The following is a 72,089-nucleotide window of genomic DNA, read 5'->3' on the forward strand; positions in this document are numbered from 1 at the left end:
AACTCTGTTTCTCTCTCCCCAGTGTTACTGGAGCTGTTGAATTTTGACGGGATTTTCAGTTTTTATTTCGCATTCCCAACATCTGCCGTATTTTGATTTTATTTGATAGCATTTTGAATTGGGTTATGCTGTTGTGTGCAGCATTTTCGCCACACACGCGACAGGCAATCACCAACCAAAGCAAAACTGGATCTAAACATTTTCCCTTGTCACTTAATGGAATTGCCATTGCTGAATACCTTATAATCAACTTGGTGAAGGTTACTGTGTACGAATATATTCAATTGTAAGTCAAGAGCTGGGAATTATGCAGACAGTATTTCATTTCCTGATTTCCCATTGTATTCCACCATTTAAAAGCAACCTCAGAAGTGAGGAGGAATACCAAATACTTACCTGGTTCAGTGCAACTCAAGAAGCTTAAATTTTCAGGACAAGATTGCTCACTTGATTGGAAGCCTATCCAAAACTGACACATAGTGGCAGCAGTCAACACTATTAAGAATGAACTCTGCACTAATTAGACAAGTTCCTTCCATAGTAACTTCTAAACCATTAACCTTAACACTTAGAAGGGTAGGGCAGAAGACTTATCAGAACACGAATGCATATAAGTTCGCTTCCAAGACATGCGCTATCCTTAAATCTAACTATAGCAGCATTCTGTTTCAGTAGCTGCATCAAAATCTTGATACCACCTTCCTTTCGCCCTGTGAATGTACCTTGACACCAGAACCATAGATCTTGAAATAACAGCTGATTGCCACCTTCTCAATGAACAATTGGGACGGACCCATCTCAGCGAACTAAGACAATATCCCATGAATTAATTGAGTAGGGAATTATCGGTGATGGGAAGAAGGCAGGAGAATGGATTCAAAAGCATAATATCATAATCTAATGGTGGACAAACTGAATGCGCCGAACTGGCTAATTCTGCTCCTATATCTTGTGATCTCATGGCTAAGAATTATTGAAAACCCATTCAGAGCCCGGCACTGGTGTAAGGAGTTGAAATGTTTCCTTCGATACTACAGGATTGTTTGATTCTCCCTGACTCAGCAAAAATAGCTCTGTACAAATGAATTGAAATGAGGCTTCCTCATATTCAACACTTAGGTCACATTGTAACATCCTTTTTGCAACAAAAAGAAAATTACATGGCAATGAACTGAGGAATTTCCAGGAAATTTTTGATGTAGATATTATCATAAAATGAAACGTTTACAGTTGAACGCAATAAGTTGGTACCACACTATATCACATCAAGTCTTTCACAGGAATGCAGTTTGATGCGATTTGTCGTCCACATTCCATTCATTCTCATCACTGCAAAGCATTCTAGTTTATCATTGACTGAGAAATTCTGAAAGATTGCATCCGATAACACTTCCATAAAGTTATGTTAATATCATTAAGAGAAACTGTTTTGTCCTCCACATGAACAGTCGAAATATAACGAATGTTATCCGATTTAGATAGTCACTGCTTTCTGCACCTTCATTTTCATTTCTTGATGTCAAAATATTCCCAAGAGCAGGTCACGCGTTAAGAATATGCTAACATTGAAAATTCTTAAAAATCATCTATTTTCAATTCATCAAATTGTGAAAAACCTTATCTGCATTTGATTTGTCAACCCTTTTGAAGTAAAACATGGGTTTCTCTTATGACACTACAGGAGAGAACAAATGCTCGGGTTGACCAATACCAATTCATAGAACTATCTGACATCATGGAAACAAGTGGAGAATCTTTATTTTGCTCTTTCTTTGGGTGTAATCTCTATTCTGTGCTAAGAAGAGTGATACTGTGCAAAATACTCGAGGTATGTCATGAACAATGTTTTCTTGAGACTAATCCTAGATTAACGAAAACAAGCATGCAACTAAGTGAATGGTTCAACAGCATTTGAGAAGAGAGAATTAAAGTTGACATTTTCCATCGAAAGACTCTTCTTTCTAAACTTCCAAATATAAACTCCCAATTCCACAATTATTTTTGTTTCTTTTCCACAGATGGTGTCATGGCTGCTGCGTTTCTCCAGCAGTTTCTGATTTCAAATTATATTCCATTCATAGGCAGTATTTTGTTATTCCAAAACAACCTAAACCTATGAGTAAAACTCTGTGATAATCCTAAAGATTCTTCATACTCTGCAAGAAATTTCTCTTCATCTGAATCTTAAATAGATAATGTTGGTTTCAAGAGAGCATTTGTCACAGTTCTAGAGTCACTAGGCAGGAGAAACTATCGAACTGTATATCCTCTCAGAACAGAAACATTTTCTTCCATGTTTAAATGAGTTCACCTCTGATGCTTCAAAACTATCAGTAATATGGGTGCAGTTGCCTTGTTCGCTCCTTCAGAGACATCAAGATCGAATAAGAGGCAAATACAAAATTGATGCCTGGTAATAGCTAAGGAATTATAAATGAAACCATTTCCATGTCATTCTGTCACTTCACACAGATCTGGCAGATCAGCAACTGCTCATGGTGAGACCAGTAATGAGTACCCAGGATGTGAATGGCCTAACCGACGGGATAAAGGACATTCTCTGTACATTGGAACATTGTGATCAACGAATTGGACATAATTCGAAAGGATGATAAGCATAAGTACCAACCACATAGTTCTTCAGTATCTTGAATTCATCAACAAAAGCAGACAACTGCTGCGACGGAAGAACACCCATCTTAGTCTGGAGGGGGAGTAGGACATGAAGAAGAAGTTACAAGATTTCACTGTGTCCTACACTCAAGTTTGTACCAGAGGAGCGATAGCAGAGTTAAATATCACCCAGAGCAGCACAGACCAACTTTACAAATTTAACCAGGCAGTGAAAGATATGGCTGCCCACTCAGAAATCAATCAGAATGATGGGTGATGTTCTATAAGAGACTGAAATCCTATGGAGGCATCAACAAGGTGACTCACATAAATTCTGTGCGAAGATAATACCTAAACACCTGTCACAGAGCCAAGAAACCATCCGCAACCATGTACCATGGTAAACCCCATCCAACCCAAACATGAATCCAGAAGTCTATCTTGAGTAGGGAGATAGAAACGCGAACTGACTACTGTCTTTGTCAGTGATTCCAGTGATCACTACTTCCTGACCACACCCATCTCGTGTCCTCCAAGTGGGAAGAAAGATAGTAGTTGCACGTTGATTTGATCCAGGCCACATTCCTCAAAACCTTTCAAGTATGTAGCCCAGACTCTTGTGAAACTTTCTTGAAATCCAGACATTGGTATTAGAGGTTCAGGTTTTGTCACCACCTGTGTTTTTACAATTACCTGACATGCATAGTACGTCTGGCAAAATTCAACTGCATGCGTTTGCAGACCATGCCAGTAAAAATGTTTCTTGTACTTTTGCTTGTGTTTTCCTCACTCCTAGATGGCCCCCAAGTGGTAGATCGTGCGCCACGCGCAACACCTCCTTTCTATAAACTACTGGCAATACGATTTGATGACTTTCTGCACATTTTTCCTCTGTCTGAATACGTGACGGTCTCCATTTCCTCATTGAGACATCATTTTTAAATGTAATGACTTCCATGGATCGATTCTGATTTCTTCTCTGTGTATGACTTTTGATAGAATTTCTTCAAATTTTCATCGTTCTACTGTAACTCAATTAATTTATCTGAGCCAAAGATGTCTGCGTTGTCATCTATTTGCTCTTCCTTTGTCTCTGCTATTTCCACTTCAACTTCCAAATATGTACTCTTTGATGTCTCCTGTTACAACTAGTTGCTTTGTGAACTCATCACCACACAGTCATGGAAAATTTCAGGATGTGTGTCCTGCAATTGTTCAGTTGCCTGAGTTTCCACGGGCCTTTCAAAAGCAGTAGGCAGTACCCTTACTGGTGAAAGAGTTGTATCATTAGCAAGGACGAATTGTATTCCTGAAGCTGAGTATTTGTCCAATGAAGCTACCAAGACTTCTCCACTCCTCTCTGGACATTCTAACTTCACTTTAAATAATTGAGCGCTTTTTGTCTCACCGTGAATTCACGCTACCAGTCCCAATTTCTGAAGTTCAATCTCTCTCTCTCTCTCATTTTCTCTTTCATCTGCTTTTAATCCAGATTTCTTGCCTGTTGCCTCTAACTCAAGCTGCTTCAATTGCAGTTAAATTTTAGCCACCTCTAAAGGTTCCGACGGCGCTTCAAGCAAATTTAAATTCTGAGCTGTTGGTGGGATTATCTTTTCTCTCCTCGCGGAAGGAGGCTGCTCCAAACCCAGTTTGGCTGCTAATTCCTGCAGCTTAACCTTAACCACTTTTCGTAAAACTGCCAATGTCACTTCTTCCACTCTCAGAAAACTCTTGGTGACTGAAAGAGCCATGGCTATGCCAAGCAATCTTTAAACCAACCAAACTATCACCCGGGATAAAAGACATTAACACCTACCACTCGCTGCATCGATTCCAACACCTCCACCCTTAGTTTGGAACATCACATCAAATCCCACAAATATCCTCCCATATGTTATGGGACAGGCCAAACCGCTCAAAGCATTTCAAGCAGCTAGCTCAGACACTAACTTTGCTTTTCGATTATATGCTGATATACAGTGAAACGTACAGGAGAGAATGAGCTGGTCAAACTACTTAGTTTTGAACAAAACAAAATTTATTTGTAAGATTACTGAATGAAATACAAAGAACAGAATACAGTATGCAGAATAATGTATCCATTCCAAAAACCCAGCAGGCGATTCCAATTTACAGTTGCTGGTCCAAAATACTTGCCAGCATCCCCATGAATATCTATTTACACAAAAGGTAAAACCAAAAGAAAGCTTACAGGCTTGAAGTTAGAGAGAGAGAGACTCCAGTCTCCTCCAGCAACCTTTCTTTACTATTAACACGCACACACACACATGGACTTATATATAGAGTAGTCGAACACAACAAAGATTTACTGAAATTGCGCTTGAGAGAACTGGCCAATTCCCTTTCATGACACAAGCGTTTTTTGTCAACTTGAAAGTCTTCTGGCTGAGGCAGTATTTGTTAGTTGTCAACAAATTGGCCCTAAAATCCTTCACCTCAGACATTTCAGAACCTGTGACGTTTACAACCTGTCTGAAACAAAAACCAAGGATAAGCTAACCTTGTGACACGAATAGCTTGGTCACAAAGTAAAATGTGTTCAAAACTAAATGAAAACGATTTCTGATTTGATGCAGATTTCTTTATACATTCTTAAACTTTCGCATAAAGTAGAGTTTTAAACTAGACGGTAGTGTGAAAGTAGTCTGTGTATGCCATGACATGGAAGAGAATGTGCTGCAAGGTACAGTACTTCAACTGTTAAATAAATCGATTTTCACATTTAATTGTTTTAATGGAGGTGCAGTGGATATTCGGTTCCACTCTGGTGCCACATAAATAAAAAGAATAAGCAGGCAATTAATAACTGAATCATAAAGCTGATATCTTCGATGATAAATGTCGAATTGGTGAAATTGGAACTTGCATTACAAGTAACATTTGCCAGTTCGACATATCGGATCTATATAAAACATAACAATTATAACAGGATGATACGACCTGAGGTGGTGAATAGTAAATCGATTGACTTTCTCCACTTCAGCATCTGTAGGACACACTGACCTTTTTTTCCCATTCCTCCGAAACCAGAATCCCCTCTAATATCTCTGTATCACCAGTGCATGCTTGACAGTTAAAACATTGACCAGTGAAATCAGGATAAATAGGCATAGAATTGTTAAAATAAATGTATGCCAGTTATGGCATATGTATGTGATGTAAAAGCAAATGCGCTCATGCTGCGGAATCAGAACTGTTTCTAATTATGTACAGAGCTTCCTAATGAAACTATAATGGGCCATTTTTACACAGGCCAGGGGGAAGATGAGTCCCAGAATTCATGCTCCCATTTTCATATTGCAATGCCTCCTTGGTGTTATTCTCACCTCAATTCTGGAATTATGCTCTTTTCTCCATGATTGCACGAAGACTTTAATGAGATCAGGAGCTGAGTGACGCTGATGGAAACCAAAGTGCGATTCACCGAGCAGGTAAAACCTTAGCAGCAGTTTTCTAGCACTGTTGATTAAACTTTCCATTCGTGTCGATGGAGAGTCGACTGAATGGACGGTAATTGGTCATGGTGGACTTCTCTTGATTTTTGTGCACTGGACATATCTGGGTGATTTCTCAAATTGTCGGGAGATGACAGTATTGTGGCTTAACCAATAGTTTGGCGAAGAGGACAACAAATTCTGGAGCACAGACTTTCATTATAATTATCATAATGCAATCAGAGTCCAAAGGCTTTGCTGTATCCAGTATCTCTAATTGTTTCTTTTGCAAGCATTTTGGACACTCTGGAGCTGAAGAAGAGTTTATATCAAAGTAAAACTTATATAGTTTGCTTACGTAATAGTCTTGAACTGTCACGTGCCAGTGTCTTCTTGAAAATTCGCTTGCATTAATGAAAATTGCTGAGAAACAAATCACACTTATAATCCTGCTGTGAAAACAGGTCATTCGGACAAGCGAGAACAAACAGATCCCACGACAAATATCTCACTAGACACAATCCCAACGTTTCCCAGCATTCCCCATGGCCAGTCCACCTAAACTTCAAATACTTGGAATGTTGGATAAACGCGCAGTACCTGGACCAAACCCCCGAGAAGCAGGGAGAATGTACAAACTGCGCACAGACAGTCGCCCAAGGGAGGAACCATAAGTCCAGAAGCATAAATTAAGCCATTGTGCCTATCGAATGTTATCCACTATTCAATTATGTCTGTTAGGGTTTGCGAACCCATTTCCCACTTTCTTCCCGTTTCATTTGATCCCGTTGGCAATCAAGAATACAACTATGTCTGTTTTAAATATGTTCAATGACCTCGGCTCCACAACTTTCTGAAGTAATGAATTTCATCGATTTACCAATCTAAGGCTGAGGAAGTTTATCCTTAGCTCCGTTCTTAAGTGTCTTCCTTTAACTCTAATGTAATGCCCTCAGGTCCTCCTCTCTCCTACCAAAGGAAACATCTCCCGATGGCCATTCGGTCCAAGCCGTTCAGTATTCTGCAAGTATCAATCAGACACCTTCTCATTTCACTAGACTTCATCGAGTATAGTCTCAGGTTCCTCAAACGTACCTCATATGTTCACCCATACATTGCTGGGATCATTCTCGAAAAGCTCTACTGAGCGCTCAGGGTCAGTGTATCCTTCCTGAGGGATGCAGCCAAAATTTCTCACAATACTTCTAATGCGGTCTGACCAGAATCTAAATAACGTCTGACTTTAATGTAGCCACCGTGTCACAAATCGATTCAGGCTGCCAAGCCTATTTCTGCCGAATGATCAGCTGTTTATACACATTAATGCACTCACGGAGGCGATTGCATAATTCTGCTCTCGCTGCAATATAAGATCCAGGGTAATATCCCATGTTGGAACCTGCCAAGGGACATGGCAGAAATTGAATTAAATAAAAACCCGACATTAAGAGTCTGAAGATGACCGTGAATCAATTGCCGATTGTCGGGGAAAATCCATCTGACTCATGAATGTTCCTTACAGAAGGAAGCTGGCATCCTAACTTAGTTTGAATTCTATGCATTTGCAGCTATCTGGAAATCCGGAGATCTCTAATTCAAACATGCACAACAATAGGGGTAGATAGTATATGCTTTGTCAATGACATGGCATAAGACCTTTGGCGATCTTAAACTGTTGTATCCAAGAACTACACACAAATAATAGAGTCTACTCATGCAATTTTGTGATAATTTTTCGGGAAATAAACAGGAGCAGCAAACTTTATCGAAAATGGCTGATGTTTGAATGTTCAACTGGACTTGGAATATAATGCTTCTGAAATTGGAAACCAAAATTGGCAAGACAACAAAACAAAACTATGATCATAGGAACTTAAACCAAATTTTCTGAGGATCAAACTGCTGAGGAAATTCGATTGTGCTTCTGCATGAATGGCTTCAGATTAAAAGTTGTTTTCATATAATTTGCATTTATCCTTAAAACGGTATTGTTAATGATCGAATAATCGTTGTCTTCTGACTATTTCTAGAAGCCAAAAGACTGAAATTTAGAAATTTGAAAATAATACAGCAGAAAATAATTTCATGAATCTGAAGCAGAAATGAAATGATTATGAAGTCTGTTCCTACTGTGTAATGGTGGTGAAGAATGTACATGGTATCTTGGCGTACATAGTGGATACAATTATGTGGAGATGCCGGTGTTGGACTGAAGGGGACAAAATTTAAAAACTCACAACTGCAGGTTATCATCAAACTGGTGGACTAGAATCTTGTGTTGTGTGATTTTTAACTTTATAATTGAAGGGTGGAATGCAAGACCAGGGATTTCTTTCAGTTTTTGAATAGGGCCTGAGTGAGATCACGGAATATTTTGACTGTGGAGGGAACGCGACGATTATTTGCCAGAATGATTCCTAGGATGGTAGGCCTGTGTAAGAAACGGAGACTGGATCATTGAGAACTGAATAAACTGCAACTGGAATCAATAAGGAGGAATCTCATAGAAAACTATGAAAATCTAGCAGAAGTAGACAGGGTCAAAGAGAAAGGTTGTTCTCGATAACCAGAGAGTCCAGAACCAAGGCTTAGAGAGTCGAATGGAGTATTCCTGCTTAAAATTTGTGTATTTCTATGGAGAGTCAGTAACCGGTTTGGAGCAGAAACACCACCTGAGAAACAGCTGCGCTGATCTGTTTCTAACAAGGACTTTAGCAAAATGTAATGAGCTAAGGAACTCCCCAGAGCCTGGAATGAGCTATAAATATCGCAATTTCACACTGAAGTTCTAAATTAGCACACAACATCTAAGAGAAATGCATGAAGCACCAAAAGGTCTGCTGTTTGCCATTTACTATCCGATCATTGGAGTAATAGGAGTTCCAGGTAAGTTACTGTGCCTTGGTAGTGACTGTATGAACAAGGGTAAGCGGCTGTGAAAGAGATATTTCATTAGAATAGCTTCGCCACTTGTCAGGTACTCTCTCCGGTTTAACGTCTTCTCATTTCCCCGTCACCAGTACACTCAATTTCGTTTATCAGCTGTAATCTTTTTACCTAAAATTCGCATTAGTTCGTTATGTCAACCTCAGGATCTCTCCCACTTCTATCCATATGACAGAAAGTGGTCGGATTAATATGTATCTTCTCCACGTTATCAAGTTTATTTCAAATTCTGAACCATAAAGCTGGTTCGTTTCTCCCGGATGTTCAGTAGCATTCTGTTTCTGGGAACACATGCAATGTAATTATTCTAATAATATGATTCCTCCGTTTAATGCTTACGCCTTATATAGTAAGTGTAATTCTAATACGCAATCGGCCCTCTTCCTGCACTGAATTCAAATAATGTTATCATAGCATCGAGTCAATTCTATTCTGGCATTGACTCTGTTCTTGTGGATGAATTAACGATACCTTATTGCTGTGGAAATCAGTTCTGTCGTCGTACTGAAATTCATATATTATTATCACAGAGCAAATTATGTCCTGTTCTATTATTCACTTCCGATGTGAATAAGTTGTCATTTTATCCATAGTGGAGAATTGTAGATTTCTTGCGATATTGACAACTACAGATAAGAAACATGATGAATTAATAATTAAATTTATTAACAATCGAATAAAGTATGAATAAATGTAGATCAGGAAATAGTTAATGACTCACTGTATAAATCGCAGGGAATGGCTACATCTTATTTAACTGTCTCTCCGGAAATGTTTGAACACGTTTCAGTTGCCACATTATACTGAGACGGAATTTGAATTCATTCGAGGTAACAACATTGTCCTTGCAACAAAAACTGAAATGATTTCTGCATAAACATCGTTATCATTGCATATTTATGGATCACCGATAAGTTTCTTTTTTTCCCCCCCTTCTCAGCCTCATTCAGATTGGCTGTCCTTCACGTCATTCACTGTTGCTGAGAGTTATTTAATGACTGACTTCCTTTCTTGTCCTTTTCTCTTCAACCCATAGAAATGCCCAAACAGCATATTCATCATATTTTCGAGACTCAGTAAAGTCCTATAAATTGAAGTATCTCTCACAACCATGATGCATGGATGCTTAATTTAAGTATCCATTCAGCAAAGAAGTCATTTCTTGAGCCACATAGTGGGCTACATTTTTAATAGGCTTTTGACTGCTTGCACTTCACCATCGGTAGTTTTTGACTGTCCACTCGATACTGACAAATCCCAATTTCTTACTTGGTGTTGGCTAACAAACTTACAACTGAGCGCTACGTAACATGTTCATTTAAAGTCGAAGACAAAATGATTGTCATTTTGCATTCATCTTGATCTGAATATTTTTGAGCATCTTCACTGCTGACGTCAATAACAACGAACCATTTTAGATTAACTTCTTTGGATGTGTAGTGTGAAATATTAAATGTCCTTGATGATTTAACTGCTTAGTCTCAGTTGATCTACCTTTAGTTATTTCAAGATTTTCTACAATTTTCTGTAGTTTTCCTATCAGCATTGTCTTGTTCAATCTTAGAAAACGTTAGGTTAATTTTGCTTTCTGCTGATATTTACTTGGTGAACATTCTCACCTCGAAACCATAATAAGTCGAATAAATACGTTGGCCAGCAATCTTCACAATTCATATTCGAGTTTTCCGTCATGATACTCTCAAATTGACGAAGAGTCCATTAAAGAAGATTGAATTCCTTTGTGATTAAAATCTGCAACATTCATCTCTTTTTCTCTCCCTCTCTCTGTATATTTCAGCTAACTTAGCAGTTATTGTCATCCTCTCTCAAAGAAGGTGCAGTATCTCCGGATGCATCATTTATTACCTGGTGTCAATGGCGGTTTCAGATCTACTGCTAATTGTGACTGCAGCCATATTAAACCGTGTTGCTGGGATTTATTTCCCTTTCAGTTTCCTCTCAATCACGCCAGTGTGCAGTTTGCGTTCTGCAATTAATTATGGATTGATTGATAGCTCTACCTGGTTAACAGCCGCTTTCACCATTGATCGATTTGTAGCCATTTGTTGTCAGACGCTCAAAATAACATATTGCAACAGGAGGATGGCAATGCACGTTGTAGGAATTGTGATCATATTAAGTTGCATAAAAAATACATTTGTGTATTTTATACATGAACCAAGGTACTTTGTGAAAAATGTACCTTGGCTCTGTAACCTAAAAGATATATTTTTTACTTCAATTGCATGGACTGCATATGACTGGATTCGTTCAATTTTAACCACTTGCCTCCCATTCATTCTGATTTTACTGCTCAATGCTCTGACCGTCAGATACATTCTAGTAGCTAATAGAGGCCGCAGGAGACTGCAGAAGCAGAACATTGGAACGAATCAGAGCGACACAGAGCTGGAGAAGCGGAGAAAGTCAATTGTTTTGCTCTTTGCCGTTTCAGGCAGTTTCATTCTGTTCAATGCATTGTATTTCATAACAATCCTGTATGTCCGCATTAGGAATCTTTTTTATGCCTCCGGTTCTGATTTTAATAATCTCCTTTTTGTCCTCAATGAAAGTGCAATTATGCTTCAGTTTTTGAGTTCCTGCATCAACCCATTTATTTATGCTGGAACTCAAAATAAATTCAGAGCTGAGTTAAAGAATATGGTACAATATCCTTGGAATCATTTCCTCAAAAAGTGGAAGATTACAAAATAAGCATAGAACATAGAACATAGAAAAATACAGCGTAGTACAGGCCCTTTGGCCCTCGATGTTGCGCCGATCCAACTCCACCTAACCTACACTAGTCCACTATCCTCCATATGCCTATCCAATGCCCGTTAAATGCCTATAAAGAGGGAGAGTCCAGCACTGCTACTGGCAGGGCATTCCATGAACTCACGACTCGCTGAGTAAAGAATCTCCCCCTAACATCTGTCCTATACCTACCACCCCTTAATTTAAAGCTAACTTAATAGCTGACTCTATACGTTGAAAAGGTTCTCATTGTCAATCCTATCTAAACCTCTAATCATCTTGTACACCTCGATCAAGTCACCCCTAAACCTTCTTTTCTCCAATGAAAACAACCCCAAGCAGCCACAGACCACGAATCGTATTTTTGATACGCTGGCTCTATGAAATGCTAAGCCGTACAACTGCATGATTTGGTATCTCGATGCGCTTTTAGTATTTTTGGTCACTAAATGGAGGCTCAAGATTCTTCAATAAATGTGAATATGAGCTGTTTGAGCATATGAACAAGCATATTCCAATCCACCCCGTGAACCATTTTCGCCATTAATTGAGATCATGCCTCATACATAGCATAACTACATATACCGGCCTCTGGGCCATAATTCTTGCTATCTTTTGCTTAAAATAAATATTATCTCAGATTAAAATAGTGATTGAGCTAACATTAACTACATTTGTGGAAGAGAGTTTTAAACATTGCCAATTGAGCATAAAAGTGCTTCTGAACATCTCTCCTGTTTGACTGGAGCAAATTCTCAGACTATTCCACTAGTTCCTGAATCCCCAAACAATGGAAACAGTTAATCTTTACTTATCCTGTCTTTTTCCTGTTAATATATTGACAACCTCTGTCAGATCACCCCTTGACTTTTCGAAACTCGATAGATTTTATCTGGAAAACCCGTGATGTGTGATCGACGCTTGGAAATGTCATTGGGATCCCTTGTTTACGAATCTAATTTTAACAAATAAGCTAGATGAAATATGGTTTATCTCGCGGATTTACAGTCACCATTTACTTTCAGAATTACATAAAATATTTAACAGTATCTCAATGTTGTTTGTTTCTTTCTTCTTGTCTGTATGTGGATTGATATTTCTTGTTTGTGTCCAGGTTTGTGAGCGCCTCTTGTCAGTTTTGTTACTGTGATTCACATGTTCAAGATGTTTTTCTCATGCAGTCGTCTTTCATTGTCACTTCGGTTTCTCAGTATATTGCTTTGGATCTCCTTTTGATCTGCTTTGACTGTGCACTTTTGGATTTCTTTCAAAATTTGACCATTAAAAGTTGTAATAAGTATCATGAAATTAGCAGTTGTACCTCTTCACTGGCCAAGAAGGATATTGTTGTGCAACATAAGGAACAGGGAAATATTCAGTGTTTTGGTATTTAGAAACTTTTCAACAACTGTGTGTGTAAAAAAAAATCTAAGTGTTCTAACTCTCATTTTCACAAAAATTGAATTCATTTAAAATAACTTTATTGCCGCTGTGAAACTCCAGAAAGTCATCACTGACTCTGCAGAAGATTTAAAGAAGCTTTTTTTAAATACTCTGATTTTAAGCTTATCGTGTACAATGTTTTGTGGGCAAATGAGATATTAACTGTGCAGCAGACCACAGCTCACCACACCTTGATGTTTGCTCGATCTGAAACAAGCTAAGCGATTTGGCTGAACAGGTTACACATCTCTCACTTTTTCAAGATTGCCCATCTCTTGAGAGGTGGTGACCCTCTAGTTAAACCACTACTAGTCGCCTGTCTAATAAGAGGTCATTTTAGGGTGACAGGAGAAAATTGTGAAGGGATCCGAGTGTCAACTTTTCCGGAAGGTAGTTTGTATATGGAATGAACTGTCAAAGGAAGTTGGAAATTCTTGTCCAGTTGTAACATTTGAAAGACATTTGAACAGGTGCATGAATACGAATGTTGAACAGGTTTAGCCTGAAGTGTAGGCTTTATGGGACAGAGACAAAGACAGCCGATAGGTTTTAAGGTTGGCTCGAGGATGTAAAGCAGAGGATGATAGTTGAAGATTGTTTCTCGGGATGGAGGGATGTAACATTAAGTGGTGTGCAAGAGGGGTAAGGTCTGGTACGTTTGTTAATTGTTAATGACATAAATATTCTGGATGTGAATGTACAAGGCATGATTAGTAATTTTTGAGTGATAGAAATTTGGAGGTATCGTTGATACTCTGAAAGATTATCATAAATTACAGAGGAATCTTGATCAGATGAACAAGCGGGCTGAGGATTGGCAATTGCAATTAAATGCAAATAAATGTGAGACGTTGCATTTTGGAAAGTCAAATCAAGGCAGGACGAACACAGAAAGTGGTATTGCCCTGAGGAGTGGTGTGGGGCAGTGTAAGCTTGGTGTTCAAATGCATAGTCCTTTGGAAGTGGCATTATAGGCAGGCAGGGTGGTGAAGAAGGCATTTAACATGTTGTCATTCATCCGTCGACGCATTAAGGAAAACAATTCAAACATTACCTGACAGTTGTCTAAATCGTTGCAAACGTACTTGAAGTATTGTGCTCAGTTTTGCTCTCCCTATTGCAGGAAAGATGTTGATTAACCGGAAAGAGTTCAAAGAACGTTTTCGTGTATGTTGCCAGGACAAGGGAGAGGTTGGCCAAGATGGAACTTTATTTCTTGGAACATAGGAGAATTAAGGTTTTACCTCACTGAATTGTGCAGACTCATGTGGGGCATATATAAGATGAATGTGTTTAGTCTTTTTACCAGGCATGGGGATTTGAAAAGTAAATGTCATATGTTTGAGTCGAGAGGGGAAAGATTCAACATAGATATGTGGGGCAATATCTTCATACAGAAAGTTGTGCGTACATTGATTGAGCTGCCATACAAATCAGCTGGGGCAGGTAACATCGCAAAACATAAAGACAATTTGGATAGATGCATAGATCAGAAGAGTCGAGCATGACATGGAACATCTTCAGGCAATGGGAACTAACCGAGTTGGCACCATAATCAGTATGGACCAGTTTGGGCCAAAGGGTCACCTTTAATGCTATATTACTCTACGACGCTATGATTCGAGAAGGAATGGTATCAAACACAGACAAGTGGAACTGGGTTAGTTCACAAATTTTGTTGGCACGTACAAGTTGGATTAAAGGGTCTGTTTCATTATTGTATGACGCTATGACTCCATGACAGATGGTACACTCGAACTATGGCGACTTAAACTTCGTTCATAATGTATACAACTTCCTCTCTACATTCCCAGAATCTCCATTTTTCTCCAGTTTGATATTCATGTTTCACAGTGACTACACTTCCATGACATTTCTTTACCTTCAAAGCACCTTTCCCAGTCCTGAGGTAGTAAACAAGCTATTTTAAACTTAAGCTGGCCATTCTTTCTCACAGTTACATGAACTTGAAAGGTGATTTAATTATGAAATGCATTCATGTTTTTCAGGCTCTACTTGACTCCATGTGGGGTTCCTCTGTGCCTCCATTTGCTGCTTTATCTGCTTCTGTCTTCCTCTGTAACTTGCCAGCCTGTATCAACTGTATTTTTCTCTGATGCTTATTGTGCTGATTGAAGACACTCCGGGATTGAACAGTCTCTCTCTGGTGACTATATCAATGCCAGGATTGTTTGCAATTTGTTCCTTGCTGCGATATTTCTAATAGGTAATCGGGATGGTGCAAGGGATTGCATGACATTGAAATATTTAAGATCTGATGTCATTACCTTTTCGAACAGGTTCTTATCTCTGATAGACAGTATATGTAGTTTGACCTTCCAATTTGCCATTTCCAGAAATGAACCACTTCACCTACAGGACAGATGAGGTGAGGGACAACTGTACTTCCTTGCAGACTGTGAAGTCATAATTTAACTGGGGTATTCTGAGACATTTGAGGGGAATAGATTGTGAGTAATTTTCTGTCGAAAACTACAGAGCAAAGCTTAAACTTACAAAAGCAACGTCAGATTTTTTTTCATGCAGCTTGTGTTTAGGCTATTGAGTGGAATGTTGTGTGAGTGGTGGAAACGCGTGAATTCGTTTAGCTACATATTAAACAGTTCCAAACAAAACATAATCTTAAGGTAAGCTAGAAGTGAGGACCAATGTATGCATATGAAATGTTCACTATTTCAATTCGATTCAAGTGCTGCTCAATTTTATTTTTATTTAGAATATTAAACGTGATTATTTAACCAAATAGGTTTGCGTCATTGTTTCGTCATCAAACAAGCTTGTTGCTTCATATTTCCAAACTGGATTGAGTATCATTGTGCACATCCTTGGTTCTAAGTTGAAGGACGCCTGCTCAGATTGATATATAGTGATGATCGGAATTTGGTCTCACAGGCGGAACTTCAAAATTTTATTGCAATAAGTAACTTTGAGAGATAACTGAGAGCATAAAATTGGACGTCAAAACGATACGGACCATATGGTTGAAAGGATGTAAAGTGCAAGGAGAAAATTAATTCAAGAGGAACCGTCATTGGCGACTCAGACAGACATGGGAAGAAACTCCCTGCGGACAGTCGCCAAGATTGGAATCAAATTGAAGTCCCAAATGGTGTGAGATAGTAATGCTAACCATTGAGCTGCTTTAACACCAGTTGAAAGCAAATACTGTTCCGAAGCAAAATCTACTTCGGATATTTATGCACTGCTAAACAATGCAAAGGTGCTCAAGTAAAATCATGGCATTCAAAAGTGAATGGGCAACCAGCCTGGTTTGTTCCTTTGAAAATGAAGTTTTGATTTATCAGCATGATGTTTGTTCCTTTTGCACAATAATCACACCAAACTATCCAGGCATCACCCACATTCTGCTGAATGCCACTAATACTTAAATACTTATGCTGTCCTGTGTTGCACACTATAAGTACCGTCATCTTATTCATCGATTCCTTACGTTCGGCCTTGCATGTCCTTTTTGTTGAATTTTTACATGCCAAATTGCACCCAATTCTGAGCTTAAAGCTTACGAGTGAAGTTTTGTTGCAAATCGTCCATTCTCAGGAAAACAGTTATGACCGAGACTTTTTTGTACATAATTTCAATCAGCAAAGAATTCTGGTTAGTTTTGAAAATGAGAATAAAATGCAGTGCAAACATAGAATGAGCTTCCAGAGAAAGTGGTAAAGGCGACTAAAATTACAATAGTTAAACGACATTTGCGCAGGGACATGGATAGGAAAAGCGTAGAGTGTTATGGCTCAATTGCAGGCAAATAGGACTACTTTAGTTTCGGAATCTTGGTTGGCATGGATGACCTGGAGCAAAAATCATTTTTCCATGCTGTATAGCTGTCTGGCCCTTTGATTTTAGTCACTCTTCTGGCGAACGCGAGGCCAAAAGCATCGCTGGTGTTATTCTGTGAGGAAGGGGAAGTGGCGAGACAGTAGTGTGTTAGATGCAACCCTCATGGCTGATGATACCATCAAGCACGGACAGTGAGCGGAGACAGGCAGGGAATCTTTTTATCAAGAAGAATGGAGAACACAAAGTCTGGAAAATGTAACACTGTTTCTCTCTATACAATACTACTGGAGCTGTTGAATTTCGACGCAAGTTTCCTGTTTTTCAACTTCAGGTTTCCAGCATCTGTCGCACTTTGATTTTGTTTGATTGATAGTTTTTTGAATTGGGTTGTGATGTCGTGTGCAGCATTTTCACCACACAAACGACAGGCAATTACCAACTACAACAAAAGTAGATCTAAGCACTTACACTTGTCACTCAATGGAATTGTCATTGCTGAATTCACTTTCATCAAATTCATGGAGGTTACATTGGATGAATGTGTTCAATTATATGTTAGAAGCTGAGAATTCTGCGGATAGTATCTCATCTCCAGCCTTCCAAAAGTCGTTCACTATTTAAGATGCACGACTCCGAACTGAGGTGGAATACCCTCAACTTGCCTGTTTGGTGCAACTCAAGAGGCTTAAATTTTCAGGACAAGATCGCTTACTTGATTCGAAACCCATACAAGACTGACACATCGTGGCAGCAGTCAACACTGTTAATAATGAACTCTGAACGAGCTCAATAAGTTCCTTCCACACTAAATTCTAAACTGTTAACCTCAACATTTAGAGGAAGACGAATAAGTGCTCCTGTGCATGCAGATTCGCCTCCAAGACAAGCAATATCCTTAATTTGAACTATAGCAACATTCCTTTTCAGTAGCTATACCAAAACCACGATACCACCTTCCTTAAGGCCTGTGGATTTACCTCCATACCAGAACCATAGCGCATCAAATAATAGCTGACAGCCACCTTCTCAATGAATAATTAGGATGGATCATAGATATAAGCTCAATGAGCGAAGGCAAATCCCATGAATGAATTCAATAGGGAATTACAGGTGATTGGAACAGTGCAGGAGAATGCACTGAAAAGCATATTAGTCATACTCTAATGGTGGAGCAGACTGAATGCGCCTAACTGTCTAATTTTGCTCCTGTATCTTATAATATTGTAATCGAAGAATTCTTGAAACCCCGTTCATAGTCCATACTGGCGAAATGAATTGAATAACTTCCTTCCAAGAACGTTTGATTCAACTTGATAAAGCTCTGCCCAAATAAAATGAAATTAGGCTTCTTAATATTCAACACTTCGTTCACGTCATAACTTTTTGTGTTTAAAAAAATGACATGGCAATGAACTGGCGAATTTGATGGCAAACGTTGATTTGGATATCAACAGAAATTAAAAGTTCTAACATTCAAAATGTTTCAAAATTGTTTCTTCTCAACTCAACAAAAAGAGAAACATCATATCTGCATCTGTCTTATTAATCCTTTTCAGAAAAAGATGCATGTCTCTTACCACACGTCTCATACTGCAGTACTCGAGAAAACAAAAGCACTGACTGACCAGCATTAATTCATAGAATTTTCCAGTCACCTCGGAAATGTGTCAACAAACTGTATTTCGTTCTCTCTATGGATGCAACGTCCATTCTGTCTTAAGAAGAGCAATACTGTGTAAAGTACAAGAGGTGTATACGAAACTTGAGACTTGAGACTAATCATAATTTAACACTTTGCATCCAAAGTCTCTCCTTTGGAATAAAAGCAATTCTGAACTTCCAATTATGAGCTTGCAATTCCAAAATTATTTTTGATCTTATTTTTACAAATGCTCTCATGGCTGCTGCGTTTCTCCAGCAGTTTGTGATTTCAATTTACTCTAAATCCGTAAGTAGTATTGTGCGAGTGTAAAACTTCCAAAGGTTATCGGTCAATGCCAATGTTCATTCGAAACGTTCTTCATGCTCTAAAAGAAATTCCTCTTCATCCGAGTCTGAAATGGACAAGTTGGTTTCGAGAGAGCTTTTGTCGTACTCCTGGCGTCATCGGGCAGGATAAACATTCGTCCTATACATCCTTTCAGACCACGTCACAGAATTTACTTTTGTCACTTCATAACTGTCAGGAATATGGGTGCAGTTTCCTTGATCTCTCCTTAAGGCATCTAAAGATTGATTAAGAGACCAGTACAAAATTGATGGGTGATAATATATTACGAATTACAAAGAAAACCATTCTCATATCATTCTCTCCCTTGACACAGATCTGACACTGCAGTAACTTTGTCGAATTTTGAAATGCTCCTCAGTTAAAAATTCATTCTTTCGGCTTTAATGAACGACTCACAGAGTTACTTTATCATCTAACGGTCGTCTAGAATCTTATTTTTATTGTGGGGTCGCATGGTGAGCAACCGCTCATGGTGAGACTGGTACGGAGGACACAGAAGAAGAAAAGGCTAAGCGAAGGGATTGAGGATATTCTCTGCAGAATAGAACATTGATTCCAAGATATTGGACGGAACTAGAACGGATAATAATCTTAAGTACCAACCATATTCCTCTTCAGCATCTTGAATTCATGGCAGGGGGTGGCAACCTGAGCTGTATACAGGAGGTGAGAGTTGATGCAAATGTGGGAATAGCAAGAGGTAGACAAGCAAGTGGGGAGGAGTTTCCAGGGAAGGAACCAAAGGATCACTTAAAGAGTGTTTGCTTTAACGCAAGGAGTATCAGGAATAAAAGTGATGAACTTAGTGCATGGATCATTACCTGGTGCTATGATGTTGAGGCCATAACAGAGACATGCGTTTCCCAGGAGCAGGAATTGTTGCTGGATGTTCCAGGGTTTAGAGCATTAAAAAAGAATAGGGAGGGTTGAAAACGAGGAGGGGGTGTAGTATTACTAATCATAGAGAGTATCACAGCTACAGAAGCTTCTATTGTCGAGAAAGATCTGCCTACCGAGTCAGTATGGGTGGAAATTAGAAACAGCAAGGGACCAGTCACCTCGTTAGGGACTTATTACAGGCCCCCCAATAGCAGCAAGGAGCTGGGGGAAAGCATAAGTCGGCAGATCTTGGAAAAGTGTGGACATAGAAGGGTTGTTGTAATGGGTGACTTTAATTTTCCCAATATTGATTGGAACCTCCTTCGAGCAGAAGATTTGAATGGAGCTGTTTCTGTTAGGTGCGTTCAGGAGGGTTTCCTAAATAAGTTCGTTGACAGGCCGACGAGGGGAGAGGCCATTCTAGACTTGGTGCTCGGAAACGAGACGGGGCAGATATCAGATCTTGTGGTTGGAGAGCATTTTGGTGACAGTGACGACAACTGCCTAACATTCTACATTGCTATGGAGAAGGAAAGGATTAGGCAATATGGGAGGATATTTAATTGGGGAAGATGAAACTATGATGCGATTAGACATGAGTCAGGAAGCATGGATTGGGAGCAATTGTTCCATGTTAAATGCACTATAGACATGAGGAGACTGTATCAGGCACAATTGTTGCGAGTGATGAATAAATATGTCCCTCTGAGACAGGCAAGAAACGGTAAGATAAAGGAACCTTGAATGACGAGAGCGGTGGAGCTTCTTGTCAAAAGGAGGAGGATAGTTAAATAAGGTGGAGGATGCTAGGGTCAAGCTCAACTCTAGAGGATTACAGGCAGGCGAGGAAGGAGCTCATAAATGGTCTGAGGAGAGCCAGGAGGTTGCACGAGAAAGGCTTGGCAGAACGGATTAGGAAGAACACAAAGGCATTTTAAACTTACGTGAGGAATAAGACCATGGTCAAAAAGAGTAGGGCAGATTAGGGGTAACATACGGAATTTGAGTGTGGAGTCTGAGGAGGTGGGGGAGCCCTAAATGAGTTGTTTGCTTCTGTCTTTACGAACGAAACGAACTTTGTAGTCATTGAAACCTTTGGAAAGCAGATGTGCATGCTGGAATGGATAGAGATAGAGGAAGCTGATGTGCTGAAAATTTTGTCAAACATTAAGATTGACAGGTCGCCAGGCCCGACCAGATTTCTCCTCGGCTGCTTTTGGAAACGAGAAATGCCACTGCTTCGCCACTTGCGACTATCTTTGCATCTTCGGTCTCCACTGGAGTCGTACTTGAGGACTGGAGAGAGGCAAATATAATTCCTCTCTTCAAGAAAGAAAATAGAGAAATCCCCAGCAATTACAGACCAGTAAGTCTCACGTCTCTCGTTTGCAACGTGTTGGAAAGGATTCTGAGTGATAGGATTAATGACCATCTGGAAGAGCATGGCTTGATTAAATGCAGTCAACCCGGCTTTGTGAGGGGCAGGTCATGCCTCACACACCTAATCGAGTTCTTTGAAGATGTGACTAGAAACGTTGATGTGGGTCGAGCTGTGAATGTGATTTATAAGGACTTCAACAAAGCATTTGTTGAGGTTCCACATGGTAGACTCATTCAGAAGTTAAAGAGGAATGGGATAGAGGGGAACTTAGCTGTCTGGGTACAGAATTGGCTGGCCAACAGAAGACAGCGAGTGGTAGTAGAAGGAAAATATTCTGCCTGGAAGTGTGTGTTGAGTGTAGTTCCACAGGGCTCTATCCTTGGGCCTCTGCTGTTTGTAATTTATATTAATGACTTGGATGAAGGGATTGAAGGACTGGTCAGCATGTTTGCAGCCTACACAAAGGCTGGAGGTATCTTTGACGGTATAGTGGGCTGTTGTAGGCTGCAGCGGGACATTGACAGGATGCAGAGATGGACTGAGAGGTGGCGGATGGAGTTCAACCTGGATAACTGCGAAGTGATGCATTTTGGAAGGTCGAATTTGAACGTTAAGTATTTGAATATTAAGGATAGGATTCTTTGCAGTGTGGAGACACAGAGGGATCTTGGCATGCAGGTACATAGATCCCTTAAAATGGCCACCCAAGTGGACAGGGTTATTAAGAAAGCATATAGTGTTTTGATTTTCATGAACAGGGGGATTGAGTTTAAGAGTCGTGAAGTCTTGTTGCAGATCTATACAACGTTGGTTAGGCCGCATTTGGAATACTGCGTCCATTTCTGGTCGCCCTATTATTTGAAAGATGTGTATGCTTTGGAGAGGGTTCAGAGGAGGTTTGCCAGGATGCTGCCTGGACTGGAGGGCTTATCTTATGAAGAAAGGTTGACTGAGCTCGGACTTTTTTCCTTGGAGAAAAGGAGGAGGAGTGGGGACGTAATTGAGGTATACAAGGTAATGAGGGGCATACATAGTGTCGACATTTCCCAAGGCAGAAACAGCTAACACGAGGGGTCATAGTTTTAAGCTGGTTGGAGGAATGTATAGAGGGGATGTCAGAGATGGGTTCTTTACACAGAGAGTTGTGAGAGCATGGAATACTTTGCCAGCAGCAGTTGTGGGAGCAAGGTCATTGGGGACATTCAAGAGACTGCTGGACATGCATATGGTCACAAACATTTGACGGTACATACATGAGGATTAATGGTCGGCACAACATCGTGGGCTGAAGGGCCTGTACTGTGCTGTACTGTTCTATGTTCTATGTTCTAAAATCAGACAAGTCTTGAGACGTGGGAACATGCAATCGAATCTGAACAGGGGAAGTGGGACGTGCAAGAGGAGCTATAAAATTTCACTGCATCCTACACTCAAGTTTGTATCAGAGGAGCCATAGCAGAGTTAAATATCAACAAAAACAGCACACACTAACTAAACAAGTTTAATCAGGCATTGAAAGATTTTGCCGCCTACTCAGAAATCTATCAGACTGTTAGGTGACGTTCTGCATGAGACTGAAGAATCTGGAGGTATCAACAAGGTGGCTCATATTAATTCTGTGCTGGGATAATACCTAAGTACCTGCCAAAGCACCAATAAACTAAGCGCAACTATGTGTCAAATTAAACTTGGTCCATAACATATATGAATCCAGGATTAGGGAAATACTAACGTGCACTAACAACTCTCCCTTGTCAATGGATCCAATTATCACTACTTCCTGACTCCACCAATCCCAACTGGGAGGAAAGATTGAAGTTAGAATTTGTTATGATCCAGACTCATCAAAACATTTCAAGAAGGTAGTCCAGGCACTTATGAAAGGTTCCTCAAACACAGAAATATGTATTAAAGATGTAGGATTTGTTACTGTCTGTGGTTTTCCACTTACCTGGCATGAGTGACTCATCTGGAAAAATTCGACTGCATGCTTGTGCAGTCGAGAGAAGCACAAATGTTTCCTTGTATTTTCCTTTGTGCTTTCTTCACTCCCAAGTGGGAACTCGTGCGCCACTCGCAACACCTCCTTTCTATACCCAACTGGCAATACGATCTAATGAGTTTCTGCGCATTGCTCATCTGTCTGGACATGAGATGGGCTCCATTTCCTCATTGCAACATCATTTTTAAAGTAATAACATTCAAGAATACATTCAGCTTCCTACTCTGTGTATGCTTTTTGATACAATTCTTCAAATTTTCATCTTTCTGCTGTAACTCAAGTAATTCGTCTGAGCTAAGGATGTCTGCATTGTCATCTACTTGCTCCCCCTTTGTCTGTGCTAATTACACTTCAACCTCCATATCTGTAACTTTTCGATCTCTCCTATTTCAGTTGGTGGCTTTGTGACCTCATCACCAAACAGTCATAGAAAATTCCAGGAAGTGTGTCCTGCAGTTGCTCAGTTGCTTGGATTTCCTCTAGATTTTCAGCCACAGTAGTCAGCACTTCGAACAGTGAGCCAAGGACAAATTCTATTCCTGGAGATGAGATTTTGCCCAGTACTTCTAGCACGAATTCTCAATTTCTCTCTGGACACTCTGACCTCACTTGACATAATTGTCCCCTTTTTTGTCTCACCATGAATTCGCGTTATCAGGATATCTTCTGGCAATGGTCCTTCAGAAGTGCATACCTCCTCCTCTTATAAAATCACAGACTGAGAGGATCCTGTGTCGCTGAATATTGCAACCACTTTACGTGCTGCTCATCTTCTGTGCAAATAAACATTACCTTTGTGCGTATATTTTTAAGACGTTCTCTAACCTCCTCCTTAACTAGCGTCCGATCATTTGGTACATTCTGGAGCAGCTTTATAGCCTCCACTGTGCTTTCTGTTAGCACTCAAACAAAGTTCATTGGCTTATACTGTTTTCCTACATTCTGGCATTGCAGTGCTACCGCTAACCCATTAACACTGTGATTTCATGTAGCCTAATATATTGCAAGGAAAATGCCAGAGCTTTCTAATTTCTTTGTCCCCTTCAAGGGTTTCCTTTTTATCCGATGGTAAGTCATCCCTATAATTTTCACCGAGATCAAACTTTCCCTTTCCATGTGTGCATTTCTCTTTTCCACAATTTCTATTCCTCATGGAGTGAAGTCGATTGTGGAAGCCAAACTTTGGTTTCTGGACAAACTCATAATCATCAGCCATTTCAGCCGCTAATCTTGCCGTTTTAACTCTCCACACTTCCAATGGGTTCTCCCTACTTCAGAACGCAATTCATTGAACTCCTGCCTAAGTGTCAGTTTCTGAAGTTCAATCTCTCTCTCCTGTTCTCTGTCCTGTGTTTTTAATCGCAAATCATTGTCTTTTCCTTCTAACGCAATCTGCTTCATTTGAAATTGAATTTTATCTATCTGGAAAAGTTCTGATTTTGCTTTCAACAAATTTAAATGCTGAGCTATTGCTGTGATTGCCTCTTCTTTCCACAGGAAAGGAGGCAGTCCCAGATTCAGCTTGTCTGCTCATTCCCGCTGCTTGGCATTAACCCCCTTTCTCAAACACCACAAGATCACTCCTTCTAGCCCAGAAAACTCTTGGTAACTGAAGGATCCATTGCTATCCAAAGCACTCTTGAAAGCAACTAAATAAACATCGAGAATAAAAGACATTAACATCTATCACTCGCTGTTTCGATTCCAAAAACTCCACCCCCAATTTGGACTTGCAATGTAAATCCCGCAAAGCACCTCTAGTCTGTTTTGGGGCAGGCCATACTGCTCACTACATTTCAAGTCAGTAGCCCAGACCCAAACTTTGCTATTCAATTTTAATTCAGTGTACAGTGGATATTCCAAGAGAGAATTAGCTGGACAGACGTTTTCAAATAAAACAGAAGTCATTTACAAGATGCCCAAATGAAACACAAAATAATAGAATAACTTATCCTGTCCGAGCACCCAACAGACTACAGCAAGACTAATTGCAACAATACCCATAGATACCGCTTGACACAAAAGTTAAATTCAAACAAAGGCCTAAAGTTTCTGGTTATAGAGAAAGAGAGTTGGGGGGTTTGAAGGAGAGTGAGATTCCACGCTGGACTTGCTTCAAACAACTCTCCTTTTCACACACAAACACACACACACACACACACACACACACACATTGCATTCGTCTTGAACAAAGAATAGCTGAATTGCGCTGAGAGAAGTGTCCACTCGCCTTTCATGAAAGAAGTGTATGTTTTTCATAACTTGAAATCCCTCTGGCTGAGGCAGTATCTGTCTCATTGTAAGCAAACTGCGTCAATAATCCTTCACCTCAGACGATTCTGAACCTCTGTCATTTACAACCTCTCTGCACACACACACACACACACACACACACACACACACACACACACACACGGACAGCCTAATCTTATTAAATGACCGACTTCGCCAGAAAGTGAACACATTTTGCCAGTCTTCAAAACTAACTGGAAACAATTTTTGATTTGATGCAAAGTTATTTATACATTCTTAAATTGTCACATGAAATGCATTTTTAAAAGCAGACAGTAGTGTGAAATCAGTCTGTGTATAACATGTAATGGAAGAGGATGTGTGCTCCAATGTACAATACTTCCAATGCTAAATAAATCGTTTTTCGCATTTTATCACTTAATGTACGTACAGTGGATATTTCGTTCAACTGCTGTCTCTATGAACGGCACACAAATGTTAAGAGACTACTCATACAGTTGTAAGATACATTTTCGAGCAATAAACAGGAGAACCAACCTTTATGGAAAATAGTTGATGTTAGAATGTGCAACTGGACTTGGAATAAAATGCCTATGAAATTGGAATCCAAAATTGGCAAGACAACAAAAAAAAAGCAAGAATTGAATAAACTTCAACCATTTTCTACTCGGATGAAATAGCAGATTAAATTCGGTTGTGTTTCTTCATAATTGATTTCAGATTAAAAGTTGTTAAAATATATTTGCATTTATCGTAAAAACAGCGTTGTCAATGATTGAAAAATCATTCTCTTCTGACTGGTTCTGGAAGCCTAAAGACTGAAATTTGAAGATTTGTAAACAGTTCTGCAGAAAATAATTTCACGAATTTGAAGCAGAAATTAACTGACTATGATGTTGAATATTAACATATAATGACAGTGAAGAATGCAGATGATATGTTGGCGTTCACAATGGATATAATTATATGGAGTTGCTCGTGTTGGTCTTAGGTGGACAAAATGAAAAAGCACCCGACTCGACTCGTGTTATTGATGTTTAACTTCATAATGGAAGGATAGAGTACAGCAGCAATGATGTATTTTGGCTTTTGAATAGTACTTGAGAGAGAACACACAATATTTTGGTTGCGGAGAGAACGCAACAGGTTTTGCCAGAATCGTTCCTAGGAGAGTAAGCCTGTCACATAAAGAGAGACTGGATCAGTTAGAACTGAAAATGCTGCAGCTAGAATCAATGAAAGGGAATCTCATAGAAAACTATGACAATTTAGTACGAGTAGACAGAATCAAAGAGAAAGGATGTTCTCAATGACCAGACAGTCAAGAACCAAGGCAGTCTCCAAGTGTCGAATGGAATATTCCTGCTTCAAATTTCCATGTTTCTCGACAGACACACAACGGGTTTGGGGCTTTATCGCTCTTCCACTGTGGTCACATGTCCTAAATAATGATCAGAGGTGGAAGTTTGCAGAGATTGCATGGAAGTTTCATTTCTCCTCGCACATAATGATGATAATGAAAGCGTTGACTTTAACTCAATATCCAGGCAGTCACTGTCTCTTTCCAGAAATGTCATTGGTAAGGCTTTGGGTCACAACATACATCATGTTAGAAATATCACGAAGGCAAATAATTCATCCATCAAGGCATAAACGCTACCTGAGCAACAGCTGCGCGGATCTGTTTGCTACAGGGAATTTAATAAAACTTAATGAACTAAAGAACACTCCAGAGGCTGGAATGGGCTATAAATATCACAGTTTTACACTGAAGTTCTGAACGAGCTCACAGCATCTGATAGAAATGCATAAAGCACCAAAAGGTCTGTTCTTTGCCATTTTCTATCCCATTATTGGAGTAATCGGAGTTCCAGGTGAGTTTCTGTGCCTTCGTAGTGACTGCATGAACGATGAAGAAGCGGCAGTGAAAGATACATGCCATTAGAATCGCTTTCCATTTGTCAGGTACTCTCGCTCTTATTTTAATGTCTTCTCATTTCCCTGTCATCAGTACACTAGATTACATCTTACAGCGATAATCATTTTTCACCAACTTCAGATTACTTCATTATTTCAACCTCATGATCTCTCGCACTTCTACTCTTTTGGCGAAATATGGCTGGATTAATCTGCATATTTTCCACGTTATTAAGTTTATTTCAAATTCTAAAGCATAAGGCGTCTTCATTGTGCGTAGATGATTTCATGTTTAGCAGTATTCTGTTTGTGGCAACACATACAGTTTCATTGTTCAAATTACACGATGCCGTGTAATGCTTACATAGTTTGTATGCTTGTATGCTTACATGTTTGTATGGTTTAAAGCTTACACCATACAAGGTAAATGTGGTGCTAATACGCAATCGGCCCTGTTCCTGCAGTGAATTCAAATAATGTTATCATGACGTCAATTCTATACTTTTCTGGTATTGGCCCTGGTCTTATGGATGCATTCGCAAAACATTATTGCTGGGTGAATTAGTTTTGTCGTTGTAACGAAATTCACGTATTATTATCACAGAGCAAATTGCATGCTGTTCTGTTATTCGCTTCATATGTGGATAAGTTGCCACATTGTTCACAGTGTGAAACTGTAGATTTATTGTGGCATTCACAACTGCATATAAGAAAAAGGATGAATTATTAATTGAGAATTATTAAAAATAGAGTAATATATGAATAAATTTAAGTAAGAAAATTGATAATGGAACTACATTTGAAACAGAGTTAATGACCAAATCTTATTTATCAGTCTTTCTGGATATGTTTGATCACACTTCCGTTGCCACGTCATCCTGAAACAGAACCTGAATCCAAATGTTCCCACCCAAGGTAACAACATAATCTATTCCACAAAAAAAAACGAAATGGTATCTGCATAAATTGGTGCATATTTATAGACCACTTATATGTGTCTTTTTCTTTCCGTTGTCTGCTTTTACAAAAAGTCAATCATGCAACATCGTTGTCCATCACAGCATTCGCTGTTGCTGAGGGTTCTTTCATGACGGCCTTCCTTTCTGGTCATTCTATCTACAACACAAAGAGATGTCCATACACCTTCTTCATCATATTCTCCAGTAAATCCTGCAAATGGAAGGAGCTGTCATTGCCATGATTCATGGTTTCTTGCTTTAGTTATCCACTCAGCAATAAAGTCAATTACTGATCCACACAGTGGAGCACGCGCATTGGGCGAGATTTTAAACGGGATTTCCACTGTTTGCATTTCACCGACTGTAGTTATAGTCTGTCCACTCCATATCGACACATCCCTATTTATTAGCGCACAGTACTGCTTCGAAAACTTCCAACTGAGCTCTACCTAACATGTTCTTTACAAATTCGAAGATAAAATTTTCGTCATTTTGCATTCATCTTGATTTGAAATTTTTGAGCATCTTCACTGCTGACGTTAACAACAATGAATCATTTTAGATTAGCTTGGTCAGTGCAATCACCTTAGGTGTGCAGTATGACATTAAAGTGTCCTTCTGGATTTAACTGCTTGTTCTGAGTTACTCTATCTTTATGTCTTTCAAGATTTTCCACAATATTCTGTACAGTTCCTGCCAGCTGTCTTGATTAATCTTAGAAGACGTTAAGTTAATTTTGTTGTCTGCTGACTGCTTGGTGTACGTTCTCATCTGGAATCCATAATAAATAGAATGCATAATTTGGCCAGCATTCTGCACAATTCACATTTAAGTTTTCCATCATGAAACTCTCAGATTGACTAAGAGTAATTTTTTAAATAATGTGTTATTTTGTGAATCTGCGACATTCACCTTCTTTCTCTCTTCGTCTTTGTGTCTATTGCAGCGAATTTAGCCGTGATTGTGATCCTATGTCAAAGAAGGTGTGGTATCTCCAGATGCATCGTTTGTTACCTGGTGTCAATGGCGGTGTCAGATCTGATGCTCATCGTGACAGCTGCCATATTAAACCGTGCTGCTGGGATATATTTCCCATTCAGTTTCCTCTCAATCACGCCAGTGTGCAGTTTGCGTTCTGCATTTAATTATGGATTCAGTGATAGTTCTATTTGGTTAACAACCGCTTTCACCATTGATCGATTTGTAGCCATTTGTTGTCAGACGCTCAAAATAACATATTGCAACAGGAAGATGGCAATGCGTGTTGTAGGAATTGTGATCATATTAAGTTGCATAAAAAATACATTTGTGTATTTTATACATGAACCGAGGTACATTGTAAAAAATATACCCTGGTTCTGTAAGATAAAAGATGCATTTTTTACTTCACTTGCATGGACAGCATACGACTGGATTCGTTCACTTTTAACCACTTGCCTTCCATTCATTCTGATTTTACTGCTCAATGTTCTGACTGTCAGATACATTCTAGTAGCTAATAGAGCCCGCAGGAGACTGCAGAAGCAGAACATTGGAACGAATCAGAGCGATACAGAGCTGGAGAAGCGGAGAAAGTCAATCGTTTTGCTTTTTGCCATTTCAGGCAGTTTCATTCTGTTCAATGCATTGTACTTTATAACAATCCTGTATGTCCGCATCAGAAATCTTACTTATGCCCCAGGTTCCAATCTCAATAATTTCCTTTTTGTCCTCAATGAAAGTGCAATTATGCTTCAGTTTTTGAGTTCCTGCATCAATCCATTCATTTATGCTGGAACCCAAAACAAATTCAGAGCTGAGTTGCAGAATGTGGTACAGTATCCTTGGAGTCATTTCCTCAAAAGGTTGAAGATTAGAAAATAGGCAGTAGTGTGAGACCACAATGGTAGTGGCAGTAATTAGTAGTCTAGAGTTTCAAACTGCTGCTGAGAGCATACGTTGTGAAATATTTCAAGGAAGCAGTCCATTTCTATTAAATTCAAAACCGATAAATCGGCAAAATAATGCTAGACTCAATAACAGTGACTGGTTTAGTGGTGCTGGAAAAGCACAGCAGTTCAGGCAGCATCCGAGGAGCAGTAAAATCGACGTTTCGTGACTTCCAAGTTCTCAGCTAGCATCAAGCTCATTCGCCGAGGGCCTCTACGGATGGAAATCTGCAAAGATCATCTGATTGTGTACACGTCGGACCCCAATTCCTCTGAAGTATATTGGCAACGAACTGTTCACTGAGGTAGTCTGGAAAACAATTGAGTTTAAGGGCCACTGGGGAAAGGCAAAGAACGTGCCCTTCGAGCACTGTGTCCAGATGACCAGTTAACAAGTTGAAGCCTGGCCGGCTGCGAATTGCAATAAATTGATCTTCACAGTCTTCTGAAGATAGCAACTAGTTAATTGTCATTTCTACAATCCCTCATTGCGAGGGAGTTGCAGTCGCCATTTTAACACAGTTAACTTTCAGCATATATCAGGGTTCTTATAGCTTGAATTCAATTTCTGCCTGCTCTCAAGATTTGCAACAACATAACCGTATTGACAGATCTCCACCTCTAAGGGATTGAGTGCCACCTATCCCAGAGTTCCACAGCAAGTTTTCTTAACAGATTGATTGAAAAATGTCATTGACAAAGGCTGCTTGCCTTCAGTAACTAAACTGTAATGCAGCATATTTTGATTAAACTTTCTCATGTTTAGCTGCATTACCATTAAAGCTGCTACTAACGTACCAAAACAAAGTATTCCAGTGGATGAATACAATTTGTCAGTTTAACAGATTTGAAAGAGTAATCATGCAAAATCAAACGGCAGTCGCACATCACGAATCTTATTTATTTTTGTGTTGGCTCTGTAAAATGTGAAGCCATACATCCGAATGATTTGGGATCCTAGGGGGGCTTTTAGTGTTTTTGCTCACTAAATGGAGGCACATGATTGTTCGATAAAAGTCAATGTGCGCTGTCTGAGAAAAGGTCTTCAACACCCATCATTGGACTGGTGGACAGTGCTGAGATAAAAGCATATGAACACGCATAGTCGAATCCACCCCTTGAGTCATTTCCGCCATTTATTGAGATCATGTCTCATATGGGGGCATGGCTGCACATGCGTGCCTCTATGCCATAGTTCTTGTTATCTCTTGCTTAAAACAAAAACTATCTCAGATTTAAAACTAACTATTGATCTATCATTAACTGCCTTTTGTGGAAGAGAGTTCTAAACAAGTATTGCCCTTTGTGCATTGAGGTGCTTCTGAGCATCTCTCCTGACGGACTGGATCAAATTCTCAGACTATTCCCCCAGTTCCTGAATCTCCAAACAATGGAACTTGTTAATCTTTACCTACTTTGTTTTGTTGTTGTTAATATATTGATGACTTCCATCAGATAACCACATGGACTTCTAAACTAGAGAGAATTTATCTGGAGATCCCATGTTGTGTGTTAGACGTTTAGGTCCCTTCTTTATAAATCTACGTTTAACAAATACGCCAAATGAAACATGGTCTCATTCGCAGCTTTGCAGTTATGATTTGGGGTAACATGGTGGCTGCCGCCCGGCGTCTGAATCCGATTCCAGCCTCAGGCAAACGTCTGTGTCGCGTTTGCACATTTTCCCCGTGTCTGCGTGGGTTTTCGCTGGGTGCTCCAGTTTTCTCCCACAGTCCAAGGAAATGAAAACTCGGTGAATTGGCCATGCCAAATTGCCTAGAGTGTTAGGTCCATTAGTTGGGTAAATGTTGGGAAATGAGTCTGGGTGGGTTACTCTTCGGAGGGTCAGTGTAGACTGGTTAGGTCGAAGGGCCTGTTTCCACACTGTAGGGAATCTAACCTTACTCTCAGAATTACATAAAATCTTTACTGGTATCTCATCATTGTTTGTAACTTCCTTGTTGTCTGTCTGTGGAATGTGTTGCTTGATATTTTTAAATTTGTAAGCATTTCTTATTAATTTTGTCACTGTTCTTCACATGCTCAATGTATTTTTCTCATGCAGTCATCTTTCACTCTCTCTCCAATTTCTCAACATATCGCTTTGGATCACCTTTCGATCTGCTTTGCATGCTTGGATTTCGCTCAAAATTCGACCATCAAAAGTTGTGCTAATTATCATTGAATTAGCAGTTGCAAATCTTCGCTGGCCAAGAAAGTAATATTGCCGTGAACTGCAAGGAACGGGGATCTGTTCTGTGCTTTGCGTATTAGAGAGTTGTTAGCAACTGTGTCTATAAAATAAGACCGAAATATTCTCATCCTCATTTTCACTCAAATTGAATTCATTCAGTCATTTCATTGCCACTGAGACCCTTCAGAAAATCATCACCGAATCTACAGAAGATTTAAGGAAGCTTTTTTATTATTATACTCTGACTTTCGGCTTTTTTTTGGCTATGATATTTTTTTGTGGAGAACTAGGCAAGTGAGACCTCAACTGTGCCTCATATCAAAGCCCACCTCACCGCAACAAGCTAAGCGACTTGGCTGCACAGGTTACACAGCTCTCACTTTCTCAAGATCGCCCATCTCTTGAGATATGGTGACTCTCTGTTGAAACCACTACTCAGCGTCTCTCTCAAATAAGAGGTCAGTTGAAGGTGAGAGGAGAAAAATGTAAACGGATCCAAGGGTCAAATTTTCGAGAAGGTGGTTTGTATATGGAACGAATAATCAGAGGAAGTGGCAGATTCTGGTCTAGTTACAACATTTGAAAGACATTTAAAGAGGTGCATGAATAGGAAAGGTTTAGCAGGCTTAGCCAGAAGCGTATGCCATATAGGACACCGAGACATAACCAATTTGATTCAAATTTGGCTCGCGGATGTGAAGCACAGAGTGATGGTTAAAGGTTGTTTGCCAGACTGGAGGCCTGTGACTATGAGTGGTGTGCCAGAGGGGTCAGTACTGGAACGTTTGTTATTTGTTAATTACATAAATGATCTGGATGTGAATGTGCATGGCATGATTAGTAACTTATGGCTAATATAAATTAGGAGGTATCGTTGATAGTCTGAAAAAAATATAAATTGCAGAGCGAACTTTATCAGATTGGTGAGTGGGCTGAGGATTGGCAATTGCAATTCAATGCAGATAAATGTGAAGTGTTGCATGTTGGAAAGTCAAACCAAGGTAGGACTTACACAGTAAATGGTAAAGTCCTGTGGAGTGGTGTGGAACAGAGGGACTTAAGAGATCAAATACTTAGTACTTTTAACGTGGCATCATAGGTAGACAGTGTGGTGAAGAAAACATTTAGCATGCTGGCCTTTATCTGTCAAGGCATTGAGGAAAAGACAGTTTACAAATCATTACTGACGTTGTACTTGAAGTACTGTGTACAGTTTTGGTGTTTCTGTTGTTGGAAACATTATGTTAAATTAGAAAGAGTGCAAAGAGAATTTATTTGCCTGTTGCAGGACGAGTAGTACTGAGTTCCATGGAGAGGTTTGCCAAGATGAGACTTTATTTCTTGGAACATAGAAGAATGAGAGTTTACTTCATTGATGTGTACAGATTCATGAGGGTCATAGATATGATGAATGTGTTTTGTCTTTTTTTTCAAGGAGGAGTATTTGAAAAATAAATGGCATATGTTTACGTTGAGAGGGGAGAGATTTAACATGGACCTGAGTGGAAACTTCTTCAACAGAGAGTGGTGTATATAAGGAATGAGCTGCCAGAGTAAGTGGCCGACGCAGGTAAGGTAGCAAGATATAACAAAAATTTGGATAGGTACATGGATGAGAAGAGTAGAGAGGGACATGGACCATATTCAGGCTATTGATACCATAAAGAGCATGGACCGGTTTGCAACGAACTTTCCCCTTCAATGCTGTATTACTCTATGACTTGAGATGGAAAGGGGCCACACACATAGAACATAGAACATAGAACATAGAAAAATACAGCGCAGTACAGGCCCTTCGGCCCTCAATGTTGCGCCGACCGAATCCTACCTAACCTACACTAGCCCAATAACTTCCAAATGCCTATCCAATGCCCGCTTAAATGACCATAAAGAGGGAGAGTTCACCACTGTTACTGGCAGGGCATTCCATGAACTCACAACCCGCTGTGTAAAGAATCTACCCCTAACATCTGTCCTATACCTTCCACCCCTTAATTTAAAGCTGTGTCCCCTTGTAACAGCTGACTCCATTAGCGGTAAAAGGTTCTCAGTGTCTACCCTATCTAAACCCCTAATCATCTTGTACACCTCTATCAAATCTCCCCTAAACCTTCTTTTCTCCAATGAGAACAGCCCGAAGTGCCTCAGTCTTTCCTCATACGATTTTCCTACCATACCCGGCAACATCCTGGTAAACCACCTCTGCACTCGTTCCAATGCCTCCACATCCTTCCTATAGTATGGTGACCAAAACTGCACACAATACTCCAGATGAGGCCGCACCAGAGTCTTATACAACTGCAAGATGACCTCAGGACTCCGGAACTCAATTCCTCTGCCAATAAAGCCCAGTACACCATATGCCTTCCTCACAGCACTATTTACCTGGGTGGCAACTTTCAGAGATCTGTGTACATGGACACCAAGATCCCTCTGCTCATCCACACTACCAAGTAGCCTACCATTAGCCCAGTAATCCATCTTCTTGTTACTCCTACCAAAGAGAATGACTTCACACTTAGTTACATTGAATTCCATTTGCCACCTTTCTGCCCAGCTTTGCAACTTGTCTATATCCCGCTGTAACCTGCCACATCCTTCCTCACTATCCACAACTCCACCGACTTTTGTGTCATCCGCAAACTTACTCACCCAGCTTTCAAGCCCCTCCTCTAGATCATTTATAAAGATAACAAAAAGCAATGGTCCCAAAACAGATCCTTGAGGTACACCACTAGTAACTGCACTCCAGGATGAACCTATACCATCAACTACTACCCTCTGTCTCCTTCCAGCCAGCCAATTTCTAATCCAAACCTCTAATGCACCCTCAATGCCATACCTCCGTAGTTTTTGCATTAGCCTACCATGGGGTACCTTATCGAACGCCTTACTAAAATCCATATACACAACATCTACTGCTTTACCCTCGTCCACCTCCTTAGTCACCTGCTCAAAGAACTCAATAAGGTTTGTGAGGCACGACCTGCCCTTCACAAAACCATGCTGACTATCCTTGATCACGTTATTCCTATCCAGATGTTCATAAATCTTATCCCTTACAATTCTCTCTAAGACTTTGCCCACCACAGAAGTCAGACTCACTGGCCTATAGTTACTCGGGCTATCCCTACTCCCCTTCTTGAACAAGGGGACCACATTCGCCATCCTCCAGTCTTCTGGTACTATTCCCGTTGACAATGACAACATAAAAATCAAGGCCAATGGCTCTGCTATCTCCTCCCTAGCTTCCCAGAGGATCCTAGGATAAATGCCATCAGGCCCAGGAGACTTATCTATTTTCATCCTTTCCAGTATTCCCAAAACCTCTTCCCTTAATACTTCAATGCCATCCATTCTAATCACTTGTGACTCAATATTCACACCAGCAACAGTGTCCTGTTCCTGAGTGAATACTGACGAAAAGTATTGATTTAGTGTCTCTCCAATCTCACACAGGCAAATGAAACTGATTTAGTTTGACAAACGTTGTCGGTATGTGCAAGTTAGATTAAAAAGTCTGTTTCCGTGGTGTATGACGCTATGACTCCATGACAGATGATCCTCCAGAACTGTGGCGACTATGTCTTCGTTCATAATGTATACGATTTCCAATCCACGTTCCCTGAATCTGCATTTGTCTACAATTTGATATTTATGATTCGCAGTGACTACACTTCCATGGCACTTACTTACATTCGAAACACCTCTACGGGTCCTCAGGTAGTTGACAAGCTATATTCATACATAATCTGGTCATTCTTTCTGTCAGTTACAATAACTTGAAAGGGAGATGTATTTATGAAATGTATTCAATCTTTCAGCCTCTTCCTGTCTCAATATTTTATCTGTATGCTTCTGTTTGTCCCGTTTTTCTGTTTCTGTCTTCCTGTGTAACCTGTAAGCTTGTATACTTCATCAACTTCGCTTTTCTCTGATGCTTATTGTTTCCTTCTGATTGAAGACCCTCCGGAATGGAACGTCTCTCTTCCTGGTGACTATTTTAATATCAGGATTGTTTCCAATTTGTTCCTTGCTGTGATATTTACAACAGTTAATCGTGATGGTGCAAGGGGTTAAAATACATTAAAATAATTTAGACTCAAGTTATTACATATTTGAACAGGTACTTGTCTCTGACAGACAAAGTATGTATAAATGTTCAGATTCAAATTTACCATCTGCAGAGATGAGGTACTTTGCGACGCGTTAGATGGGGGAAGGGAAAATTGTTCTCCCTTGCAGAGTGGGAAGTCATAAGTTAACTGGGATGTTCGAAATTCTGAAATATTTGTAGTGAATATATCATGAGTAATTTTCTGTCTAAAGCTACAGAGCAAATATTAAACTTAAAAAGCCAACGCTAGATGTTTTTTATGCAGCTTGTGTGCAGGCTCTTTAGTGGAATGCTGTGAGTGCAGTAGAGACTGCGTGAAATCATGTATTTGCATATTAACCAGTCCCAAACAAAACAAAATCTGCACATGATGTATACACTGAATTATCTTTCTTCAGGTGATCAGATTTTGTTTATTTAGACTATTAAATGTGATTACATGAAAACAAAACAGGTTTCTGTCATTAGTTTGTTATCAAACAGACTTGTTGTGTTACATTTCCAAACTGAATTATGTATTATTGTGCACACCCTTGGTCTAACTTGAAAGACGCTTGCTCGGATTGATATTTAATGATGATCGGAATTTGATCTCACAGACGGAACTTCGTAATTTGGATACAATAAGTAACTTTGAGAGATTGCTGAGACCATAAAGATGAACGTCAAAATGATAAAGAGAGTATGGTTCAAGTTGTGCAATGTGCAATGTGAAAATTAATTCAAGTGGAACAATCGGTGGCGACTCAGACGGACTTGGGAAGAAACTCCCAGCAGACAGTCACCAAGGTCAGAATTAAATCCAAGTCCCAAATACTGTGCGGCAGTAGCCTGAACCACTGAGCTGCCTTGGCACTGTTTGAAAGCAAATACTATTTTTAAACAAAATCTATTTCGGATTTTGAATTCACTGCTAAAGAATGCAGCGGCTGTCAAGTTAAATCATGGCATTCAAAAGTGAATTGGCAACTAGCCCGGTGTGTTTGTTCCTATTGCACAATAATCAGGCCAAATTGTCCAGGTATCATTCACGTTCCACTGTGTGCCACGAATGCTTTGGACAGTTATTCTGTCATAAGTTGTAACTTCAGGTGAAAATGAACCCAAAATGCGATGCAAAAATGGAACGAGATTCGAGACGAAATGGTAAAGACAACTAAAATTGCAATAGCTAAACGACATTTGAGCAGGTACCGTCATCATCTTATTCATTACGATTCCTTACGTACAGCCTTGCATATGTTTTATACTTTTTGCAAGTCAAATTGTACCTAGTTCTGAGCTTAGTGGTTAAAAGTATGTTTGGTTGAGGACTATCCATTCTCATACCAACGGTTATGAGAGAGACTTAATTTAGTTTGTATAATTTTAATCAGTAATCAATTCTGGGTAGTTGTGAAAATGAACCTAAAATGCGGTGCAAAAATGGAAAGAGCTTCGAGAGAAAATGGTAAAGACGACTAAAATTGCAATAGCTAAAAGACATTTGGTCAAGTACATGGTTAGGAAAGGTGTAGAGGGATATGTGTCAATTGCAGGCAAACGGGACTACTTTAGTTTCAGAAACTTGGTCGGCATAGATGACTTGGAGCAAAAACATGTTTCCATGCTGAATACCTCTCTGACCTTATGATTGTAGACTCTGTTCTGGTGAAAATGAGGGCAAAAACAATAGAATTCTGGCGTTAGTGTATAAGGAAAGGGAAGTGGCGAGGCAGTAATATGTAACATGTATCCCTCATAGTTAATGATAGCGCCAAGGACAGACAGTGAGAGAGGAAAGGCAGGGAATTTTGATCCAGAACAAAGTAGAACACAAAGTCTGGAAGAGTTAACGTTCTTTTTCTCTCCACAGTGTTACTGGAACTGTTGAGTTTCTACGGTAGTTTTCCGTTTCTACTTCAGGTTTCCAGCATCTGACGCATTTTGATTTTATCTGATTGGCTGTGTTTTGAATTATATTGTGCTGTCGTGTGCAGCATTTTCACCACAGGTGACAGGCAATTGCCAACTAACCAAATGTAAATCGAACCATTTCCCCTTGCCACGCAATAAAATTGTCATTGCTGAATACACTATTATCAAAGTCGTGGAGGTTACATTGGACGAATGTGTTCAATTCTAATTCTTAAACTGAGAACAATGCGGATAGTGCATCATCTCCTGCCTTCCCAATGTATTCTAAAATTTAAAAGGTACGAGTCATAAGTGAGGTAGAATACCCTCTACTTGTCTGGTTTGTGGCAACTCAAGAGGCTTACATTTTCATGACAAGATAGCTCACATGATTGGAAACCCATACAAAAATAACACATGGTCAACACTACTAATAATGAACTCTGCACTAACTCAACACATTACTTCCACAGTCACATCCAAACTGTTGATCTCAACAAATGGAAGGTGAGAGTAGAAGATGACTCAGAACAACATTGCATGCAGGTTCACCTCCAAGACATGCACTATCCTTAAATCGAACTATAGCAGCATTCCCTTTCAGTAGCTATATCAAAACCTTAGTACCACCTTCCTAAAGGCCTGTGGATTTAACTCGACACAAGAACCATAGACCTTCAAATAGAACATAGAACGTAGAACATTGACCAGTACAGCACAGAACAGGTCCTTCAGCCCACGATGTTGTGCCGACCACTAATCCTTGTGTATGCACCCTCAAATTTCTGTGACCATATGCATATCCAGGAGTCTTTTAAATGTCCACAATGACCTTGCTTCCACAACTGCTGCTGGCAACGCATTCCATGCTCTCACAACTCTCTGCGTAAATAAATCACCTCTGACATCCCATCTATACTTTCCTCCAACCAGCTTAAAACTATGAACCCGTGTATTAGTAATTTCTGCCCTGGGAAATAGTCTCTGGCTATCGACTCAATCTATGCCTCTCATTATCTTCTATACCTCAATTATGACCCCTCTCCTCCTCCTTTTCTCCAATAAAAACGTCCGAGCTCAGTCAACCTCTCCTCATAAGCTAAGCCCTCCAGTCCAGGCAGCATCCTCGTAAACCTCCTCTGAACCGTCTCCAAAGCATCCACATATTACCAATAATAGGGCAAACAGAACTGGAAGCAGTATTCCAAGTGCGGTCTCACCAAAATTTTATAGAGCTGCAACAAGATCTCACGACTCTTAAACTCAATCCCCCTGTTCATGAAAGCCAAAACACCATATGTTTTCTTCAAAACCCTGTCCACTTGGGTGTCCATTTTACGGGATCTATGTACCTGCACATCAAGATCCCTCTGTTCGTCCGAACTGGAAGAATCCTATCCTTAATCCTGAACTCAGCTTTCAAATTCGACCTTCCAAAATGCATCACCTCGCATTTTTCCAGTTTGAACTCCATCTTCCACCTCTCAACCCATCTCTGCATCCTGCCAATGTCCCGCTGCAGCCTACAACAGCCCTCTATACTGTCAACGACATCTCCAACCTCTATGTCATCTGCAAACTTGCCGACCCATCCTTCAATCCCCTCATCCAAGTCATTAATGAAAAGTACAAGCAGTAGATGCCCAAGGACAGAGTCCTGTGGAACACCACTCACCACAGACTTTCAGGCAGAATATTTTCCTTCTACTACTACTTGCTGTCTTCTACTGGCCAGACAATTCTGTATCCAGAGAGCTCAGTACCCTGAATTCCATTCTTCCTGACGTTCTAAATGCGCCTACCATGGGGAACCTCATCAAATGCCTTGCTGAAGTCCATATACTCTACATCCACAGCTCGAGCCTCACGTTTCCAGTCACTTCCTCAAAGAACTCGATAAGGTTCGTGAGGCATGACCTGCCCCTCACAAAGCCGTGTTGACTGCATTTAATTAAGGCATTCTCTTCCAGATGGTAATAAATCCTATTACTCAGAATTCTTTCTAATAACTTGCAGACGACAGACGTGAGACTTACTTGTCTGAAATTGCAGGGGATTTGCCTATTTCCTTTCTTGAAGAGAGGAATTACATTTGCCTCTCACCTCCTCAGGTACGACTCCGGTTTTGAGCGAGGATGCATAGATCTTCGCAAGTGGCGAAGAAACTGCATTTCTCGTTTCCCAAAACAGCCGAGGACAAATCTGGTCCGGGCCTGGCGACTTGTCAATCTTAATGTTTGACAAATTTTCAGCACATCAGCTTCCTCTCTCTCTGTTCATTCCAGCATGCACACCAGCTCTTCAACGGTTACATTCACTACAAAGTTAGTTTCTTTCGTAAAGAAAGAAGCAAAAAACCCAATTAGGGCTTCCCCTAACTCTTCAGACTCCACACACAAATTTCCTATTCTATCCCTGATCGGCCCTACTCTTTCTTTGACCATGCTCTTATTCCTCACGTTAGTGTAAAATACCTTTGGTTTCTCCCTGATCCGTTCTGCCAAGCCTTTCTCGTGACCCCTCCTGGCTATCCTCAACCCATTTTTGAGCTCCTTCCTCGCCTGACTGTAATCCTGTACAGCTGAACTTTACTCTAGCTTCCTCCACATTATGTAAGCTACCTTTTTCCTTTTGATGATAAGCTCCACCGCTCTCGTCATCCAAGGTTCCTTCATTTTATCACTTCTTGCCTGTCTGAAAGGGACGTATTTATTAATCACTTGCAACAACTATTCCTTAAACAGTCTCCTCATGTCTATAGTGCATTTACCATGGAACAATTGTTCCCAATCCATGCTTCCAGACTCATGTCTAATCGCATCATAGTTTTCTCTTCCCCAATTGAATATCCTCCCATTTTCCCTAATCCTCTCTTTCACCATAGCTATGTAGAATGTGACGCAGTTGTCGTCACTACCACCAAAATGCTCTACAGCCACAAGATCTGATACCTGCCCCGTCTTTTTTCCGAACACCAAGTCTAGAATGGCCTCTCCCCTCGTCGGCCTGTCAACGCACTGAGTTAGGAACCCCTCCTGAACGCATCTAACAAAAACAACTCCATTCAAATCTTCTGCTCGAAGGAGGTTCCAATCAATATTGGGAAAGTTAAAATCACCCATTTCAACAACCCTACTACGTCCATACTTTTCCAAAATCTGCAAACCTATGTTTTATTCCATCTCCCTGCTGCAATTGGGGGCCTGTAGTAAGCCCCTAACGAGGTGACTGGTCCTTTGCTGTTCCTAATTTCCACCCAAACTGACTCAGTAGGCAGATCTTCTTCGACAATGGAATCTTCTGGAGCTGTGATGCCCTCTCTGGTTAGTAGTGCTACACCCCTTCCTCTTTTTCCACCCTCCCTATTCTTTTTCAATGCTCTAAACCCTGTAACATCCAGCAACCATTCCTGCCCCTAGCTGGTCTACCTCTTGCTACTGCCTCATCTGCATTAACTCTTACCTCCAATATACAGCTCAGGTTCCCACCCCCTGCTACACTAGTAACAAATAACAGTTGACAGTCAACTTCTCAATGAACATTTGGGATGGACTATAGGTATAAGCTCTGTGAGCAAAGCCAAAGTCCAATGAATGAATTCAGTAGGGAGTTATAGTTGATTTGAAGAAGGCAGGTGAATGGATTGAAAAGCATATTAATCATAATCTAATGGTGGAGCGCACTGAATGCGCCGAATAGTCTTATTCTGCTCCTATATCCTACGCCATTATAGTCTAAGAATTATTGCAACACCGTTCATAGCCCATACTGGCGCAACGAGTTGAACACCTTCCTTCTGTAGCCAAGATCGTTTGACTCTGCTCGACTAATCATCGATATCTCCGCACAAATGAATTGAAATTAGGTTTCCAAATATTGAACACTTCGTTCACGTCATAACAAAATTTTGTAAAGAAAATGCATGGCAATTAACTGAAGTATTTGATGGAAAACTTTGGTTTGAATATTATCAGAAATGGTAAGTTCTGACATTCAAGTGTTTCAAAATCGTTTCTTCTCTTCTCAGCAATAAGTGAAACATCATACCTGCATCTGCCTTATCAATCTTTCTCAGTAATATATGGATTTCTCTTCTCATTCTTATTCTGCACTTCTCGAGAGAACAAAAGCCCTTGAATGACCCAATATCAATTCATAAAACGGTCCTGTCACCACGGACATAAGACGAGAAGGTATATTTCTCTCTCTCTCTCTCTCTAGATATAATATCTATTCTGTGGCAAGGAGAGCAATACTGCATAAAGTACTCGAGATGTGTCCGAAACAATGTTTTCTAGAGAGTAACCGTAAGTTAACATTTTGCATCCAACGCATCTTGTTTTGGAAAGTAAAATAACTCGGAACTTCCAATTAAGAAGTTTCAATATCGAAATTATTTTGGTTTCTGTTTCCATAAATGCTGGCACGACTTCTGCATTCTGCTGCATTTTCTTTGAATTCAATTTATAGTAAATTCGAAGGCAGTATTTTGCTAATGTCAAAACTTTCAAAACTTACAAGTAAATTCCCATGATAGTTCGAAATGCTCTTAATTCAATGTACATACGCATTCCCACTTTGCGTCTACCTTTTGATACAACTTCTTCAAATTTTCATCTCTCTATTGTAACTCAAATAATTTATCTGAGTCTGCATTTTCATCTTTTTGCTCAACCTTTCTCTCTGCTAATTCCACTTCAGCTTCGATGTCTGTACTCTTCAATCTCTCCTGACCTCGTCACCACACGGTCATGGAAAATTCCAAGATGTATGTCCTGCAATTGTTCAGTTTCCTGAGTTTCCATTGGCTTTTCAGCCACAGTCGTCAGCATCTGACCAGTGAATTAGCCGTAGCATTAACAAGGAAAGGTTGTACTGTATTGCACTGCTGAGATTATGGCCAAAACTCCTGCCAAAAATTCTCCAATCCTGTCTGGACGCTCTGACCTCACCTGACGCAATGGAGTCCTTTTTGTCCAACCGTCAATTCCCGGTACCAGTACCTTCTCTGGCAACAGTCCATCAGAGTCTGCACCTCCTCATCTTCCAACATCGCAGACTCTGAGGATTCTGTGGCGCTTAATATTCTAATTTCTTTATCTGCAGATCCTGTCCTCTGCAAAACTTTACCTGAGCAGGTATATTTTTAAGAAATTCTATAACCTCCTCCTTAACCAGCCTCCGATCATTCTTTTATATTCTGAGGCAGCTTTCTGGTCTCCACTGTGCTTTCTGTTACCACTCCAACAAAGTTGATTGGGTTATACTGTTGTTCCACATCTGGCATTGCAGTGTGTCTCCGAAGCCACCAACGCAGTGATTGCATGCGGCCATATATATTGCAATGTAAACACCAGAGGTTTTTTTAAACTTCTTTATTCTTTTAAGGTTTTCCTTTTTACCCTGTGTAAGTTAGCCTTATATATTTCACCGAGATCTTACTTGCGCTTTTCTCAATTTCTACCTTTCGAGGAGTGAAGGTAATTCTGGAAACCAAACTTTGGTTTATTCATCAACTCACAAGCATCAGCAATTTCACCTGCTAATTTTACTGTTTTTGCTCTCTGGTCTTCCACGTGAGCTCTCCATACCACAGAAATCAAATTTTTGAACTCACATATGAATGTCAATTTCTGAAATACAAACTCTCTTCTTTTCTTTCCTCTGCCTTTAATCGCAAATCCTTGCCTTTTGCCTCTAATTCAAGATGCTTCATTTGCAATTGAAATTTAGCTAACTCTAAAGGCTTTGATGGCGCTTGCAGCAAATTTAAATACTGAACAGTTGCTTTAAATGTTTCTTCTTTCCTCACAGAAGGAGGCAGCTCCAGCTCCATCTTGTTTGCTCATTTCGACAGTTTGGCCTTAACCATCTTTTATGAACACACCTAGATTTCTTCTTCCTCCCCAGATAACTCTTGGTGACTGGAAGAGCCATTGCTATCACAAGAATTCTTCATGCAAAGTAAACAAAGAAAAGACCCCAATACCTACCACTCGCTGCTTCGATTCCAACAACTCCACCTCCAATTTGGAAGTACAATATAAATTCCACAAAGTGCCTGCTGTCCACTATGGGATAGACCGGATGGCTGAAAGCATTTCCAGTAGGTAGATATTGAACTTTAAGCATGTGTATAATGGATATTCCAGGAGAGAATCAGCTGGTCAAACTATTTCGTGTTCAACAAAACAGCATTTTTTCCCCAACATTACTGAATGAAACACAAGTAAAAAATGAGGTCTGCAGATGCTGGAGATCACAGCTGCAAATGTGTTGCTGGTCAAAGCACAGCAGGTTAGGCAGCATCTCAGGAATAGAGAATTCGACGTTTCGAGCATAAGCCCTTCATCAGGAATAAGAGAGAGAGAGCCAAGCCGGCTGAGATAAAAGGTAGGGAGGAGGGACTAGGGGGAGGGGCGATGGAGGTGGGATAGGTGGAAGGAGGTCAAGGTGAGGGTGATAGGCCGGAGTGGGGTGGGGGCGGAGAGGTCAGGAAGGAGATTGCAGGTTAGGAGGGCGGTGCTGAGTTGAGGGAACCGACTGAGACAAGGTGGGGGGAGGGGAAATGAGGAAGCTGGAGAAATCTGAATTCATACCTTGTGGTTGGAGGGTTCCCAGGCGGAAGATGAGGCGCTCCTCCTCCAGCCGTCGTGTAGTAACACAAAAAAAGCAGAAAACAGAATTCCGAATAGACATTTATTCGATCCGACAACCCAACAGACTATACTAATTAATGATGTTGTTACACAATAAAAGCGACAATCTCCAAACCATCGCTTGACACAAAATGTAAATTCAAAGAAAGGCTGACGGGCTTCAGGTTAGAGGGAGAGGAGTGTGTGTGTGTGTGTGTGTGTGTGTGTGTGTGTGTGTGTGTGTCTGAGAGAGAGACAAATAGGGAGGAAGAGAGTCAGAGAAGGTGTGAGTGGGGAGAGAGAGAGAATCCTCGCTGGTCATGCTTCCAGCAGCCTTTCTTCACTACACACACACAGTGCATTCGACCAGACCATGGAACAGACGAACTGCGCTGAGAGAACTGCCCACTCCTTTTTCATGACACAAGTATGTGTTTTTCTTAACTTTAAAGCCTCCTGTCTGAGGAAGGATCTGTCAGCTGTGAACAAATTGTCTGGAAAATCCTTCACCTGAGACATTTCAGAACCTGCGTTGTTTAAGACCTCTCTGAAACAAAAAAACAAGGACAGCCTAAACCTTGATAAAGGACCAGCCCCGTCACAAAGTAACACTTTTTGTCAGTGTTTGAAACTAAATGAAAACGGTTTCTGATTTGTGTTTTGATGCAGAGTTCGTTATACATTCTTGAATGGTCACATGAATAATGTTTTAAAAGCAGACGATAGTATGAAAGTAGTCTGTGTGTAACATGAGATGGAAGAGGACGTGCTGCAGTTCACAATATTTTTCATGTTAAATAATTGTATTTTCACGTTTAAATATGGCGCCCAGAGTGGAATGAAACATTTCAATCCACTCTGGGCACCATTTAATAAAACAATGACGCAGGAACTTCATATCTGTATGATATATCTGTTGTCTTCTATGTTAAAAGTAAAATTGCTGAAATTGGAACATGAATTACAAGTAACATTTTTGAGATGGATACATGGGATCTATATAAAACACAACAATTGTAACAGGATTAAACGACCTGAGGTGGTGAAGAGTACATCAATTGACTTTCTCCTCTTCAGTATCTCTCGGTCACACAGATTTTTTTCCATTCCTCCGAGACCAGAGTATCCTCTAAGATGTTTGGCTCACAACGGTATGTTTGACAGTTAGAACATTGACCAGGGTAATCAGAATAAATTGGACTATATCTGTCAAAATATATATAAACCAGTTATGGCTTACTTATGTGACATATAAGCCACGATTTAAATGCTGTGTAACCAGACATGCTGTTAATTATGTACATAGCTTCCGATTGAAAATATAAAGTGGCACTTTTGCGCAGATCAGGGTGAAGATGCGTCCTCTTATTCATTCTCCCTTCTTCTTCTAGTGCAATGGCGCCTTGGTGCTATGGCTACTATTCTCATCTCACGCCTGGCATTCTGCTCTTTTCTCCATGATTGCACAAAGGTTTTACTGGGATCAGGAGCTAAGTTACACTGGCAGAAGCCAAATTGCTCACTGAGCAGATCATTACTTCGTTGCTGCTTTATAGCTCTTTTGATTAAACATTCCATTACTGACGATGGAGGTTAGACTGAAGGGATGATAATTGGCCATTGTGGGCTTGTTGTGCATTTTGTGTACTGGTCATATTTGGGAAATTATTCAAGTTGTCGGGAGATGACTATTTTGGCTGAAACAATAGCTTTGAACGGAGTAGACCAGATGCTGGAGAACTAACTTTCATTACGATAGCCTTAATGCTGTCGGGGCCCACATGCTTTGCGGTGTCCAGTGTCTACAACTACTTCTTTGAAACATTTAGGACAATCGGAAGATGAAGAGGGATTATATCAAAGTTGAACTTACATTGTTCCTTTCCACTATAGCCTTGTGTTGTCACACGCCAGTGTCTTTTTTTGAAATATTCACTTGCATGAATGAAGTATTGCTGATAAATAAATCACACTTAAAATCATGCTGTGGAGGCAAGTTCTTCGGACGATCGGGTCCAAAACGAATCCTCGAACAGTATTCCATCCAGACACAACCCCCAACCGGTTTCCCTGCATTTTCCATGGCCAGTCCACCCCAGCTGCACATGTTTGGCCTGTGGGAGGAAACCAGGGGACCAGAAGGAAACCCACGCTGACACGGGGAAAATGTGAAAACTCGTCACAGACAGTCGACCAAAGAAGGATTCCATAAGACTGTGAGACATAGAATCCATTCTGTCTATCTAGTCTGTTTTACCTTTCGATGATGGCTGATACATTTTTCAAACCCATTTTCCCGCTTTCTTCCCTTAACATTTGATCCCCTTGGCATCAAGAACCTATCGATCTCTGTTTTAAAAATCCTCAATGATCTTGATTCCACAGTCTTCTGCGAAACTGAATTCCATAGATTCACCACTCTCAGGCTGAAAAATGTTCTCATTATCTCCGTTCTTAAGATCTTCCTATTATTATAATGCAGCGCCCTCCTGTTTTCCTCTCTACTACCAATGGAACCATGTTTCCACTGGCAATCTGTCCATGCAGTTCTGCAAGTATCAGTTAGACCCCTCGTTATCCATCTAGACTTTATCTATGAAACTCATACGTCATGCATTCTCATTTTCCTGCCTTCTTGCCATATCTCTTCAACACATTACCAACTAAATAATCCGCTTAACTCCTCCTTAAATTTACTCACTGTCTCAGCATCCACTCCACGTTCAGTTAGTGACTTCCACACATGCACAATTCTCTTGAACTCTGTTTTGAATTTTCTAATCTTTGTTCTAAGACGGTGACCTCTCGCCCTTGAATGAACTGCAAAAGATGGCATCTGTTCAATAACTTTTACATACACATCTTTTATCATGTTGAATACCGGAATTTAATCTCCACTCATGCTTCTAAATTCCAGAGAGTGTAGGTCTAAACTGTTCAACCACTCCTCGGAAATCAAGTCACTTATCTCTGGAATCAATGCAGTAAGCCTCCTCTCAACTGCCTCCAATATATTTCCTCAAAAAGTTAGATAAACTCTATGCAAAGACTCGAGGTGCAGTCTCACCATTACCTTGTGTATTTGCAACAATACTGTCTTACTTTTACATAATATTCTCTTAAATATAAAAGCCAATGTTCCGTTCATTTTCTTTATCATTTGCTGTATGTGCATACGAGTTTCTGGGATTCATGAACGAGGTACAAAGATGAGTCTGCACCAAATCATCCCGAAGTCTCTCCACAGTCGCCTTCTTATTTCAACGACCCAAATGCACGACCTTATAATTATCCATGTCGAACTCCATCTGACAATTTTTGCTCTACTTTTCTCACCGATCTATATTCATTCTTAATGTTCTTATTTTCTCATTGCAATTAAGCTTCCTGTCTATTATGTGTCATTCGCAACTGTAGTTTCTTCCTCTATCTCAAGGTTGTTAATACAGATTGTAAATAGCCGGAATCCCAAACCGAAACTTGTTGCATTGTACAAGTTACATTTGCTATTGAAAAAGCAGAGTTATCCTGACTCTCTGTCTTCTGTCATCAGCCAGTCAACTATCCACGCTAATACATTACCGCGTATCCAACATGATCCAAACTTGTGAATTAATCTTTTTGTATTTGCATTGCCCAATCAAACACCTTCCCGAAGACCAGATACATTTTACCTGCAGCATTGCCATTGTCCAATTTGCTTGTGAGCTGTTTGAAGAACACTCTCAAAATTAGCCAAGCATTATTTGACTCCCTTCATAATGGCATGTGTCCCGAATTTCTTTTTTCACTATCCTAATATCATGCCGTTCCACCTTCAGAGAGCTTTGGATAAATGTTCCAGATCCTTTTGCTCAATGGAACTTCATAGTATCATACAATTCTTTCACACTTTGTGTCAAGTTTTTCCTTCTAAAGTGTATCGTCATACATTTCTCAGGATTAAATTCCATCTGCTTATCTTTCTCTTTCTCCATTCCGTTTATATTTTTCTTTTCTTGACATTCAACCGCTCTCTTAAATACCCGAACAACTTTCTGTCATCTCTAAATGCACCCATCCAGCCGCTCACACTGTCATCTAAGTCATTTATCAAAAAAATGAATAATTAAGGACTCAGCAGATGGCACTTTCATCAACCATTGAAAACTGGCTTCCAATCATTAAAGCAGCCTTCTGTCACCACACTCTGCCTGAAGGAACACAATTAATTTTGAATCAAACCCATCAAATTACCTTGTGCGGAATATACGTTTACCTTCTTGATAATTTCCTATGTGAGACCACGTCAACAGTTTTGTTTAAATTTATATTACTAACCTCATTTACACATTTCTTCACCTTCTCACGTTTCGATCAAATTCAGTCGGCTGGACCATACTCTGGCCAAGCCATGCTGACTGTCCTGATCAATATTTGCGTCTCCAAGTGGAGATAGACGCTGTCCCTTAAAATTATCTGCACCAGTTTCCTGACCACTGGTGTGAGAATCGCTGCTGTGTTGTCCACTAGCTTATCTCTGAAATCCTTCGTAAGTATTAGGAATACATTAATCTTTCTCCTGTACTCTGCAACCTGCAGAGATTTGGTTTTTAAAATGTCATTGCTTCTACGATCTCCTCTCTTGCCTCCTACATCATGCTGTGACACATTACATCTGGACCGTGAGGTTTATGCACTTTCAAGCCGGCCAACATTTCTAAAACCTTGTTCTATCTGTGTCAATTCGCTCAAGCACCTCGCAGTCTCTCCCAAAAGCTTGCATACCAATGTCCTCATTCTCTTGGTTGAACGACACTCAATAAGTTGAGCTTCACAGCCCTTCTGCAACAAAAAAATTCCACAGATTCAGCACCATTTGATTTTAGAGATTCTTCCTCATCTTAGCTCTAAAACATTATCCTTTCTCTCCGAGGCTGTGCCTCAGCAGATTCGTCTCACTTGTTACTGAATATGTTTTTTTTCAACTACACTCTTCCCAGGCCTCATAGTATTCTGTAAACTTAAATGATATCTCCTTCATATTTCTAAATTCCATCGAGACCGGGTACATCGTCCTCAACCACTCCTCAAATGACAAACCCTTCATTCCCGAATTGCTTCTGCTAACCTTCTCTGAACCCATGAGAACTATGATATGGAAACGAAATTTGCTCACGACATGCCAAACCCGATCTGACTAGCGCCTCATGCAGTCTTAACGGTATATGTCAAGACTCGTGCATTCCGCCATTCCCAAAATGAATTTTACCATTGCATTGGCCTTCCTAATTGGCAAATTAAAATGCATATTAACCGAAAAAGTATCCTGATTGAAGACTCACAAATTCTTTTGTACTTCAGATTTAGAAAGCCTTTAGAAAATAATCTGCACCTGCATTCTTCCCACTAAAATGTATAAACTCACAATTTTCCATATTGTACTCTATCTGCCTCTTCTTTGCCCACTCGTCTTGCTTGTCCAAGTCTTTCCCAAGCCTTGCCAATGTCCTGCTTAAATATTTCCTCTATGTCATGTGTCTGGAAATTTCAGGCATTTGTTTTGAAACATGAGGTAAAGCAAATTTCATTGATTGGAATTCCGTTGGTTAAGTGAATCTCATTGAGTAGGAATTCCCAATTCATGTTTGCTTACTTGGGTGAATTAGTATGCCCTGGCTGACAGATATAAAGAGGAGTCTCGGGAATTCCACTCACTCTCGGGATTTGCACTTAGTTGGCTGTACAGCTTCCAAGTACTGTCCACCTAAAACTGAATGGTAACGTGGTGACAGAATGCGGGGCTCCTGGAGTTATTTTTAAGGTCACATGGATGGATGTAGTACAGACGAACAGTTTCTCCTTAAACTGGAGAACAACAACTTTGGTTTACATCAATTTATTAAAAAGTATCAGTTGTGTGGGAACATCTACACGACACTAAGTGAATGAAAAAGCTAAAGTCAGGGAATATGAGAAATGCAATCGGGAGGGTTTGAATTTGTACAAGGAAATCGGAATGGTTTTCGTATTCCTGCCTTTTACCACTGTGCCACAACTACAGCACACGCAAACTTTGTTCATGCTACTCAAATAAAATATCAGGACGGACCTAGTTGTGTAGGTGATAATTTGACTTGTAGCCTCTGTCGTGGTATGTGGCAGCAGCAACTCAACAGTCTCACTGCATGGCGGCCTTTTCCCGCCCGTCATGCAGTGTTTATTTGTCTTGTCGCTATTTCAGCAAGGATTCAGCATGAACTTGGAGTTTTAATTGGGGATTAGTGATGGATTTGACAAATGACAGAGCAGGCTTGAGATAATACCCGCTCCAGGATTAGATTACTTACAGTGTGGAAACAGGCCCTTTGGCCCAACAAGTCCACACCGATCCGCCACAAGCGCAACTCACCCATACCCCTACATATACCCCTTACCTAACACTACTAGCATGGCCAATTCACCTGACCCACACATCTTTGTGACTGTGGGAGGAAACCGGAGCACCCGGAGGAAACCCACGCAGACACGGGGAGAACGTGCAAACTCCACACAGTCAGTTGCCTGAGGCCGGAATTGAACCCAGGTCCCAGGCGCTGTGAGGCAGCAGTGCTAACCGCTGTGCCACCATGCCGCCATAAAGATTGGGTTTGAATGTTAACAGTGAGAACAGTACTAAAGAGTTCTATATCTTAAATAGCGTGGATGAAGTGTTGAAGGCATCGCTTCAAGGTTGTAGTATCATTGGAAGATTGGGTTTGAATGTCAGCGATGCCACGTTATTTTCAAAGGTGACACTTCTTTCACTCCTCTGCAATACGTTTCTGGGATTTAATTTGATAGTCTGATACGGAAAGGCAATGCAACCATAGACTGTTGCTGGGATAAAATAACATACATTACAGAAGAGCGACAACAGTTAGCTTTATGGAGAGCAACACAGACGTTTTGGAGTATACAGGAGTGATTTAAAAAAAAACGTGGACCAGTAAGAGTAGTGTCGAAGATGGAAACCAAGAGAGGGAGGTGAAAGCAGAACGATGCTGCATTTGCCAGTCTGAATAGAAGCACAATGTTCCCCAAGCAGTAGTGATAAAGGAGTAACGGCACAGAAAGGAGAGGCCTTAGCAGAGGAGTGCAGACGTGCTGCGGAACAGAGTAAAATAGAACAGAATACCCTTTATAGTCAAATGTATTCCACTGTAGACGTCGTTTTTAACAAAGCTTTAAAAAGCTTTCAGAGTGTCTGCCTTATATTGGCACCAAGTTAGGTACAAGTACGGAGGTACAAATCATGACCACGAAAGAGCATTAGAAAGCAGTTGCATCATTTTACAGATTTTTTTTTAAAAAAGTTATCAATACGACATCGTTAGAGGATTGCTGTTGCAGTCAGTTTAAAAACATCAAATATAAAATGAATTGCACTAGCTCAGCACAGGACCACAATATGTGTTCTGATTGCTCGCACCCGTTCTCAGACAACAGTGGTCCACACTCCACTGCAAGCCTACAGACCATCCTGTACAGGCACTCAGCTGCTCCAAGGTAAGTTTGAGGACTGCATCCTGCACGTCAGTTTCCATTTGGGAGTCACTGCTCACGAGATGCTCTGGGACTCACTGTCGTGCGCTGCTACAGGATTCAGAATAACAGTGCACATACTTTTCCTATGTAGAAAAGACAGAACAGACTAGTTCTCTGATGAATGGTCACGGGAGTCAAAATATTAACTTTGCTTTACCTCCATCGACGCTGCGAGACATGCTGAGTTTCGCCAGCGAATTTTCGGTCTGTTTCTGAATTGCAGCTTACACAGTTTTCTTGCTTTTCTTGCGAGTGAAAACAGGAAGCTGCCAGCACAGAAATAGATCATGTCACCCCATCTGCCGCTTTGAAAGAACTTTATGGATGTTTGCTCGGGAAAATTGAATGTACAAACGTAAACACTCAGTCATTAAACGGATCACACCATCACCCTTCGCCCACCACCCATGACCGTATGCAGTCAATAGTTTCAGAAACCTCACAGACCTTCAGTTTTCACTTTCACTCCCTCTCTACGCCTTTAAATTTGTGCACAACCTGTATTCAGTAAACATTTCCAGCTCAGATGTGAAACTTCAACAGTCGCTGATTCTGACCGTTGCGCTGTGTACTTTTACTGTGTAAATGAAAAAGTTAAATGGAGTGCTTACACAGGCCAAGGGTAATATCATTCCACGAATGGGACTCGATATAAGTGGTGATGTTGGGAGCACAACAAAACTGGAAATTGGCTATGCTGGTAGTGTCCTGAAGTAAATACTACGTAAATAGCAGTGCTCAGCTACATTGGAGTAGATATTTTTAAGATCTATCCCAAGAAGAATATCATGCAGAATGATGAATCATGAAGCAGACTGATTCAATACTGTTGATAAACTTTATGGCGTTTTAGGTAGGTCACACTTGTCATACTGCATAAAGTGCGGGTCACCATGCGACCAGAAGGATGTGGATGCTTTGGAGAGTCTACCGAAAACGTTTAACAGGATGTGGCCTGGTGAGCGGGGGTTTGGCTATGAAGTAGGTTGGAAAGACTAGGTTTATTTTGAACAGTTGAGGGGCGACCTGATAGAAGTTTATAAAATTGTGAATGTCATGGATAGAATGGAAAGTGTGATTATTTTTGCCAGGGTGTTGCGATCAATTACAGATTCTAGGCCCGAAGTTGAAAAGAGACGTGCAAAGGAAGTTTTACAAAGAAAGGGTGAAGAATGCCTGGAATGCGCTGCCAGAGGAAGCGGTGGAAGCAGACATAATAGCAGAATTCAAGAAACATCAGGGTGAAAACGTAAATAGGTAACGAATAGTGGGATACCGATCCTGTAAATGAAGACAATTTTAGTATGGAAAGGCAAAATGTGTTGGCGAGGGCTTGGAAGTCTGTAGTGCTTTTACTGTGCTGCACTCTTCATTGTTCTTTTTAAAGTGGAAACACGTAGGGTTTTTTCAATGTATGCAAACTTGTTTATGGGCCGTTACAACAAAAACATCGCAAAGTTCACACAATGGTCACCTGAGCTGTTTTATCATGCAGAAAAAGTCTGAAAGGGTTTGGCAGTTATATACGTCAAATGTGCAGAATTAGAGTTGTAGTCTTCAAATAGACAATCTGGACAAGATTCTTAATAGGACGAGAGATTAAGGATGTCAATCAGGTTGCTATCGACGCATAGTTCTAAACATATAAGCATTTTAATTATGGGCGTTTTGTAAGGCTTAGTTCAGCCACATTCCAAGTTTGTTATTCAGTAAAAAAAGAAGGAAAATTATCATTGTACTCTATCTGAACTGTTTAAATAATTGTGGATTTAGGCAAGTGAACAACAAAATGGTGAGAAAATGTTAGTTGCATTCCTTGAGCAAAGGTTTATAGGCGATGAAAAGAATGAATGCGTTATTAATAATAAATGTAAACTTAAATGTTCAAATAATAAATGATATAAACACGACAGCCAAGAAACCATTGACACAGGAGAAAAGTTGTAAAAAGAGAGATCACAAATGGGAAACATAAATAATTAAAACTTAAGTGCAGATGAAAATAATTCGAACAGTGAAGAAGAGTATCAGAAATTGGAGCAGGACCTTGGTCAGCTGGAGAAGTGGGATTAAAAATGACCAACGAAGCTCGCAATGACATATGAAGGTAGGAGTTCCATGCTAACTGGTAAGACCTTACGTTGTGTAGTGGAACAGAGTTCAGTTGAACGATTCTTTGAAAGTTGAGTCATATTTAGAAAGGGCAGTGAAAGTGGTTTTTGGCACAGTGGTCTTGATAATTCGGAGCATTGACTACAGATGTTGATGAGGCCGCATTTGGTTTATTGTGTTCAATTTTGGTCACCTTGCTATAAGAGGAATAATCTTAAACTAGACAGAGTGCAGAAGAAATTTGTTATTTTCGTTATCCATGAACAATATTCTGTATGCTAATTTAAACAGGAACTCTTACCAGATTCCCCAGGGTGAATTTACATCTTGGATCGACATTGATAAATGTTGAAACCTTATATTACAGATTATTACATAGAGATTTGCAGATAGGAAACTGAAACCAAGCATCACCTGTAAACTGGACAGAATCACTCGCTACATGTTACTGGACTTTGAGTTCCCGATCATTATTCCGTATTGCGTACAGCTTTTCATTACATTCTCCCCAGGTCTCTTCAACAGAATCTTCAATCAGTGTCCCTTTTCTCACCAGCATTTTCTCTTTTTATTTCAGATATCCAGCATGTGTAATTATTTTATTGCAAATGTTGCTCACAGATCTGAGTTCAGAAACGGAAATGATTGAAGTCGGAGATGTCGTACACTTGGTGTGTGTTAGTTTTATGTTTAGTCCTTTGAATTCATTTCCTGATTTTACAAATTATTGCATAGTTACGACACATTGTGCCCAAGTTGTCTGTCTGTTAAAGTACATCAGCTAACAGCACTCTCTACACCTTACTAAGAAGGTTACCGCACATTGTGAAATGTTCAGTTAGCTGTGGAGATGTTTCAACGCCTTGACCTACTGTGGTGTCGTGTGATGAAGATAGAGAAATACACTGTAAACCTATTTCTACCAAATGTACAATTATTATTATGGCTTTGATCCATCTGCTTACTTTTAACCTGTACTGCTGTACATCATTTATGTTTGAATAATCTCTAATGCCACCCGAATGCTTCAGTTAAACCAGCCTTCAGTGCACGTTCAGCCAGCATATTCCAGACACAAATCAACCTTTGCACTAATATTCATTTCTTGCTTCATGTTTGTTCATTTGTTAATTACGTTAAATCTATGACTCATTATTGATTTTTTTTTCAAAATTAGAAAGCCTTACTTGTTTTGATTCTGCAGTCGAATCATGCTTTTGATTTATTTTAACGAATGCATTCTGATGAACTATTGTGCTGACAGACGAGGTTCCAGTTTATTTATTACTTAATGATGATAAAGGAACAGTGACGTATGTACAAGCCAGCACTAGAGAGTAATGCAATGCTGCAGATCCGTTCACAAAAAAAAATTGTTAAAAACGGTATATTTAACATCGATCCAAATACTGAGATGTTGGGGCAGGTGCCTCAAATATGCAGCTGAATAACGAGATATGGAGAAGTATTTTAGTGAACGAAAGGGAGGTGGAGATTCAGGGTCGTTTAGAAGGGATATTCCAGATCTTATGTTCATGGTAGCTGATAAAATAAACAATAATGTTTCAATATTCATACACTGTGGAAACAGCCTCTTAGGCCCAACAAATCCACGCCAACCTTCAAAGAGTATCCCACCCAGACGTATTACCCAACTACTCTACATTTCTACTGACTCGTGTGCCTAATCTAGGCATCCCTTAGCGTTATGGGCAATTCGTCTGACCTGCACATCTTTGGACTGTAGAAACAAACTGCAGCAAATGGAGGAAACCCACACAGAGACTAGGAGAATGTGCTAACTACACAGAATCAGTCGCCTGAGGCTGGAATCGAACGAGGGCCCCTGGTGGTGTTAGATAGCAGCACTAACCACTGCGCCACTGCGTCACCCAATGAGTGCCCATTCCTAATGGCGGAATGATTAATATCTGTTGGGTGTGCATTCGTATATTTAAGTTGAGAGTAAACAATGTAATGGATGAGAGTTACAGCAGCAGATGAATGAGACTAGGACAGGGGCAGGTGAGGTTATTGTGGTAGAGGTGGGTTGTCTTGATAATGATGGGAACATAAGTTTGGAAACTCTTGTTGGGGGAGAATATTTTACCATAGTTATGAACGGTTTGTACACAGTACAATATCTTTCACTGCATCTTATTGTATGGGACAAAAATACATCAAATCAAATCAAATATCCTCACATCACCTCTCAACCTCCAGCCGCCCCCTTAGAAGTACGATCGCCACTCCCTCCACTCCTCTCCCCACCTGCTACTTAGCCTTGAGCTAAGGAGAATACCTGCATTCCATTCATCAAGGCCATAATATTATTACTCACCTCTAATAGGCTGCATTGAACGTTCACTGCTCCAAGCTTGCCGAGCCTCCCCGCTATGATGAAATGCATCATTCCAAGCAAAATGCTGGTGAATCCTTTCTGAACTCTCTCGAGTGCAATCACACAATTTTAATGTATGTTAATCAGAGAAGCGCACGTTATATTATCGATGGCATCAAATGCATTTGCGTAGTTCGCAAATAACCTCCCTGTACTTGTAAATGTTGTCATGACTGGGGGAAAAATACAAGAGCCCCTTTTGCCTTAATAGCTTCCTTATTTACCTGTTCTTCCACCTTCAGTGAACGATGGAAAAAGCATAACACGATACCTCTAATCCGGTGAGATTCTTAATTATGTTTTGCGTAGCTTGTGTTGAATTTAACTGAATCAAAGCTAATCGTTTATGAAGTCGGAAGATCTCAGCTCATTCCTCTGAATCACTGAAATAGTCATGCACATCTTCCACTTCTCAGCTGTAACTCCTCGAGAACACTGCAATCCATTTCAAATTGCTCCAGGATTTAGTATTCAATATTCCTTTATTTAATAAGGACGTCCTCATCATGAAATAAATCACATGACTCTGTAAGTCTGTGAGGGGGCGAATAAATCTGTGAAGGTGTTTAACTCAATCATATATTTCTAGTGCAGAATGTAGGTAAAGTCATCTGTTAGGATTTCCTCAATAGTCCGACCACTTTCCCTGTTATATGTGTCAGCAACATTTTCCACGTGGCATTTTGAGGGTTTGACTTACCAGGTGTAAAATATTCGAAGGACTATCTGCTGCAAACGTTAACAGATTTAAAGCGTTTTTCTCCCTTCTAATGAGAAGTAAAGATCACGAGAGGCAAATGTATACGTTTGTCAGCTGAGGTTTCTTATGTGTAGTTTAATGACAAGGTAACGCATTTGGAAATTGTGTAAGTGTTGCTTGGATGTTAGGTGATTATGGAGAACTGTGCATGCGGTTACCTCAGCCACTGCTTCATCTATTGGGAGGTCTGACATAGATTCGAAGACAGGTCTTTCCTGGATTTGAGGACATTGCATCCCAGTGATTGTATGACAGTGAGGGTTGGAGAGTATAGGGTAAATACTGCTGCTTGACCCTGTCTCACTCAGTGTGACATCAGATACAGTTCTCGCATCACACGTTCATACCACTCTTCAGTCAATATCATAATTTAATGTAGCAATGAATTTCCACAATGAATTTCCACAATCACTGCCTCAGAAGCAGAGTTTTCATCTTCCATAAACGACAGCACCTAACGCGTTGCAGCTTTAATTTTAGACAGCGTGCGATATCCTCTCGTTCCACAACAATCCACAACACTGTCAGGTATCTCGGATAAAGAAATGAACTTTCCAAAGACCTATGGATGAATTTACTTGGAAAATTTAATCTTCAGTTAATCATGAAAATGGCAGTTCAAGAGGTCCCTTTTAAGGAAAAAATTACAAAAATATTTTAAACTGAAATTGGCCATTTTAAAATTAGCTATTCTTTGGGAGAAAATGTTAACACGAACGTTTTCACTCTCCACAACTTCATATCTGGGAGAACAGAAGCATAATTAAGTGCATTCCAGTTCATTGTTCTTCAAACACAGGACGTAATTGTTGCTGGTTGGATCATAACTTAGTGCCCACCACTTTGATTGCCTTCTTGAACTTCTGCAGTCCTTTATCTATAGGCAGACGATCAAGGCTGTTGGGGGTGTGAGGAGTGAGTTCTGTTGTTTTGACCCAGTGATGTTGGAGGAAGAGCAATATACTTTCAATAAGGTTTCTTGAGTGGATTGAAGTGAACTCCCTGATGTTGTTTTCCGCAAACGGCTACTGGCCTTTTCCTTCCAGGTGATATTGGTCATGGACTTGGAAGGTGCTGTTCAAAGGAGCCTTCGCGAATATCTTTGTGCATCTCATGGATGGTTCCTAAATTGCTGGCGTTTGTGGGAGTGAACATTTGTGTATTTGTGCCGAAAAAGCACGATGCTTTGACCACATGGTGTTCTCAGGCAATTCATAATTTAAGGTAACAATGAATTTCAACAAGGAATTTCCGCAATTACTGCCTCAGAAGCAGATTCAAATGGCGAATGGTTCTGCCTTCAGATCAACACCTCTTGGTCCCTGGATGTGATGACCCTTGTGATTTACTGTCACGGAACCTGATTACCTAAGGGTGAATTCCAGTGAAGTCTACCTACCGTAGACATTTCATTCTGCTATCTTGACAGGTGGCTACATTTTCTCACGTGTGGGATTGAGGAGCGCAGTTGATGTAAAATAGATTGCACCAAATAGACTTGAGTTGGAACAAGTCGAGGACTTATTCAATGTTGCCAGTGACTTTAATCAGGCAAACGTCATGAATGTGCTGTGAAGTATCACCAACACGTCTCCTATGCCATCAGAGGTCCAAATACCTGCATTAATTCTACACAACCATCAAAGATGCATATCACTCCATTCCTTGTCAAAACCTTTAGTAAGTCACAAAACAAATATATGTTTCTTCTCCCAGCTTGCAAGAAATAAAAAAAAACTCAGGTATGATGATCCACTTCAGAAGTCATACATCGTTGGTCTGCGATAATCGAGGAGTTCCTACCTGACTGATCCATATTCAAGAATTCAGCGGCTATCATAAATGAGTGTGCCACTACCGTCACAAATGTCCTCAGTAAATGTGTAGTGGATTGTGCATACAAAGGAAGTTAATCCACCTGTCCACCAACCAGAGATGATAGATTAACCATAAAGTACACTCCCTAAAGAAGTCTTGGTCTGAGACGAATGTGTCAGGTAACCCTAAGCTGCACAAAAATCCAGGTATGCGTTTTGCAAAGTCACTAGAGATGCCAAGATACAACAGCAGACTAAACTAGAGTCCCATGCTAAGTTGTGGCAATCATTACAAGATATAACAGGCTACAAGTTGAAATCAAGTAGTATGGCTGATAGCAGGCCAGCCCTGCATGATGAGCTTAATACATGCAATGCTCCTTTTAAACAGAATTCAATGAAATAATGTTACCTGTGCCAACAGACTTGGGTGCACAAGTACCCAAAGATACTGCAGCGAGGTCAGATCAGCATTCTTGAGGATGAACTCACAGAAATAAACGGGTGTAGAAGAAGTTCCCACTGTGCATGTAGATTCTGTTTAGACTAGTTTGTAGGAGTATGTGCTGGCATTGTTCACTTCTCCTTCCTACGATGTGAGGTTCCCAACTGCTGAAGAACACCACAACCATCCCTGTGCCAAAGGAAAATCCGGCAATGGGCCTGAAAGAGCGATCACTCAGTGGGTTCTGCCGTCCAACAATATAAACAAGTTCTGGAGGTGAGTAATAGCACACGTAAATACAAGCGTCCAATATTGTGGCCTCACTGGTTCTAAACTCCGTTCTGGAATTTCGAGACAACAAGGACACCCAGATCAGACTCCTATTCATTGACTTCCGGCCGTGTACTCACCGTTTTAAGACAGCTCTTCCAAACCGACGAATTTATTGCCAAATGCAGCTCGAAATACATTTGCAAATTTGTTAATGGCACTTCCGTAGTGAATCGGATCTCTCACAATGACAAGACATTGTACATGAATGAAACAGATAGCTGAGTGGCAAGTCATAAATACAACTATCACTCTTTTAATGTCACCAGAATGAAGGAGCTGATCATTGAGTTCAGGAAGCATGATACATGGTGCTTAATTGGAGGTCGCCGAGAGCTGCAACGAGTAAGATTTTCAACGATCTGTGCTGGGCCATCCACGCTGACACTGCAATAAGCATAGCCTACCGGTGCTTGTAACTGTCTCAGAAGGCTATGGAAATTTATCATGTCTACAATGACTCTTCACAATTTTTCTCGATTCACCATTGAAAGCATTCTTTCCAGATGCATCATAATTCGGTACAGTAACTGCAGTGCTTAAGTTCGTTGGAAGTTACAGAGATTTCCGAACATAGCCCAGTCCATCATAAAAAAAACAGCGTTCCTTCGATTGTCTGTTCTATTCTAATTAGTTCCATTCTATTACACATCTGCAAGGTGCAATTTATCTGGTTAGCAGGCAGTACAGGAACTTTCACTGCATTTGTCAGCATGTGACAATATAAAATCAAATCACATCAAAATCCTCGATGGCCTCTTTTTGTTTAGTGTTTCCGCTGCTGCATTTCCCCAAGTGCGGAGTGCACCACCACACTGTCGACTTGTGCCTTGTAGCTGGAAGAAAAGCTCTGGGGAGTCAGACGCTGAGGTACTCAGTTCAGGACTCGTCACCTCTGACTTACACTGCAGCCAGAGGACTTATATTGTTAACGAATAGTTAGGTGGAAATTAAACCTTTAGCCTTGTCTCTCCGTAATTTATTTTCAGAACTACTGAGTGTATTCAACGTGTTTTTTTTTCTTTTATTTCAGATTTCTAGGATGATGGTTTGCTTCCATTAATAGAGGTAATCCAGTCTGTGTCAAAATAACTATTAGTGAATACGAGAAGATTTTTGGTATAAGAAACGCAGTTGAGACATTTTTTCGGTGCAGATAAATCAGAGTCAACCTTTCACGTCCAGTTCTGCGGAAAGGTCACTGGCGAAAAATCTGCTTAGCATTTCCAGCATTTTCTGTTTTTGTTTCTGACTTTCAGCATCCGAAGGTATTTTGGTGTCTTTTGTAGTCCCGAGACAAATTGCATTCAAGACATGGTAAACAATTATACTTCATCAAAACATTTCGAGCTTCAGCTATTCTAATATGTGTTTTTGTAACAGGTATAGCATTTGCTGTCCAAGGTCTAAACTATCCATTTCAACCCCCGGAGCGTGAGGTTTCTTATAAATGCAGCAAAATGCAGCACAACGTGGAATGTGATTAAAGCTTACTTTAGAAATGCACATATCATTAAAACATTGTGTGTTTTCCATTTTCTATTCTTTACATGCAGCTATTGGGATTCCAGGTAAAGTATTTGGATTTTAAGAATACTCGCTAGTTTGTAAAAAATTTAGAAATGTTATTCGTAAATTATTTATAAACATGTATAAATGTCTCATTTTGCGTCCAATAGCATATTATCCCAGCACGGATATCGTGCCTGTAATTTAAGCTGTTCTGTTTTCCTTTAAATGATGTACCTTTTCATTTTCAGGTGAGGAATAGGGAGAGAGCGGAGTTGAACATGTGGCTGCAAGGATGGTACAGGAGGGAGGGTTTTGGATTCTTGGATAATTGGGGCTCTTTCTGGAGTAGGTGGGATCTCTACAACCAGGATGGTCTTCATCTGAACCGGGGGGTAACAATATCCTGTGGGCGGGCGGGGGGGGGCGGATTTTGCTTAGGCTGTTAGGGTGGGTTTAAACTAATCCAGCAGGGGGATAGGAAACAAAATTGTTCTTCGAGTATAGGAAAGATTGAGAGTAGGGAGGTCCAAAATCAAGTTTCAGGGACGCAGTATGGCACCAGCAAGCAAGACGTTGGTTTGAAGTGTGTCTACTTCAACGTCAGAAGCATGCGGAATAAGGTCGGAGAACTTGCAGCATGGATTGGTACCGGGGACTTGCATGTTGTGGCCAGTTCGGAGACATGGATGGAGCAGGGACAGCAATGGTTACTGCGGGTTCCAGGATTTAGGTATTTCAGTAAGAACAGAGAAGATGGTAAAAGAGAGGGAGATGTGGCAATGTTGATCAAGTAGAGTATTGCAGTTGCAGAAAGAATGTTAGGAGACTCGTCAACTGATGTATTGTGGTCTGAGTTTAGGAACAGGGAAGGAGACATAACCCTGTTGGGAGTTTTCTATAGTCCTCCGAATAAGTCCAGAGATGTAGATAAAAGGAGAGCTAAGATGATTCTCGATAGGAGTGAGAGAGACAGAGTAGATGTTATGGTGAACTTCAACTTTCCAAATATTGACCGGGGACATTATAGTACGAACACTACAGTTGGATAAGTTTTTTGTCCAGTGTAGTGCAGGAGGGCTTCCTGACACAGTATGTAGAGAGGCCAACAAGGGGTCAAGCCACATTAGATTTCGTATGGTGTAACGAGCCCGGCAAGGTGTTAGACTCTGAAGTAGGTGAGCACTTTGGTGGTAGAGATCAAAATTCTATTATAAGTACGTTAGTGATAGAAAGGGATAGGTTAATACCACTGGGCAAGAGTTACAGCTGGGGGAAAGGCAAATACGATGCGATTAGACAAGATTTTGGAAGCATAGGATGCTGAAGGAAACTGCAGGGGATGGGTACATGAGAAATGTGGAGCTTATTCAAGGAAAAGCTCCTGTCTGTCCTAGATAAGTATGTACCTGTCAGGCAGGGAGGAAGCTGGAGAGTGCGTGAGCCATGATTTATGATGGAAGTGGAATCACTGGCCAAGAGGAAGAAGACTTATGTCAGGATGAGATATGAATGCTCCCTTAGGCACTTGAGGATAACAAGGTAACCAGTAAAGACCGAAAGAGAGAGCTCAGAAAAGCCAGGAGGAGACATGAGACGTTGTTGGCGGATAGAATCAGATTAAACCCAAGGCTTCCTATAGGTATTTAAGGAATAAAAGAATGATGTAAGTAAGATTAGGGCCAATCCAGGATAGTAGTGGGAAGTTGTGTGTGGCGTCTTAGGAGATGGGGAAGCATTAAATATTTTTTGACAGTATTCACTCTAGTAAATGACAATGTTGTCGAGGAGAATACTGAGATACAGGCCACAAGACTAGGTGGGATTAAGGTTCACAAGGAAGAGGTATTAGAAATTCTGCAGAGCATTAAAATAGATATGTCCCCTGGGCCGGATGGGATTTATCCTGGAATCCTCTGGAAAGGCAGGGAAGAAATTGCCGAGCCTTTGGCATTGATCTTCAAGTCATCATTGTCTACAGGAATAATGCTAGAAGACTGGAGGATAGCAAATGTGGTTCCCCTGTTCAAGAAGGGGAGTAGAGACAACCCTAGTAATTATCGACCAGTGACCATTACTTCAGTTGTTGGGAAAGTGTTGGAAAATGTTATGAGTGATCGGATTTATAATCAGCACGCTTTTGTAAAGGACAGGTCGTGCCTCACAAAACTTGCTGAGTTCTTTCAGAAGGTGACCACATAGGTAGGTGAAAGTAAACCGGTTGATGTGGTGTATATAGATTTCAGAAAGGCCTACGATAAGGTTCCCCACAGTCGGTTACTGTACAAAATGAGGTGGAATGGCATTGTGGGAGAAATAGCAGTTTGGATCAATAATTGCCTTGCTGAAAGAAGACAGAGAGCGGTGGTTGATGGGTAATGTTCATCGTGGAGGCCAGTTACCAGTGGTGTACCGCAAGGGTCGGTGTTGTGTTAGCTGCTGTTCATCATTTTTATACATGACCTGGATGAGGGCGTAGAAGGGTGAGTTAGTAAATTCGCAGATGGCACTAAGGTTGGTGGAATTGTGGATAGTGATGAAGGATGTTGTAGGTTACAGAGAGACATACATAAGCTGCAGAGCTGGGCTGAGAGATGGCCAATGGCGTTTAATGCGGACAAGTGTGAGGTGATTCACTTTGGTTGGAGTATTCAGAATGCGAAGTACTGGCTAATGGCAAGATTCTTGGTAGTGCAGATGAGTAGAGAGATCTCGGTGCCCAGGTACACAGATCCTTGAAAGTTGCCACCCAGGTTGACAGGGTTGGTCAGAAGGCATGCAGTATTTTGACTTATGAATAAAGGGATCGAGTTCCGGAACCATGAGGTTATGCTGCAGCTGTACAAAAATCTGGTGCTACCGCTGTTGGTGTATTTTGTAGAGTTCTGGTCACGACATTATAAGAAGGATGTAGAAGCTTTGGAGAGGGTGCGGAGGAGATTTTCTAGGATGTTGCCTGGTATGGAGGGGAGGTCTTACGAGAAAATGCTGGGAGTCTTGAGGCTGTTTTCGTTGGAGAGAAGAAGGTTGAGAGGTGACTTTAATAGAGACATATAAGATTATCAAAGGGTTAGGTAGGGTGGACAAGGGAGGTCTTTTTCCAAGTATGGTGACGGCGAGCACGAGAGGGTATAGCTTTAAAGTGAGAAGTGATAGATATAGGACAGTTGTCAGAGGTAGTTGCTTTACTCAGAGAGTAGTAAGGGTATGGAATGCTTTTTCTGCAACGGTAACTTTAAGTGCATTGTAGTCGTCATTGGACAAACATATGGACCTACATGGAATAGTGTAGGTAAGATGGGCTTCAGATTGTATGAGTGGTCAGCACAACATCGAAAGCCGAAGGGCCTATACTGCACTGAAATGTTGTATGTTCTATAATTTCTCCTATTTTACAGAATCGCCTTTTTAACATTTATTGTCCATTGATTTCTTCTATGGAACAATTTTATAACGTACAAAAAAAAACTCTCCTGATAATTACTCTGCACATTAATGGAACAACATGTTTCAATTGGAGACATTTATTTGGAACATTATGCATTGATCTTCTCACTTTCTACAATATTATTTGACTCCGTTCCAAGGTGATTTTCTTTCATGTACAATGCTTCTGTTTTAACTCCATAAGTTTATTTTATATCTGTACTCTTCCTTGTATTTAATAAATCGCAGACTTGTTGGAGTACAGAAGTGGAACATTCTTTACATCTTCTGCTCATCCGATCTCCAAGCAACCAATTCACTTTCTCCTATTCTCGCCCATTCTCTTCACAAACCTGATAATATTCTGCAAAGACAAAAGTCTAATTCAATGTTCAGCATTGCATTCATCACATCATGAGGCAGTTTATTCCTAACATCAACATATAGCTGTGAGCAAACAACATTTTGGTTTCTCTCTAACATTTTCGTTTATTTTTCGATTGTTGCAAATTTCTGAACTCCCGTTATTGATCATTTCACTAGTCGGAAATATAGCTTCTAATCTACTCAGGCATTTTAATTATTTAAGTTGCTCTCTGAGAACGACCATCTCAAGGTAAAGTGCTTTGCCATTGCATGTTGGGAACATTACTCTGAATAAACATGGCAAAGTTATGCTGGTGTGAATGTTGAAATGTTACAAAATTGTTGCAATTACTATTTTTGAGTCTGTTACATTGTAAGCGCTTTCACTGTGGCTCACTTAAAACGTAGTCTATCTCTATAAATATGGACTTACCACGACATTGGCCGTATTCACTGTCTGTGGACCATTGCATTGTCATTTTTTGAGATAAATGTTGAACAAGTTATGGTGCTCCATTTGTTCTGGAGGTGAATTGTTATTTAGGAATTAGGGTGCAAGTCTGATTTTTTTTAATGAACATTAAACGTTGCATAAAAATTCACCGAAATAACTGACTGTTTATAGGACTTGAAGTATTTGTTACATTCGATATAATTTAAGAATGAAGTTAATGAATAAAATGTTGTAAATACATAGACATTGACGAGCACAAAATATTAGTGCCCGCTCGTTAAATAATTAAAATTAGTACCTCAAGCGAATAGCACAGTAATTTCAACATTTATATGTAACACGATCTGCATAAACCCAACTATATTCTTCCCAATTAACTGCTGGTTCATCGACACTCACAACTGTTCATCTGAACATATCGACGACTGCAGATACTAAGGTCTTATGGAAATAAGTGTTGAAGTTTTGAAAGCAAATATCTACTGCACAGAAGTCATTACTTGTCCAGACAACAAACTGCAGCACTAAGGAAGGGTGCATTTTAAGAAATGTTTCTTGAATGAGGGGCGACATGATAGAAATTTCAAAACTAAGTGAGAGATAAAGAGCGAGTTAACAGTCGTTGTCTTTTAGCAAAGGTGGGAGATTTCAAGATGAGTGGGTGTATTGTGAAGGTGAGAGGAGAAATATTTAAAAAGACAAAAGAGGTGATTTTTCTTTTTGCATAAAGGGTATTTGGCGTGCAGAATGAACTTCCCGAAGAAGTGTTGGATGTGGGTACAATTACAATGCTTAAGTGACGTTTGGAAAGATACTAAAATACGAAAGGTTTGGAGGTGTATTGGTCAGGAGAAGTCAGGTGGGACTAGTTTAGTGTGGGATTGTGTTCGCCATGGACTGGCAATACTGAAGGGTCAAATTACGTCTTTTGTGTAACTATGACTCTTTGAACAAGCATTCTTTTATCTGCGTAGTTTCAGTGGTCCAGTTCGATAAGGTGGTTGCCAGGTGTTTATTGAGGTAATAAATAGAATGAAGAAAATCTTGAGTGTTACATTTCGTACCTCATCAATTTCCTTCACTAAGTTCTGTCAGACTGTGTTCGATTCTTCCAACATTTAACCAAAGAATTATCTGTATGAAATACACAAAACCAGAAATAGCAAGATAAACTCTGCAGGTCTGGCAGCATCTATGGAGAGAAAACATCAACTCTGTCTTCTCATCACAGATGATGTCAGCCCTGCTAAGTTTTTTCAGCAATATTTGATTTTGTGTGATTCACATCGTCAGCATCTGGAATTCCTTGTTTTATTTAATTCATTTGTACCACTAAGTTTCATGATACAATTACTGAATTCAGAAGACTTCATGTCCCGTTATTTCGAGTTATGTCATTTTTTGCATATATATATATTATATATATATATATATGTGTGTGTGTGTGTGTATGTGTGTATGTATTTATATATATATAATTTCTCCAGATTTTTGTGTGCTTATTTCAATGTGTCTGTAACACCATTCTCTCTAATTAACAATAATATGCAATTGATTATTCCTTTGCCATTGGCGTAACATTGAACATAAAATATAGAAAAGTAAAGCTCAGAACAAGCCTTTGGCCTACGATGTTGTGCCGAGATTCAATCCTAATGTCAAGTATAGTGACTTAACGTATGCACCCCTCAACTCACTGTTGTCCATGTGCATATCCAGCGGTCGCTTAAATGTTCCCAATGACATCTCTTCATCCACTACAGCTGGCACCGCATTCCACACATTCACAACTCTCTGTGTAAAGAACATACCTCTGACGTCTCCTTTACACCATCTTCCTAATATCTTCAAACAATGACTTCTCGTACCAGTCAATCCTGCCCTGGGCAAAAGTCTCTGGCTATAGACTCAATCTATTCCTCTCATTACTTTATATACCTTGATGAAGACTCCTCTCTTCCTCACTCTCCAGAGAGCAAAGTCCAAGCTTTATCTACCTTTCTTCATAAGGCAAGCCCTCCAGTCCAGGCAAAACCCTGGTAAACCTTCTTTGCACCCTTTGCTAAGCTTCTGTATCTTTCCTATAATAGGGCGATCATAACTGGACACAATATTCCAAGTGTGTCTCGCCTGGGACTTATAGAACTGCAGCAAAACCTCGGAGTTCTTCACCTCGAACCCCCGGTTCGTGAAAGCCAAAACATCATATGCTTTCAAAGTGTGTGAGAAGATTTGTAGCTCGGGTGCTCGTTGTTGTGGTTCATTTCGCCGAGCTGGAAATTTGTGTTGCAGACAGTTCGTCCCCTGTCTAGGTGACAGCCTCAGTGTTTGGGAGTCTCCTGTGAAGCGCTTCTGAAATGTTTCCTACGGCATTTATAGTGGTTTGTCTATGCTGCTGTGGATTGTTCAAAAGCTAGCAAGGTCAGAAAACATGATGCATGCCCATTGCTCATCTGATAACATCATCCTGGTTGCACCAATAACCTGGGTTAGCCCCTGGTCACCTTAATGTATGCGTTTCTACTTGGAGCTTTGTCTCATATTCATGCAATTCCTGAGCAATCAAAATTCATGCAGAGTACCATCACGTCCTACGTTTGGGATTATACCAAAACCACAGCCGCAGTCCGAAATGGAATGCAGCTATTCTCTCACGTTCTCTTTTGAGTGCCAATGATCATAACTATCAAAGCCATAGTCAGACTTTTTCCATCTGCGCTGTGTCATGTCACATTCGTCAGGAATTTGATGCGCCTGCATGGTCACAGGTTAGCACCTTCGTAAGTAGAGGGTGTAAACTATTGTGAAGGTGTTCCTTAATGTTTGAGTTGTTACACCTTTGCAGGATTCCGTCTTCTTGTTAATTTTGCTGATCACCTGTGTGATTGGTTGAGACTGTTGATATGGCAAAATTTCCATTGACAGATCATGACCCGGACTTTGACGTGTCTCCACATCTCACTACTCCTCACTCAGAAATTAGTCCTTTGAAAATAAAGCCAGCTGTCTTTGAAACATTGAAGAAACCTTAACTTCGCAGGGGGTTCCCGTGGGGTGGTGGCACAATGGTTAGCACTACTGCCTCTTAGCGACCAGGACTTGGGTTCAGTTCCCGTCCTAGGAAATTGTCTGTGCGGAGTTTGCACATTCTCCCCGTGTCTGCGTGGGTTTCCTCCGTGTGCCTTCCACGGTCCAACAATGTGCAGCTTAGGTGGATTGGCCATGCTAAATTGCCCGTAGTATTATGTGTAGTGGAATGGGCCTGGGTGGGTTACTCTTCGGAGGGTTAGTATGGACTTTTTGGGCGGAAGGGCCTGTTTCTGCAGTGTAAGTAATCTTATTTTAAAAAGAAATACGACATCTCATTAACCTGCTCAGTCGCCTGGACAACAATTGAATAACAAGATTTGCGAACAGTGTTATTCATATTTAAGTCAGGTGACTTCCCTTAGACTTAAACATCAAGACCGTGGAAGAAATAACACTGCAAGTTTCTTGATCAAGGAGTAACCCACTCAGAAGTGAGAGCTGGATAATTGTTATTTCAATATCAACACTCCTTGCTTCTGGGCCACAAGTTAATAATTTTGTCGACATCAATAAGATGTTAAGAACTCTTTAAGTTTGGATTCCATATTAAAATGCAGTCTTGAACTACATTTCCCATTTGCTGACTCATAATGTAATGAGATCACCAAGTTTAAAGTAAGCTAAGTCATAGATTCAAATCTTCTACAAATGGCATCAGATGCATTGAGGGCAGCTGGTAGTTCAACATACTTATAAATGTATCCAAGATCCAATAGAATCAATTTGATTTTACCACACTAAAAGCTGTCACTTTCCAACATTACAGGACAGACTAGCATTGTAGAATAAGGAAACAGCTTTGATCAGCAAAGAAGAGTTCGAGCATATTGTAGCGATATGGTAGATGAATCAATCGGCTGATAATTGAGCCTTTTGGTTCCTTATTTTCGAGGTAAATATCACGTTGTCGCCATATTCGTACAGACGATGCATGGCGAACAGAATGGATTCCAATATGGGAAGTAGAAATTAAGATTCTCTGACACGCTGGGTGTTCGTGATCATTCAGCAGTGGAATGTTCACGAGAAACCTCATGCAACCCTACGTAGCAGCAAAGAGACTGAAAGGACGTGAAGGTGGTGATTCCACTGAGAGGCCTATCTCGTGCAGAAACGAATTCAATCATTCCTTTCAGTTGTTGAATTAGTGTCACTTGACCCAGTACTCCAAGTTTAGGACGTGATATAAGAGTTCCTCAAAACTAATAAATCCACTCAAAGTTTGTTGCATTGAAGGCACTTTGCCCTTTTCAATTGCAGCACAGTTTTATATGTTCCACCCAAGTTGGGAACCACATTACACCAACAGTATAGATCTAATATTCAACTGCAATGATTTTAACCACTCCAGCAAAATGTTGGCCCTTCATACATTCATCCCTGTAGCGACACGTCACATTGTGCCATGTGTAGGGAAAGACTCAAGTGGTCGTTCTACTCTCAGACGCAAGCATATATTAAATGTTCTAAGTCCCCCTATTTGTTTCTAATGGCTGCTGAGGCTCCAAGGCAGCCACGGGGGGAATGATCCAAACAGAGGCAGTTGAGATTTAACTCGCTATTTTCCGTTATTTTTCTCTGTATATGAAATGCTCACAAATCTATGCCTCTCTATCATTCGATATGTTTCGCCTAATGTAATGTATTTCTATGAGAATGATTTCTGTATTTTGTTTTTCAGTGGGACTTACAATTACACATTCCTTTGTGACTGGACATTTTGTTGCTACGCTCCCGAAGGGATATCATTTTATTTTGGATTTTAACAAACACGGAGGTGGAGACATGACAAAGCTGGGGTTCCTTTATTAATAGGCGAGCGATGGTTATATTGGATATGTTAAAATTAGAAACTGGATAAATTCTGCGACAAACATTATCATTATTATCATTTTGCCCGAAAGTATCTTGCAACATGGCGTCAATAACATTTTTTTATTCAGTATCATAATTAAACAGGATTCGGCACTCATTCCAGTATACAAGAGATCCAAAATTATAAAGTCATAGAATCAAGCAACACAGATTCACGCCTTTTGTTCTAGTCCAATGACCAATAAAAACCAAACAAGATTAATCCCATTTACCTGCAGTTCGTCCACAGCTGATTATGGCCTGGCATTCGAAATGCTGTTTCAGATGATTTTTAAATGTTGCCAGGGTACTTGACTCCACCAGTCTCTCATCCAACTCACGCCATTTTTGTGGAGCCGTCGTGTGACCTTTTTGTTCGTCATATTTCCACTAAAACGTCTTGAACTCGATTTGAACTAATAGATTATCGTCTTAGACTAGCGGTCATGGGGAAGAGATTCCCACGATCTATCCATGTATGTCTCTTTTAATTTTTTTTAATCTATTAATCAAACACTGCCCTTCCCGCTCAGCATCCTGCTCACACACAGTCGTTTCAGTTTTTCCTTATAGTGAAACATTTCATTGAAGGCAATATCCTGGTTAATCTCCTTCCACTCCCTCCACTGTATTCAAATCCTTCAAACGGCATGACGATCAGAACTGTAAACAGCATTCAATTCTAGCTGGGTGCTCTGTCCAAGTCACAAGCTGATTAATAACAGATTATTGCCTGAGACCACCTACC

The sequence above is a fragment of the Hemiscyllium ocellatum genome, chromosome 27, assembly GCF_020745735.1.
Source record: "Hemiscyllium ocellatum isolate sHemOce1 chromosome 27, sHemOce1.pat.X.cur, whole genome shotgun sequence".
NCBI lineage: Eukaryota > Metazoa > Chordata > Chondrichthyes > Orectolobiformes > Hemiscylliidae > Hemiscyllium > Hemiscyllium ocellatum.